Source organism: Ipomoea nil, unplaced genomic scaffold (assembly GCF_001879475.1).
Source record: "Ipomoea nil cultivar Tokyo-kokei standard unplaced genomic scaffold, Asagao_1.1 scaffold0848, whole genome shotgun sequence".
Lineage (NCBI taxonomy): Eukaryota > Viridiplantae > Streptophyta > Magnoliopsida > Solanales > Convolvulaceae > Ipomoea > Ipomoea nil.
In genome coordinates, this window is record NW_017617276.1 from 1,730,782 (window position 1) to 1,802,870 (window position 72,089).

A 72,089-nucleotide genomic window follows, 5' to 3' on the forward strand; every position below is an offset into this window, starting at 1 on the left:
AAGAGATGCGTACTGACATGCGTACGGGCGTACGGCAGGGCGTACGCCACCTGCTTCTTTTTTCAGATCTCGGATGGGATGAGGGATGGGCGTACGCAAGGGGGTACAAGGCTCCTGAAAATTCCTATATGCATTCCAAGCTCTTTGATTGATCTCTTTATCTAAAAATTGCTCGTATCTTCCCACAAATCATTGAATTTCTCACTTGTTGTGAATGATTGCACCTTGAAATAAAACCAACATAAATTAGGCACAATTCACACAAGTGTTTAGGCAATTCACAAATAAAATGGGTTCAAGAAGGGGCAAAAATATAGACAAAAATGCACTTATCAACTCCCCCACACTTAAACTTTTGCTTGTCCTCAAGCAAATACAAGAAATAAATTATCATCCTTGCAATGAAATTGATCATTCTCCCACTTTGCACAACCTATCAAGCCACAAACAAACTTGCTACAACACAACTTGTTTCAAGAATCATTTTAGCCTTTCACACAAGTTCAATTCTCAAGCCAATAACCAAGCACCAAAATTATTTAAGTGTGTGATTATCAAGTGTGCACAAATGCTAAGTTGAGATTATGCAAAACTTGGCTTTGAATGAGATTCCATAGGCTTGCCATTCATACTCCCACTAGATCAACTCTAAGAATGCATCCTAAGATCAAATAGGTCTTTATTAGGCTTGTAATGGGGCTATGGGTGAATGGCTAACAAAGAAGTGGTTTAAGAATAAAACAAAGGAGAGAACATCACATTTATTCACAATTGGATCTAGAAGAGATATAACTTTTATGGACTAAGGAGCAAACAAGACTTAAATGACAAAACAAACCTCTAAAATGGTGGGGGTTGAGTACAACCGTCAAGGCCTCAAAACAAACTTCAAACTTTTATTCTTCTTCTTTTCTTTTCATTTTTCTCATTTCATCTCTTTTTCATGATTTTTTTTCTCAATTTTCTCATCATTCTTTTTTTTTTTCTCATTTTTTTTTTCAAATCAACTTATTCAACGAATCAAGACCCCCACACTTAGACAAAATTATCAAGAGGATTGCTAACAAAACAAGCTCCAATAAAGATCTCTTCCAAGAAAAAGAATAAATGCTCTATTCTCTCAAGGGTGGAGGGAAACATTTTGGCTAGGGGTTAAGGGTTAAATGATGAGGGTTAACACAAGGAAAAACAATCACAAAGAGGGGACAAGTGCTTAGCACTTATTAAACAAACAAAAGGCTCAACGGGGACAACTAGGGGTAAACACATGTGTAAAGGGTTGGCTTGAAAGGCTCGGGCTAAACAAAAATGACCTAAATCATTTCTAAACATGCAAATCTTAGACTTCACACGAGGAGTAATGAGGCAAGTTCTAGCAAAACAACCATGACCGGAATCTCACATAAGCCTTCACTAGCAATGCATAACACACAAGATCAAGAATTGATTCAATTATTAAGTGGTTAACAAGGTTATTGGCAAGAGAATAGATCAATCATGTATTACCCCTTGGCTCATCAATCACAAGTTGAATTGCAACAAGTTCCACCAAAACAAACCACCAACCAACAAAGAGGGAGTAATCACAACTTCAAGCAAGGAAAGACAATTTACCAAACATTATGCACAATAAGTCATCCAAGCAAAGTTTCAAAATTTTCAATTTCTTTTTTTTAGAAAACACCCAAATTATTCTCTCCCCCACACTTAAAGGTTACATCGTCCTCGATGTGAAAGAAAATAAAGCACAAGGGGGAAAAATGTGGCACAAGGAGCACAATCTCTACTATCTACACAAAGTAAAGCACTATACACAATTTAAAGAAAGTAGAGAAGGTAGATGAGACTCCCCTAATGAATCTTCTTGTGCCAAAGAATCATCATGAAGCCTTCTTAGAATTGAACATACTCCTTAGTGTCATTCCTAGAATCAAGAGATCATACACATGAAAGCACAAGTGAAAGCATGATATATCAAAAATAAAAGTATAAAGAAAAAAAAAGTAAAGTGCAATAAAATAAAAGATAACATGGGGTGCCTCCCATGAAGCGCTAAGTTTAACGTCGCTAGCTCGACTCAACCTCTCAAGGAACAATCCTTGCATGCTTGGATGAAGATGAGTTCTTTTTCTCCATCCACTTTCTCTTCAATGAATGTCTTTAAATGTCGGGCATTAAGGAACTCCTTTAAGCTCAAAAGTAGCATATTCTCCTAAAAAAAATTGCAACGTTCCACTTCCAAAAATATGATATCTTCTTCAATCCTCATATCTATTTCTTCAACCTTTTCTTCCAAATAGCACTTCAAGTGGTGGCAATCAATATGTTCCCTTAAGCTCAACATCACCACCTCAAAGCTTAAGAAATAATGCTCATCCAAATCAAACTTCAAGCATGCCCCTTCCTCAAATCCATTTTTAATCCACAAATCAAATGATGTCTTCTTTCTAAACCTTGGATCATGATAATACTCAGGAGCTTGATCATTCTCTTTAGTTCCACACCTTTTCTCTTCTTGACATTTCCCATCTTGAATAAGCAAGGAGAACCTTGGGACTTTGTCATTCACCAATAAGAATTGGGAGTCCTTAGATATGAATATCAGCCAATGTGGGCCAATACTCTCAAAACCATTAACTCCTCCCGGTTCCCAAACTCTTCTAAAATTCTCAACATGCTCCATTAAAGGGAGTTTCTCATTTAAACCTTGCATTATCCCAACTACATTTTTCTTCAAATTTTCTTCAAATAGACAACTTTCAATGTGATCCTTGTCACCAACTTCCATATTCTCTTCCCCTTCTTCCTCAACACTCTCATCTTTTGTTTCTTCCTCAACACCATTATTTTCTCGCACTTCTTCAATTGGACCATCTTCTAGATGTTCATTATCACTATTCCCGTGCAACCCTATACTCTCTCCCCAACTTGGTGTCTCCATCTCAATGCATTTGTCATAGACCTCATCATCTTCATCTTCATCTTCATCTTCACCATCAATGTCCTCACCTCGCTTTTTATTTTCTTCAACCACATGACCTTCATTTGGCAAGAACAACTCTTGTAGAACATCTACATTGGAAGACAATTCTTGAACGGGTTCTTGAGTTGTCAAACCTTGTATTTGAGCCATCATGTTGTCTAGTAGAACTTGTTGCTCACTCATTTGCATAAACATGTTGGCCAACATCAACTTCATTTCGGGATCTTGATCAAATGGTTGGCATTCTTGTTGAGGTTCTTGATAGAGTGGCTCTTGAGGTTCCCATTGATTATTGGCATACTCTTCTTCACTCGGTCTTATGGGATAGCCCTCATCCTCAATGTCACCATCGGGAACAATAGTGACTCCCCAACGCTTAGCTAATGCTAATGTCTCCTCATCTAATCCATTCCTCCTTACACTTGGTGAGCATTGAGTGGGTGGGGAAAAGTGATTTAGAGATGAGCCATGATGGTATGGATTTTGGGGTGGTGGAAGTGAGTTTGGTTGGTAAGAAGAGTAGGTGCAGTATGGAGATGTTTGTTGGGTGTGAGGGTATTGATCACATGAAGCATAATGGGGATCTTGGAAATGGTAAGGTGAGTCTTGGTAGGATTGTGGTGGGTAAGAATTTTGGTAGTTTGGAGTGTATTGAGTGTATGAGTTTTGGGGGTGGAATTGTGGTGGGTAAGGATCTTGAAATTGAGCATCATGGTAGCTATTTGGAGGAGGGATTTGAGTTGTACAAGGATTAATGGATGTGACATTGTAGTATCCTTGTTGAGGCATGTAGTCTCCACAACCCCCATAAGATTGAGAGTTATAATATCCTCCTTGGTCCATCTTGCAAAATCTCTTTCAATCAAACCAAATGAAGTAAACTTAACAAGAAAAATAAGCAAATAAAAACAAAACTTAGTCTCCTAAGATTCCCTAAACTCTAATACTAGTCAAACAAGTAATCACATAAAACCACCAAATTGCCAATCCCCGGCAACGGCGCCAATTTTTGATGTAGCAAAAATAAGATGTGAGCTCGGGTGTGTTATGTCGTCCTCAGGGGATTGAGGGTTATGGCACGCAATATGCAATCACAATAAACTAGGCACTAGCATAAGGAAACCAACAAGAAGCTAAGCAAACCATAACAAGGTTGAGATTACGGTAACTAAACAAAGTAATACAAACACATATTAATAAGATATAAACACGAAACAAAGAAATAGGACTCAAGCTAGGGAGCATTATCATCTAGATGCTTTAACAACCTAAGGGACTAGGGAGAACAATTAACCAAGGAATCAAGCGGGAATGCACGTAGGTATCCTAGTCTACGAACCATTCTCGTGATTAATAAACAAGGATTAGAACAAGGAATTGCCCCACTCTCATGGTGAATCAATTCCAAGTCCATCAAGCACACAAAGCATCTAAAGCCCCCAATTTCCCCTATTTTCGTAGGAAGAAATCGGGTCTATGCAAGGGGTGGCTTGGATTAATCACCCAACTCACGTTGAGGCAAGGAATCCTCCAAAAATAAGCTAATGAATGTGTACATCAAACATTAACAAGATATAAATACAAAATCTTCACAAACACATGAACCCTAGGTGGAGTTCTTCCCCCCCCCCCCCCCTTTTTTTTTTTTTTGCAATAATCACAAATCAAGCATCAAGATAGATAATACAACCCTAACTCAAGTCTATAAACTAACTACTCATGATTAAATAGCATAATGAACACAAAAACATAAGTGTAAAGCATAAACATTGCAAGATAAAGAGATAAAAGGGATAAGAAGCTTCTCTATTGAAAATAGATGGTGGAATCTTGAAATGTTGGAATCCAAGCATCAAATCCAAGATTACAAGCTTCAAAAGTGTTAAGAAACATAAATCTAAGCCTATTCTAACCCAAAAATATGAAGGAGAATGAAAGAGGGTGTCTAGGGTTCTAACAAGAGTCAAAATCGAGTTGAAATGACACAAAAACGCGCCTAAATAGAGCAGAGCACAATGAGACGCCCTCAGGGATGGGCGTATGCCAGGGAGTGAAAACTGGATCAGGGAGAAGAGATGCGTACGGGCGTACGGCAGGGCGTACGCCACCTGCTTCTTTTTTCAGATCTCGGATGGGATGAGGCAGGGCGTATGCAAGGGGGTACGAGGCTCCTGAAAATTCCTAAATGCATTCCAAACTCTTTGATTGATATCTTTATCCAAAAATTGCTCGTATCTTCCCACAAATCATTGAATTTCTCACTTGTTGTGAATGATTGCACCTTGAATTAAAACCAACATAAATTAGTCACAATTCACACAAGTGTTTAGGCAATTCACAAATAAAATGGGTTCAAGAAGGGGCAAAAATATAGACAAAAATGCACTTATCAGCTAATAAGGTTCTTCTCTAAGATTTCCATCCGATTGATCTCCCTAGGCTTGGTGGTGGGGAATCTCTTGGGAATAATTTCGTGTAGTATAACTATGGGTGGTAAGGGTTCTAATTGCTTTCTAATCCCTATTTATAGAGTTAGGAATCCTAATCAGAATCTGAATAGTAAAGGCCTACTTTCTATTCCTAACAGGTATATAGGTCTAGGATTCCTAATTAGAATCTGACTAGTAAAAGGTTTTACTCTCTTTATTCCTAATAGGCTTAAGACTCTAGTTTAGGCAAGGGTTCACGATCCGTGGTGGACCACATTAATTAATTAAAGGGAATCCTAACCAAATTAAATCCTATTTAATTATTATTAACGGAATTAATTAAATAATTAATCCGGGATCAAAGGCTGTAACACGGGGTGTTACATCGAGCCCCTCAAAACGTAGCCCTACCTCAGGGCACGGGTTAGGCGGCTACTTGATGGAAAATATACCCTGGACAAACCACCGAATATGTGCTCGGTATGTACTTCTTTGGGCGCGAGGAACAATTTCCGACCAGATTCGGCCTTATTTATAAGAGTCCCGACCAGACCTAACGAGAGTATTATGAGGTCGCCATTGAATGTCAGCTTGGTCCCGACCTCAAGGCTCGGACTGGGCATTCCGACCGAGAACACTTCCTATTCTAGAAGATGGGCATGTCAGGAATCAAGACCCACGTTTATTAATTTATATAAGCGCGCCGACCTTCCTAGCACATGTAAAACACATGGCAGGCATGTCAGGCGCCCGACATGTGTTCCCCTTGATTTCCCTATAAATAGAGCATTTATTGCAAGATTGGGGGTGGGGGGGGGGGAGGGCGAGGAGACTTCTGGAAGTATTTGCTCCATAAAAAACCTAAGAGCTCAGAACCCTCGACCCTCTGTCTTAACTACCCGGGCTACTATATTATAATCATTACTTGTATTCGTATACCCAAGAGTATGTACCACATCTATAAAAAAAAAATTATTTTCATGAATTACTGGTGAATTAACTAACCAATAAAGTATGGACTCATGATTGACTAATTAATAAGTAGTAATTATATGGTTATCGATACATAAATTAAGGGATAAAGTACAAATAAGCCACTGAAATATTTGGAAAATAACAATTAAGTCACCGAACCCAAATAAGCCATTGAACCCAAAAAAAAAAAAAAAGCAATTAACATTTTTAACAGGTTAACTCCAGGTTTTTGCTGACTGGATTGTCAAAAGTTTATTTTATTTATGTTTTTTTTTAATATTATAATCCACCTACGTAGTAATATATTTTAAATTAGTTACTACACTCAAAATAATTTGTCTTGTCTAGATCTAATTTATTTATTTATTATTATTTTTTAAACAGAAGATCCAGTGAAAAAATAATAAATAAATAAACCAATCAATCAAATCTCGACAAGACAAAACTATTTTAATTATAATTACTTTAAAATATATTAGTATGTAGGTAGATTATAATAAAAGAAACGTAAATAAAATAAACATTTGGCAATCCAGTCAACAAAAACCTAGAGTTAACCTGTTAAAAATGTTAGTTGCTCTTTTTTTTCCGGGTTCAATGACTTATTTGCTCTCTTTTTTTTCCTGGTTCAATGACTTATTTGGAGTTATTTGAGTTCGATGGCTTAATTACTGTTTCCCAAATAATTCAGTGGCTTATTTGTACTTCATCTCCATAAATTAATGTATGTAAAGTAATAGAATTTGGGTTCAAATCTTTGAGAATCCTCCGACGGCATTTAATTCACCCCTTAGGGGATGTTTGGTTCATGAAAAATGTTTTCCAAAGGAAAATATTTTCCTTAAAGTGGAAAAAATGTTGTTTTCTGGTGTTTGATTCATGGAATTCATTTTCCGTTCCTCAAATTTGAGGAAAACAAAATCCTTGGTCCAACCAAAGATTTTGTTTTTCATGAAAGATGGGAAGAAAAAGTGATATGAATTGTCTATTTTACCCTTGTTTTCTTTTTTAATTATATTACTCTTATTAATTTGTAGGGGCATATAGGTCTTTATACTCGTTATTCCTTACAATTCCAAATCTAACCAAACAATAGAATTAGTATTCCCAGTAATTCTCTTTCCACCAACCAAACAATGAAACTCATCTTCATAGTAATTGTTTTTCCATGAAATTTCAATTTCACTTCCCTTAAAATATTTTCCGCGAACTAAACGAGCCTTAGAGGTTGTTATTTCCGGTGTTTTTTTTTTTTTTTTTAAAGGCTAATCTGTATATTTTGACAATAAAAGTTAAAAGCACCATCTTTATATATATATATATATATATATATATATATATATATACACACATGTTGGGAACTAAGAAACAAACTTCCCTCATTGCATTATATGAAGCCCGTGTTCTATCTACTTTTTAAAAAAAAAAATTAATAAAATAAAATCTAGCCTGATAATAATATGGTAGGAAAAAGAATTAAGCAGCTAGTTTTGGCTAACAGGGTTGGTAGAGAAGCTGCTAGTTTTACTAAGCTGAATTACAGTGTGCCCTTTAAAAACATCCTTAAACATCTCTGAAACATTACTATTTTTGGGTTCTAATTGACCCATACTCTCCCAATTCAATTGTTATACCATAGACTAGGATTCATACTACACTATGGATTCTAGTTCATATATTTGTGTTTTGTGTTATAATTTTTTGTATTTTGCATTGTAAAATTTTATACCTTATGAATATGGATTCTGTACCTGGAAGGATGGAACAAATTAGTAATTGTCTTATGTTATTAATTTTTGTATCTTGTGTTGTGAAATTTTTTTGTCTATGAACACAAATTATGTACATAAATCATATTTAAAAAATAAGTAAATATATAAAATTTTGTATTTTGTGTTATGATTGTTTGTATTTTGTGTTATGAAATTTTGTACCTTATGAGTGCTTGCAGTATATTTCTCAAATAAATGATTACCCGGAGTATCGGGTTATCGATCCACAGGGAAGCGGGGCATATCAAGCACTAGTTACTAATTTATTCTTTTTTTTTTTTAAAGCTAATTATCCTAACGAAAATCATAGATGGTTGATTATAAAACTGATTAAAAGAACAAGGTAGCGGGTTTGTGAAAACAATAAAGAGAGAGAGTGAGATTTCTGAGATTCAAGTGTTTAATCACATAGTGCCAATCTAAGGAGCAATATTTAATTCGGGTTAAAACAAGTGTGAGAATGCAAACAAGGGAAGGAATTACTCCCATAATTCCAACCTAAAGTAATGCGAGTAAATATTCATTCCCATGATATAAACACTCAACAATTTAAGGACAAGCATTCAAGGTACGTAAAGTATTCTTAACTAATATACATGCCATCTCCCAATGTGCAATAGACAAAAGTTAACTCCTTAACAAATATGCTATCTCCCAAGGTGCAATCGTGGGTGCTCTAAAATATGCCTTAAATCCTGTTAAGACATAAATGTAGCATTGAAACGAGTAATTTGGATCCTTAATTACTAGCATCAACAAGATAGAACACAATTTCAACACAAGTTATAAAACCCAAATATCAATATATTAAAGAATCTGAGAACTAGGCACATAGGTTCATAAACACTTTTTACCCAAAAATCCCTAAAAGGTTCTAGCCACACATGGCTAGAATAGAATTCATTACAATAATATAAAAGAGTTCACAAGCAACGGAGAAAGTAAAAGAATAGAGCAAGAGATTCTCCCAAATCTTCATAGTTTTTCTTCTTTCTTCCCAATGCGACTTGTAGCTCTTGATCTCTTTCTCTCTTGTCTCCAAAGCGCAGCTTCGAGGGTCCTTAGGGTTGAGGGAAGATGGGCTTTTTATAGTTGAAGCTCAATGGGAATAGATTAGGAAATTTCCGCACAACTTTCCAAAATCTCGCCCAGGATTTTCGACGCGTCGAGTTTTGTCTCCTTTCTTTGCGTAACTTTCTAGAAATTTTCGATGCGTCAAGTTTGGGATTTGACGTGTCGAGTTTTCTACTGCATCACAGGTTGTATCCCTTCGAGTCTTCTTTCCAATGGCGCAAGAATCACCTGAATCGAACATTCCTAGAATGAGATATGATCAAAATACTAAGGTGTCGCCAAATTTAGCGGGAATTACAACTATTTGGTCTTTTGCTCCACTTTTTCCTTGTTTTGTTCTTGTGATCAAATTCATTAAAAGTACCACTCTTTGGCTCTCTTTGAAGCATTTTAGCCACATCCTTAGCTTCACCTTGACTTTGTTTTGACTCCAAACTTGTCTTAGAACTTTCCTTGCTTTTGCAATTGATCTGCAATGGTTTCAAAACACTAACAAAACCATAAAAACTCTCAAATCAAGCATTAAACAATATCTTCTTTAGAAAGCAAGGAAATAGGTATTGAAAGTAACAATTTAACGAACTTAAGCCCACAAATAGATTCAAATAAGGAAGAAGAACATGCAGAAATAAGCTCACATCAATGGGTATGAGTGTATGACTTATGTACCTCATCTTTTCAATCCAACTGGTTCCATAATGCTAATGATATGTGTCTTGTGTTGTGATTTTTTGTGTTTTTTGTTATGAAATTCTGTACATTACAAGTATGAATTTTGTACCTCGTTGTTTCAATCTATGATCCATAATGTTATGTGGACCTTGGTCTATGATATAAATTGCCCTCCTAATTATGCATTATTTTTTCCAGGTTTGATAATTCTATTGATAAGTTTTTTTCTTTTTTCTTGTTTTTTTTTTTTTTTTTTTTTTTTGTTTTTTGTTTTTTTTACCTTTACCAAAAAGAAATTTAATCAAATCATTTTTTTTAGACCATACGGAATTATGGATAATAAGTTTGATTCTACAATAGAGTTGTCTAAGTATTGAGATTTTTAGTTTGAATCAGCCATTTAGGGATAAACTATACTTATGTTTTTGTTGTTCTTTAACAGCTAAGGTCACAATATCGATTTCACCTAAAATGCACATTCATGTGTGATTACGAGTTTCACATAAAGTGCACTCTCAAATAATGACAGCGAACTTTCTCCTAAATGAAAAGAATTACATATAATAAGCTTATATAATTCCAGTAGTACATTCGGTGTACTTAGGTACTGAAAGTCAATCAATTTGAATCTAGAAAAATGCTTATATGTATGTTATGGCATCTTGGACCAAGACTATGTGGTTTAATGATACCTGAGTTAGACTTCTATTTGAAAGGTTGTGAGTTCGAGCCTCAATAGAGGCGTTATTGGTTCTTTGTGGTTCTTCTACATGGGTATCATTTCAACGGAACCTAATTAACCGGTAATCGAAGTTACCGAATTAACCGAACTTTTTAAAGCTAAAATTTAAAATTCTAAAAATAACACCTAAAATAATAAATCCAATTAAAATAAAATACATGTCATAATAAATTCATAACAAAATGTAAAAAAACATGAATTATAAACTCCAAACATCCATAACTTAAAATTAGTATTTATATTTATATTATTATTTATATATATATATTAAAAACTTCGGTTAACCATTCGGTTAACCGACCTTTCGAACCGAATTAACCGTTAACCGAAGTTTTAAAATTCCTTTAACCATTAACTGAACCGAAAAAGTTCGGTTCGAAAACGGTTAACCGAACTTTGTCGGTTCCGTTGGTTAACTGAAAATTATCCGAAGTTTGCACACCCCTAGTAGGGGCTTAGATTCTTTGAGTTGAAAATGTTTGAGAAAGTATAGAATATATACTACCTTGTAAAATATCATGAGTATTCAGTAAAAAGAAAGGAAAAAAATTAGGCATAGATTAAAATTAAGTGAAGTAGTTTAGTTTAGTATCGTAAAAGGCATGAAAAGCAAGCCAATTAAAATGCAGGGTGCAGAGTGTTTGTTGAAAGCAACATCCATCCCCACCAGAAATTCCAATAACGCAGCCAGCCGCATTCTACAGCAAAACTTTGCATGTCCTCCAATATCAATATTTCAGATTCTACAAATACATCATACTATGAGCCCCCGGCCCCTTTCACATCAAAAAACCTCCAAATACAGAAAAAGATTACATTAGGCCTTAACTTCATTTGACAATAACTGCAGATGATAATTAGGTAATGACATAAACATAATGAATGGATTATTCAAACTCACTCATATATATAATATAATCCGACAAAATTTTATCCTCCTATGCTAATGCGAATGCTAATGCATTAAATTTGGTACGTACATAATTAATTTGTGTTGTACATGAGTATCAGATTAATGGGTTGCTGCTATAATGTAATAAAGGTCTCCAGAAATGATGCCACGTAGCGGAACGTATGAGGTGGATTGCCAGTTTGCACGTGGCGGAGGTACAAGGTGGCAGAGGCTGTTACGGTGACGGCAAAGACGGCGGCGGTGAGGGGAGAGAAACCCTGCTCTGCCCCAATTGCGAATAAGGTTGTGGGTGGGTGGGGGGACCACCGTGGTGGGGAAGCCCCTCAGCCTCTCAGGGATATTGAGTGTGGGGCCCTCCCCCACGCTAGGCCCCACAACCTTGATAGCGGACATCGCCTCGGCATTTAGTGCTCGCTTACAACTATAAAACAACCAAACCGCTCGATCTCTATTTTCATCACAGATACAAACTCTCTCTCTCTCTGTATCTATATCTATACATACAGAAAATCAGCTAATCCCCATTCCTCTTCCCACACCCATTCGGATTACAGAACACTCTGTTTTTCCCCTGTTTCTAATTGAAACCCCAAATATGACTCAACAAAATGTGGTCGTCCCCAAATCCAACCTGAACATCGCCATAACAGTGGCGGTCTCCAACTCCTCCGCCGCCATCTTCACCACCGCCGCCCACAAGCCCCCCGGCGGCGGCTTCATGAACTTCGCCATTTCATCCAAGAACCTCCTCCAGGTTGACGCCAATGGCGCCGCCAAAATCAACTCCTGGGTTGACTCAATGAGAGCTTCCTCCCCTACTCCTGCCCAGAACTGCGCTCTCTCCGACGACCATAGCTCCTGGAAGGTACGCCCAAGTAAAAGACTAGAATACCCCTCCTACCATGTTCTCACAAAATCACCACTGCCATTTTTATACATATTATATATATATATAGAATTAATAACTTGCCTATTCTATTCTGTATAAATTTGATGATACACTCTCTACTCTATAGTCTATACACGTATGTAGACACATGTCAGTATTTCATACCCGGAAGAAATCGTATACGCATCCGTATAAATATACCCTGAAAGGAATTGTATACGTACACAAAAGGTGGCGTATTTTACTACTGTGTACGTCCAATTTTGGTAGAAAAGAAAATTGTTGGAAAATGACGAAAGTCATGACGTCATATATTTTAATTTCATTTATCAGAAACTGAAATTAAATAAAAACAAAAAATTGATGGGGTTGGTTTGAACTTATAACAGCTGCAACATCCATCCGCTCTGGACATGTTCGAGCAGATAATAAAAGCTTCAAAAGGAAAGAAAATCGTGATGTTTCTGGACTACGACGGCACCCTCTCCCCCATCGTCGACGACCCTGATCGGGCTTTCATGTCTGACGCGGTTAGTATATATTTATTCCTATGAGAGCAACCTGCGAATTGACCGAAAACATGAGAGATAGATACTAACGTTAGTTTTCTGGTCGGTTGGTTGTTATCAGATGAGGGCAACCGTGAGAAAACTTGCTAGATATTTCCCGACTGCCATAGTCAGCGGAAGGTGCAGAGACAAGGTAACTATTCATTTTCTGGCCGTCACTTTTGTCCATTCTATATATTATTCTAGCTTGCTAGGACCACTAATTTATTATAGTGCTAATTTTGTACAATTAATGTATCGTAGGTCTACAGTTTTGTAAAATTGGCTGAGTTGTACTATGCTGGGAGCCATGGTATGGACATAAAAGGCCCTTCAAAAGGTTCCAAATACTTGAAAGTGAGTGAACTTTGTTGCTTTCTGCTTAATTAAACCAACATTATTATTTTCAATTTTTTTTTTTTTTGTAAAATACTTAATTTATTTTAATTTCAGGGAGCTCAGGCTGTTCTTTTCCAACCAGCTAGTGAATTCCTCCCCATGATCAACGAGGTTAGTGGTGGTAGCTAGCTTAGATCATGATCAGTTATTTTCTGTATTTTACTGTGGGTGGGCGGTTAAATTTTTATACGAAAATTTTTCAGGTGTACACAGCCCTGTTGGATAAAACAAGATCCATTCCTGGTGCTACAGTGGAGCACAACAAATTTTGTGTGTCCGTACACTTCCGCTGCGTGGAACAAAACGTAAGTAACACAACATTTTTATGTACACATTTGATGTTAAATATGTATAAAGTACGAAGAATATAATATAATGTTGTTTGTAGATCGATAGGGACTACTGTACTTGCCTGCATTATCCAAATTTGATTTTATATTTACAGAAATGGGGTGAGTTAGCACAAGAAGTAAGATCGGTTCTTAAACAATACCCAAAGCTTCGATTATCCCAAGGAAGAAAAGTGTTAGAGATTCGACCAACAATTAAGTGGGACAAAGGCAAAGCTCTTGAGTTCTTGCTCGAATCTCTTGGTACGCTTATCAAATAAAATCTCTATCTTTCCTTAATGTTTGGTTGGTTGATATGATGGATGTTAACTTTTGGTGTTTGTATATTAAAGTTGGTTAATTAACTAAATTAATTGAATATGTTATGATGTTCAACAGGATATGCTAACTGTACTGACGTCTTCCCTGTTTATATCGGAGATGATAGAACTGATGAAGATGCCTTCAAGGTATCCAATGCTCTCAGATTAGCATCATTTTTTTATTATTTTATTAGTGACTAATTATTTATTATCAACTCATTAATCATGATTAGGTGTTGAGAGAAAGAGGACAAGGTTTTGGCATTCTTGTCTCTAAAACTCCAAAAGACACCCATGCGTCTTATTCCTTGCAGGAGCCATCCGAGGTAAGATAGATCCATCAACGAACCTTAAAGTTTTCATATCATTAGTATATATTAAGAATTTTTTTTTATTTATTATTATTTTTTTTTTGGTATTTTGCAGGTTATGGTATTTTTGCGTCAATTAGTAGAGTGGAGAAAAATGACATTAAGGAGACAGTGTAGGTTGAGAAGAGAACTTGAAGAGGTGAAGGCATCTATCAGAAAGTGATATATCAAATCAGATCAATTAAGGGCTTATAATATTGGCAGTAGAAATATAATTTAAAATGCATATATGTATTTTCTAGATTAATTTATAATAACAAAATATGGAATAGAGAAGGGAAAAAGAAGGGGAAAAAATGGCTATTCTCCCCTTTTCTTTTTTTTTCTTTTTTTTTTTTTTTTGGTGGCTAGAATGGTGTTGTACATTTTGTGTAACCAGCTTTGTACAAGTGGGCAATTTGTAATTCAGCTATCTCTAAATGCAAAATAGAATTCAGTACATATTCTACCATTGTACAAGTAATTTGCATAATAACGGAAAATTCCACTTCAAAATTGTAATAAATAAATAAAATTTGTGAATCTAGGTAAGATGTACGTATTAGGACTCTATGTATATGAGTCTGTTTAGAACTTCTTATCCTTGTCACATTGTGACTCTCTACTTCTTATCATTGTCACACTGTGACTCTCTATTCTATATATTCACATCATCTGATCTCATTGTAATTAAGTTCAGAAAATATAATACAATCAGTTCTCATCTGGTATCAGTTAGCTAGGGTTTTGTGATTCATAAAATTAAGAAGATGCAGCGCTGCGATGGCAACCTTAATTACCGTGGAGGTCAGCAACGTGGCTTCGATGATCCGTGTCAAATCTGTAAAGGTTTCGGCCACACAGGAGTCAATTGTTTTTGGCGCTATGATGATCCGTGTCAAATTTGTAAACGTTTTGGTCACACGGGAGTCAATTGTTTTTGGCGCTATGATGATCCGTGTCAAATTTGTAAACGTTTTGGTCACACGGGAGCCAATTGTTTTTGGCGCTATAATGATCCGTGTCAAATTTGCAAAAGTTTCGGTCACACGGGAGTCAACTGTTTTCGGCGATATTCAGGGGCTCCGGGTTCTCAGGCTAATTTGGTGTTTCAGAATGGTTTAGTTGCTAAAACCTCGTCAAATTCTCATACTTGCGTTCCGGACACTGGAGCCACAAGTCATGCAACTCCGAACATCGCTGCCCTTTCTACATCGGAGAAGTACACTGGTAATGACACTTTACGTGTCGGTGACGGTATGGGTTTATCTATTAGTCATGTTGGCCATGCCTCTTTTAATACCCCTTCTAGATCATTTACATTGTCTGATATACTTCACGTTCCGCGTTTGTCTAATTCTTTATTATCTGTTCAAAAGTTTGCATCCGATAATAAAGTCTTTTTTTGAGTTTCACCCCTCCTTTTTTGTTGTAAAAGATATCAATACCAAGGAAATACTTCTTCGGGGCAATAGTTCGGGGGGACTATACACACTTTCATTACCTAGTTCGTCTCCGTCAACGTTTATTTCCGCTCGTGCCTCGGCTTCCACTTGGCACAATCGTCTAGGTCATCCTCATAACCGTGTTCTTACCCATATACTTCGTTCTTGTTTGGTTAGTGGGTCTCGTGATAATATTCGTTGTCATAATTCTTTATGCAATGCGTGTCAATTAGGCAAATCTAGTTCTCAAGTCCCGTTTTCCCCTCCCCCGTGTTGCTTCCTCTAGTTCTCAAGTCCTAGATCTTATTTACACAGACATTTGGGGTCCTACGCCCACTTTATCTACTTCTGGCTTCCGTTATTTTGTGATCTTTGTGGATGACTATTCTCGTTATACATGGTTCTTTCCTATGAAATTAAAGTCTGATCTTTATGTCATCTTTGATAAATTTCGTACTCTTGTTGAACGGTCCTTTAATTGCAAAATAAAGGCCATTCAGTCTGATTTAGGTGCTGAGTACAAAAAGTTGCATTCTTTTTTGTTCAATTAGGAATTCAACATAGACAATCATGTGCCTATACACATGAACAGAATGGTCGTGTTGAATGAAAACATCGTCACATTGTTGAAACTGGTCTGGCTCTTCTAGCTCATGCCTCTGTTCCTTTGAAATTTTGGGATTTTGCCTTTGAGACTGCTGTCTATTTAAATAACAGAATGCCATCTTTTGTATTAAATAACTCCAGTCCTCATCTCCTGTTACATAAATCCCCTCCTTCCTATCTTTTTCTTCGTGTCTTTGGGTGTTTATGCTACCCTCATCTTCGACCATATAATCGTCATAAGATGTCATACAGGTCTTCTCCATGTGTCTTCTTAGGTTATCCTGAGTCCTTTAGGGGGTACAGATGCATGGACTTACATACTAATAAGATTTACACATGCAGGCATGTCAGATTTGATGAAGAAGTTTTCCCCTTTGCTACTAAAACTTCTTTGCAGGATCTATCTACTCCGTTTTCTGGACCTTGGGCGGAATCTGTTCTCAGTCACAGCACACCTATTCCTGCCGTGTCTAATGATGAGCTGCCAGAACCGCCGCTACCTGCTTCATTCGAACCAGCCGTGGTTCCTGGACAGGCTACCTCGTCGGGTGATCCTGTGGAGCCTGTTGCTCGCCGGCGAGGCCGTCCACGTGGGCGGTCCATCAGGCCCAATGTCCGTACTCACTCTATGGCCACTCGCAGCAACGCAGATGCTCCTCTTTTTGCTCTAGCAGCTCAAGTGCATCCCACGGAACCCACATGTTACTCTCAAGTTGTTAAATATCCTGAGTGGCGTGAAGCCATGGACCAAGAATTCAATGCTCTCTTGCATAACCACACATGGTCTCTAGTTCCACCCACTGCAGGTATGAATATTATTGGCTGTAAATGGGTGTTTCGTACGAAGAGAAAGGCTGATGGTGCTATTGAAAGGCATAAAGCCAGGCTGGTTGCGAAAGGTTTTAATCAGGTTCCAGGTCAGGACTTCTTCGACACTTTTAGTCCAGTGGTAAAGCCTACGACTGTAAGACTCCTTCTATCTCTAGCTTTATCATCTGGGTGGTCTATCAAACAGCTAGATGTTCATAATGCTTTTCTGAATGGTAATCTGGCTGAAACAGTTTATATGAAGCAACCCCCTGGTTATATTGATGCTAACTTCCCGAATCATGTTTGTTTGTTAAAAAGATCTCTGTATGGGTTAAAACAAGCTCCCGGAGCTTGGTTTAATCGACTACATACGTTCTTACTATCGGTTGGCTTTCAAGCATCCAAGACAGATGTCTCTCTGTTCTATTACTCTAAAGACTCTGCTTTGGTTTATCTATTGGTGTACGTGGATGACATTCTTGTAATGGGAAGTGATCAAGGTATTATGTCTCAGCTCTTGTCCAAACTGTCTGCTACATTCAAAATCAGAGATCTTGGTGAACCAAATTTTTTTCTGGGTATTGAAACAGTTAAGAGTGACAATGAGATTATTTTATCTCAACAACGGTATATGAATGATATTTTAAAACGGGCTGGAATGTCTGAATGCAAACCCCTTTCTACACCTATCTCTGTCTCGAAAACTGTCCCCTTCAATTCAGATCTATATGATGATCCCACACAGTATAGAAGTCTAGCTGGAGCACTGCAATATCTCACTGTCACACGACCTGACCTATCCTTTGCAGTTAATCAGTTATGCCAGCATATGCATGCCCCCACCATATCACACTGGGAGCAGCTCAAACGGGTACTCAGGTATGTTAAGGGAACAGTTGATCATGGTTTACGCATACGACGGTGCTCATCTAGAGACATTCATGCTTTCTCTGATTCTGATTGGGCTGGTTGTCCTGACGATCGAAAATCCACGAGTGGTTTTGCTGTTTTCTTGGGGAGTAATCTTATATCATGGGTTTGCAAGAAACAGAGAACTGTTGCCAGGTCATCCACTGAGGCTGAATACAAAGCTCTTGCAGATGTTTGTGTTGAGGTTCTATGGATTATGTCATTATTGCGTGAGATACAGATTCCGGGTATTTCCATTCCAAAATTATGGTGTGATAATCTAGGAGCTACATATATGAGTGCCAATCCAATCTTTCATGCGCGCACCAAGCATGTGGAGATTGATTATCATTTTGTTCGTGATCGAGTAGCTTCGGGCGATATCCAAGTCAACTTCATCTCCACAAAGGATCAACTTGCTGATATCTTCACCAAAGCTCTGCCTGGACCTAGATTTTCTTCCTTAAGGGACAAGCTACAGGTTACTAGTATACACTGTGCTTGAGGGGGAGTATTAGGACTCTATGTATATGAGTCTGTTTAGAACTTCTTATCCTTGTCACACTGTGACTCTCTACTTCTTATCATTGTCACACTGTGAGTCTCTATTCTATATATTCACATCATCTGATCTCATTGTAATTAAGTTCAGAAAATATAATACAATCAGTTCTCATCGTACGAAGCCCAACCAGCCTTGTCTACTTTTTCTCATCTCAGGTTAAAATTCAATCCTTTCTTATTTGATGTGACACAATAGGTTAGAAGATATTATCTTATATATATATATATATATATATATATATATATACACACACACACACACTAATAGAAGTATAACTCAAAATTCATGTAGCCAGGGTTAAATAAGATATTGTGAAAGCAGTTATTCATACTTATAGTGCATGAAAACTTTAAAAGAGTAACATTTACTCGTTCTGAAAATATTTGTCTAGGAAACTAGTTTAAAAAACACATATATGTCATTTTCTAATTAATTTAAAGTTTCTAACAAAGTTTTGATTGATCTCTTATCAAACATTCATAAATGCATTTTTGCCCAAATTTAAAATTTAAAATTCATGACCCAATACTTCAATATTTAAAAAGTGAAATTAAACAAAAAATGACTAGTTCTTCACTTTTTTGTATTTTTCCTGATGTCTTTGAGATTTTTTTTCCTTATCTATTTCATATTCGTTTAATGATGAAATTTACTTTTTTGAATGTTACTGTAGACATAGAAATTAACTTTGACATAATTAAACGGGTGGATCGCATTTAAATTAAGTTATTTAAGTCTGTGCATCAATTAGTTAAAATAATTTGGGCTATGTTATTTGCCAAGTTAATTTAATTATTCGATAAAGATTTAGTCAAATTAAATATTATTATTTAAGATATTATAGTTTTATTATATTTGAATTTAATAATTATAATTAAATTTAAATGTAATGATATGGTCTTGAACCTAGACATGAATATGGCAAGATTCATTTTGGATAAACTCTTACGGAGCATTTGGTTCAGGTTATATAAGATAACCAATGTTATATTTGTTTGGTAATATAAGATTCTCATATTTGGTTCAGGTTATGTAACTTTCTCAGGGAATGTTAGATAACATCCGCATCAAGTTTTTAGTTATTAGAAGGGAATGTGAGATACCCTCCAATTTCTTAGGTAATCTCACATTTCCTTCTCTTATTACTAATGTTGGGCTTTGGACGTTTTAATCAATTTATCTTATTACCGTTGTCTTATTTACATATCTTAGTTTTAAACCAAACACAAGAATCTAACATGCATTCCTAATAATCTAAACATTCCCAGCAATCTAACATTCTCTAAGGTAATCTAACATTCCGTGAACCAAATGCCCCTTAGTATTTATCCTAAATAATTAATTATTTATTGGATAAATATTAAAGGAGTTTGTTATGGTGTGGAAGTTGCATTTTTTTCCACTATAAATAGAGTCATCCTTTCATTTCTTAAAACACACCTTGAAGACATTGAAGACACTTGAAGAGTGGAAGACACACCTTGCGTACATTGAAGCTCTGTAGAGTTTTCTTTTGACATTAATTTTGAAGTTGACATCACCAACTGAAAATCAAGCCGTTTGAAACCCGGAGGCCCTTATGCCACTTGAATTCCGGAGGCCCTTCAACAAAACCTCATTTTAAAGTATACACACTGTAACCCGATTTTGTTATATATATACAATTTTGATTTTTTTTTTTGTTTACTGATTTTGGCATGCCAATGGGACCACTTTGCCTCTCATCTCTTCATTATCGATCTACTTCAATAAGCAACTCTGCTAGCAATTCGAATGGCGTCAAGAAGCTCGATGTTTAAGAAGTCTTATGCCCAAGCTGCTAGTTCCAAGTCTTCATCAACAGATGGTTACGAAGCTAGCTGAAACTAGCAGGGCTCCTGAGAAACAACCCGAGGTTCAAGGAGAAGACACCTTGCATTCACCAACTTGCATTGGGTGAACTACAGTACACGAGGAATCAACTTCGCACATACCAGTTTCGGATAGGAGCATTCCAGTCACCATGGGCATGACACCGATAAATCGACTTAAGGAGTTCATCATGAGAGTTATCAAAGGAAAGCTCGAGGTAACCTTCATACACTGACACCCAAAGGATAGAGGATTTGAAGATACCTGTTGGTTATATCAACCTCCAAGATTTCAACAATTTGATGGGAAAGGCAATCGTAGACAACACATCGCCCACTTCGTGGAACATGCAACGAGTACTGGGACGTATGGAGATCTTCTTGTCAAGCAGTTCGTTCGCTCTTTGAAGGGTACTGCCCTTCAATTGGTACACTAACTTGGAGCCCGGCTACATTGATAGCTGGCATGACATGGAGCGCGAGTTCTTGACCCGCTTCTACATTAATGAGGCGCATTAAAATGAGAACGAGTGCCCAGGAAAGAACTAAGAACCAATCGCAGCCGTCCACGTGTCCAGATTTAACGAATCGGATGTAATTTTAAAAAATGACGTGATGGTATTTTCGTAAAATAACTCAAACTTTGGTGCAAGTAACATGTGTTAAAAGTGCAAGTAATTGGTGCAAGTTTACAAGTAAAAAGTGCAAAGTAAAATCACTTAAAAGTGCAACCATTTTCACTAAATAGTGCAAGTAATTTACTTTGTTAAAATTGGTGCACCTAATGATAACGTCTTTCACATTGAGTGCACCTATGTGACAGACTTTATCATTAGGTCCACGAATGTTAACAAGGTAAATTACTTGTACTTGTAAGTGAAAATAGCTACACTTGTAAGTGATTTTACTTGCATTTTTTACTTGCAAACTTGCACTTGTAACACATTTTACTTGCACCCAAGTTTGAGTTATTTACGAAAATACCACTACGTTGTTTTTTAAAATTACATATGATTTGTTGAATCTAGACACGTGAATGACTGCGATTGGTTCTTAGTTTTCTGACTTTTCTCCTATGCTCCGATTCTCACTTAGCTTGAGCGCGCCTATATATATATATATATATATATATATATATATATATATATATATATATATATATATATATATATAAACGGGCTTTGCTCCCCCAACTAATATGAAGAAAGAAATAAGGGTCGAAGTTTAGACCGCTCACATTAGTTCTACCTATAGAAAAGATCATGGGAGTCTAGGTTTTGCGAACTAGCCCGGACCGGAAAAGAAGCAAGCCTGTATAAAGGGTTATTGCTTTCCTCCCTCCAATTATATGCGCTTCCCGGGGGTTATCAAGCAGCCCCAGGTGGCGAAGAAGTGCAAGGTGCCAAACCTTCTCGTCGATGTGAGCTCTTGGGTCCCAAATCCTTTATTTGGTCGGGAAAGACGGTAACACCCCCCGATTTTCACGACATTTTAAAAACTTAAATACGTAAGGCAAAGTACTAACAGGTATCATAAAACGTAAACAACAGCGGAAGACTTTAAATATAAACGTGAAAACAGGAAGTGCTATGCCACATCCACCTCAATGTGGATGCACAGGCCAGTCTAAAACCAACATACTATCTTGTTCAACATATCCACGGCACACAGGCCCAAAACACTATCTACAAAGTCCAAGGGAGCTACACTACAACCAACAGCTAGCGCACTCGCCATAAGCTACTCAGGACCTGTAAAGCAACATAAAGAAAGGGGACGACGCCCGGTCAGCGAATATTGCTGGTAACCCATCAATACGCGTTAAGTAGCATATATAGATAGTATAAACAAAACCATTTTCGAAACGGGATACAGTATATATTAATTCAAAAGTCATAGAGAGAAGTCAACTGTAAAGACTCTATTTCACTCTCAAAGGAACAAGGGAAATCAACATCCCAAAACGACAACAAGACAAGAACAACAACAACAACAACAACCAAATACAACTCGAGACGTATTCTACTGATCACAAAGTAGAATACCACTCGACATGCTCATTAACAAAGAATAGACATTCAATCATTGGCAACTACATGCCACAGTGACACTTCATGTCACAAGAATACATTTTCAAGTTTCAAATTCCAAGTTCCAAGTTCCAACCTTTATGCCCTGTTCCAACCTTATGGCTACCCCCGACCTTATTACGGTTCCAACCTTTACCTCCGAGTGCCACCCTGTACTTCCAAGTCCAACCTTTTGCCTCCGGGAACCGTCGTTCCCCCTCCAACAATTGCCAATCAATACTGCCGAACGCTCAGTACACGAGGGTACCGTGCAATATCAAGTCACAAAACCGCCAAACTCATGAGCAAAGCTCAAATAACAAACCACCAAACTCAATTCATGGCCACCACGCGGACCACATCTGTACCTTGGTGACTAAGGTCCCATACCCTTAATCGTGCAATCAAGGTACAGCCATTATACACGTTTTCAACCATAGGAATCAATCAAGGATCACAACAAAGATATGAAACCATACTCAATCAAGGAAGGATTACAATCCGACACCAACGATGGTCAACACAAGTTGCCACTCCAATAGGAAAGAACAAACCACACACACACTAGCATTTCAAAAACAAACTAGCATGCTTATCAAACGGGTAAACCAAACATAGTTCCATAGAACATACAAGACTCATCATGGTTCAACGAATCACAAAGTTGAACACTTAGCACGATTCAAGACACCAAATCCTACATGGATTCCTAACATACCGTTCTAGACATACGAAACATCAAGAAGACACTCAAATAGCCCAATAAAACAACATCGGGAGGTCAAAACATCAATTACCAAGTCAAAAGAATCACGGGGAACAAATCCCCGAACAACCACCAACATGTACCCCGCGGGTGGGGCCACGGGTGGACCTCCACCCGTGGTTCCGCCCACGGGTACACCAACCCACAAGCTTGTTCCCCGCGGGTGGGGCGGCGAGTGGAGCTCTGCCCGCCGTTCCGCCCGCGGGTACCACTTTGTACACCAAAATATCCCTTCGGGGATTTTCAACAACAAGTCCAAATTCAAGTCCAAAACACCCAAAATCTCACAAAATATAACAATATGACTTGAACCCAAGAAATAGCCAAGCAATAGCATACAAGAATCCTAATAACAAGCTCTAGATATGCATTCTCACAAGACAATGCATCAAAACTCACATTTCATAGCAAAAATCACAAGTAGAAGTCAAGAAATCATCATATAGGTAAGAAAATAGATTTTGTAAAGAATGGTTTACCTCTTGTAGCCTAAACCTTCACTTTTCACACCCTTAAAGCTTCTCTTAAAGCTCTCCTTCAACTTCAACTTCATAAACACACCAAAAGACACAAAGATTCCATCTTTAGAAAAAGACACCTAAAACGATACTAAAAACACCAAGAGATCAAGGATCTTAACCTCCCCTATGCTCAAGGTTAAGAAAGTTTAGATCTTGGAGACCATCTTGAAGCATCTAGGATTGCCCAAAACTTGGCTTGAAGAAGAAGCTAACAATTTTCTAGAGAGAAGGTGGAGCTTTTGTGTCTTGGGTGTTAGGGAAATGAAATGAAGGATGATGCTAGCTAGGTTAGCTTGAGGCACAAACATAAGGTAAAAAGACCTCTTTGCCCTTACTTAAGTTGGAAGAATAAGGAGACAAGGGAACAACCCATAAGGCATAGAGTACAACACTTTGACTTGGATTGACTAGTCAATTTCTAGTCCTTCGACTATTGAATTTTCAAGATTTTAGGAATAAATTACCAATTAAGCTAGGATTAATTATCTAATTAATCCTTAAATAGATTTTGAATTTACGGGGTGCCACAAGACTGCTTTTGACCTAGGAAGCGAAGGGAATGAGCTCGGCTGCTTCTCCTCCACACTTCTTTTTCTCTGTGCTCGTTCCCCATATATATATATATATATATATATATATATATATATATATATATATATATATATATATATATATATATTGGGTCTGGTGCGGTTGACAACCCCAGGTGCAGTTGTGGGGTTAATTCTGAGCCATTGATCTTGCTTAAATCAAGGTCCAGGATTACCAAAAAATTTTTTAAAAAATGCGGTGGCAATTTGGTAATTTTTGCATCTAAGTCAAATTTAAGGTGCATGAGTTTTGTGCTTAAGGTGCGTGAGTTTTATTCCTTTACCTGGACACCAAAAAAGAGTCATTAGTGAAATTTTTTCAAAAGATTGGATATTTTGCTTAATGTGCGTGAGTTTTGTGCTTAATGTGAGTAGTTGTTAAAACTTAAAGTGCCTAGATTTTGTGCTTAAAGTGCGTGAGATTTGTGGTTAAGGTGCGTGGGTTTTGTGCCTAATGTTCGTGAGTTTGTGCTTAAGGTGCGTGAGTTTTGTGCTTAATGTGAGTAGTTGGTAAAACTTAAAGTGCGTGGGTTTTGTGCTTAAGGTACGTGAGATTTGTGCTTAATGTGCGTGAGTTTGTGCTTAATGTGAGCCATTTTAAAATCTTAAGTGCGTGGGTTTGTGCTTAATGTGCTTTGTTCTGTGCTTAAAGGTGCGTGGTTTATGTACTTAAGGTGAGTGATTTGTGTTCTTAAGGTGCTTTGTTTGTGTGCTTAAGGTGCGTGGTGATTTGTGTACTTAAAGTGCGTCATTTTAATGATTAAGGTGCGTCTACCCGCACAACCGCATGGGAAACCATTCTCGCACCTGAACCCTTCCCTATTAGGTTCAAATGCGGTAAAATATGAGCTATTGATCTTGCTTAAATCAACGTCCAGGATTACCAAAATTAATAATAATAAAAAAATTACGGTGGCAATTTGGTAATTTTTTGCATCTAGGTCAAATTTAAGGTGCGTAGTTTCCCTTCTTAAGGTGCGTGGTTTTGTGCTTAAGGTGCGTGAATTTGTGCTTAAGGTGCGTAGATTGTGTGTTTAATGTGAGTATTTGTTGAAACTTAAGGTGCGTGGTTTTTGTGTTTAAGGTGCGTGGATTTTGTGCTTAATGTGAATAGTTGTTGAAACTTAAGATGCGTGATTTTCCTTCTTAAGGTGCGTGATTTGTATGCTCAAGGTGCGTCAGTTATGTGAAACTTAAGGTGAGCCATTTTAGAGTCTTAGGTGCGTGGTTTGTGTTCTTAAGGTGCTTTATTTGTGTGCTTAAAGTGCGTGATTTGTGTACTTATATGGTGCGCCATGTTAATGCTTAAGGTGCGTCAACCGCACCTACGGAAAGCCTATACTCGCACTTGAACTCTTCCATATATATATAATCCTTTATTCTTTTAACTGTGGATAATATTACAAATTAACTGGAGTCCATGCTGCGGATCGAGTCAAAAGGACGTGGGACAAGCTGGGAGCAATTATATGTTGTTCACGTTTAGTAATAATGATTCTTCGTCTCTTTCATCAATAATATTTCACGATTTTTCTGAAATTGAAGGCAACATATATTGCCAATGTGTCTAAGTTTGCATGGCAATCAGTTTCAACTTTCAATTTTCTGCATGGTCGATTTTTAAATTTTTGTGGTCCTATTCTGGTAAATAAATGAGACTATACCAAAATTACAATCTTTAAAATTAATACTATAGTAATTTCTAATAATAATAATAATAATAATGTGGTAAAATGTTACTGTGCGCAAAGAAAAAGCCAAAAGATATATTATGGAATAAATTACAATTATAACAACAACAACAACAACAACAACAATAATAATAATAATAATAATAATAATAATAATAGTGTGCGCAAACTCGCAATTCAAAAGGATTAAAAAAAAATAAAGTGTCACGCAAATTTTGAACCTTTGACCTCCAAGTTAAAATAAAACACTACAAGAAAAATGCACATAGACAACGGTTATTAACCGTTGTCGTAGGGGTATACTTTCTGTTGTTGAAGCCGGTGTTGTTGTAGGTCATGCGCATAGACAACGGTTTTTTAAACGTTGTCTTTTCTACCAACGACAACGGTTTTTTAACCGTTGTCTATTAAGTGTTGTTGAAGCCGGTGTTGTTGTAGGTCCTGCACATAGACAACGGTTAATAACCGTTGTCTTTTCTACCAACGACAACGGTTTTTTAACCGTTGTCTATTTAGTGTTGTTGAAACCGGTGTTGTTAAAAGTCACGCAATAGACAACGGTTATTAACCGTTGTCTTTTCTACCAACGACAACGATTTTTTAACTGTGGTCTATTTAGTGTTGTTGAAACCGGTGTTGTTAAAAGTCACGCAATAGACAACGGTTATTAACCGTTGTCTTTTCTACCAATGACAACGATTTTTTAACTGTGGTCTATTTAGTGTTGTTGAAACCGGTGTTGTTAAAAGTCACGCAATAGACAACGGTTATTAACCGTTGTCTTTTCTACCAACGACAACGGTTTTTTAACCGTTGTCTATTAAGTGTTGTTGAAACCGGTGTTGTTAAAAGTCACGCAATAGACAACGGTTATTAACCGTTGTCTTTTCTACCAACGACAACGGTTTTTTAACCGTTGTCTATTAAGTGTTGTTGAAACCGGTGTTGTTAAAAGTCACACAATAGACAGCGGTTTTTAACCGTTGTCTTTTCTACCAACGACAACGGTTTTTTAACCGTTGTCTATTAAGCGTTGTTGAAACCAGTGTTGTTAAAAGTCACGTACATAGACAACGGTTTTTAACTGTTGTCTTTTCTTTAAAAGACAACAGTTATAAACCGTTGTCTATTGGGTGTTGTTGAAACACCCATAAACTGTTGTCTTTTGTAGAAAGGTCAACGGTTTCTAACTGTTGTCTATTGTAAAATAGACAACGGTTTTTAACCATTTTTCACCTGCTTAAATTATAATCGTATTAAAAAACAATTTATCCATTCACCATATGTTGCAAACTGTAGTTACGTAATTGTGCACAAGCTAATAAGGTTCAAAATAACAAGTCAAAAGACAACACATGACCAATTCTAATTATCATCCAAGTCATAATACTACTACAACAATTCCCCGAACCAATTCAAGTCCAGATGATCACAACGTTCGAATGACCAAATCATACCTACTCTATATGACTTGATAGAATATCGGCCCATTCAGATCGCACCAGATCAATAACCTCTTTGTCATAATCAATTTGTTGAAACTACATGTAAAAAGTAAGAAAATAAATTAGTATAGATATAAATAATTTGCAATGAAATGAAACTGCCCTCTTACTCTCACCACATTCATACTCAAGCTGTTCATAACAAGATAATGAGTTCCCTAAAGAGAATCATAACAAGTGTAGCCAATACTTTCTATCAGAGAAAACTAGTTTGTTTCCACTTATGATATTTAAATAACCAGAAGGCAATACTTTCTATCAGAGACAATTAGAAGATTAAATGGTTAACATTCTCTTATTTTGGTTGCATAAGAAACTGGGTCACAAACGTTACTATCTCAAAGATATTTCAGCTTAACCATGGATGTGTTAATTCTTTAACAGAAGAAGGGCAGCCACTTTATTAGAGAATAGTGCATTTGGAGATTCCTGAACAAGAGCAAAATACCTGCGAAGGACTTCAATGATGATTGCAACCAAGTACGAAGCATCTCCTGCCATCTCTTCCTCAACAGGGGCAAACACAAAACTATATAGATCATCTAATGAAATTGCGGCTGAAGTCAATCGAGATTCTTGTTGCTCAAGGACATTAGCATTTAATGGGGTGCTACATGTTCCAACAATTTGAGACTGTGCAGCTGATGAATGCACTTCAAGCCCCACCAAAGTTGAAGAATCAAAATCTTGAAATTCACTTCTTTGTGTTCCATAGCTAACATTATCCTCAGAGCCAGAAGGTGAAGCTTTCATCTTTTGCTGCATGGAACTTGTGCTTTCATCTTTTGCTGTTTTCATTTTATCCTCAACAGGTGTCTTTGTGTTAGAACCACCAGAAGTTGAAGCTTTCTATGCTTTAGTTCCCTTGTGATAATTACCAGTTTTTAGTGACGACATGTAAGAGGTAACTAAAACATCTATTGCTTTAGCAACCACTGGCACAGGTCGTCGTTCAAGAATAATGGTGCGTGCAATTGATAGACACAGCTGTTTAGCCTGAAATTACACATGGCAAATGAAAGACAATAATATTAGGGGAATAAAAAGTTTTATATAGCTATAGGAAATTAGGAATAATTCTTGCCCATACAAGAGGATTAAAGACATGCATATGCACAAGTCACTCCCATAAAAGTGAGATTTCATATGCCACATTTATACTTGAAAAAGTGTAAAACCTAGTTAGGCTAGCCACAGGACAACTGGTTGATGGGGATAACAGATCACTAGAAAATGCTTGGTGATCAATCAGAGTATCAGACCAGAATAACTTGGCTGGTTTAAAAGAGTGAATGTAAAGATTCTATCAGTCTACCTTATTGGCAGGTTTAAAAGAGTGAATGTAAACATTCTATCAGTCATCCTTATTTGCTTCCAATTTCCTTCTCTGTAAAAATTCAAGGACTAGTTGCACTTCAGAGCTGCTGGCAGGAATGGCCTGGCAATATCAACATTGTAAGATAGCAATAGTAGGTCACAACACAATGTGTAAGGCAATGAAAACTTACCTCTAGATCTAAGTAGACTTTCCATGACAACCCATTACCAGTATCACATATAAAATCAAGAACAAGAAAAGTCCAGTCATCTCCATACATGATTGTTTCAGCATTGCTCAACTCTTTTTCCTCTGACTCTTCACTCTTTTGGCACATGGACTGAGAGGTTGCATCATTACTTTTTGACAAACCTCTCATCAATAGAGGAAGAGGTGAAGAAACTGGTGCATGAGAATCCACAAATAAATCATATATGATGACTACTTTTGCATCCATTTGATGAACAAGCAAAACATTGTCAACCACATTCACAGCGATTCTGTTGGAATAAATGGGGAAAGAACCCTGATAGTACAAAGTATAATTACCAAAGAGTATTTAAGATTTGAGAGTATTGTCAAGTTATGACTAAAAATCAAGATAAGCCAACAACTTCTTAAAGCATTTTACTACTACATCTAGAGAACTTTTAGTACTATAATTTCTGTAGCTTAACACAAATCTACCTGAATAAAATAAGAAAAGCAAAATGACAGTGATGAACTGCGAGGATTCTTTTGAAGAAATTGCCTACGCTTTTGCTGGAATGGCTCAACAATAGAAATAAAGGACTGGGTGACGTGCCAATCACTAATTCTAGGAGTTTGCAAAGAGTATGGACAAATGATAGGAAGCACAATCATCCATGGGAATCTGCTTTACTACAATTTTGTTTCTTCCCAAAGTATATTGCAAAAGTGTTTTAAGAAAAGTAGATTTGTGCCTTCATTTAGATGGAGAGGTGTTCTTCACTTCTCAAGGAATTAAGTAAGCTATGGCCCTTCATTAATACTGCAGCACGTTTTTGGCTATGGTTCTATTTATTCTTCCTGTACAACTGGACTTTGCCCAATCTTTAAAAACATTGTAACAAAAGTCAAGCTGGTACTCTTTTATTAATTTACTGGGAGGAAAATAGACACAATTACCATTATAAGGGAATAACAAGCAAAGTCAAAAATTTCATAACTGGAACCAATGCTACTTTGAAGCTTTGGCAAGAACTCACCTGTGGTATCACAGCATCCCGATAAAACCTGTATGAGTGGAGCAGCATTGCTACTCTATCCACTTGCAGGCAGTAAATCCTACCATAACTGTGAGTGCAAAGGAAATCATAATTTCCTTAATTAGTTTATTAAAAAAAAAAAAAAAAAAAAAAAAAAAAAAAAAAACTCAAAAGCCATTAAAAAATTCACAACTTACACAGTGATAACACGCACATCTTCAGCAGCAAGGATGGGCACATTATTTGCCTCAGATTTTGCCATCGCCATCTCAAATCTTGGCAAGCGGATTATTCCCATGGAAGAAAACTGTAAGAAATAGAATCCAAACTAAATATACAGAAGAGAAGGTACCATGTGATCAAGCCATCAAAGGCAATTACCTATCACTGAGAGTGAAAAACACATTAATATTAGTAACACAATATGTAATTAAATGAATGAAAAATTCTGTGAGCACTGAACATTTCTGAAAATGTTCTTATCTAAATAAATTGGTTCAGCTTTGAAGGAGTATTTATAGTTATGGAAGCTCAAAGATACATCTCTCATGTTGAAAAAATATATGGTGCGTTCTAACTTCACGTTTTACTCACCCATTAAAGCCCCAAAGTTGGAATTGCATGATGCTAAATCTCAAAAAGACTTTATAATGTAGAATATCAAGATGAAAATCACAAGGTCCAATGAAACTTGACTTTAGACCATCCTAAAGAAAGGCTGAAAATGCTAAAACAGAAACGTGCACAATCACTATCCTGATTAATTTCCATTTGCTAGCATCATTCACTACATTTTCACAAAAATTCTTATATTGATTTTACAGGAGATATAGTATCTCATCCATGGTATCCAACAGAGAGAGGGAGAGAACAAAACAAAAGTTGAAAATGCTAATAGAGAAGACTAGAAACAACACCTGATATCCCTTAAAAGTCTTGCATTGCATTCCTGAAGCAAGAAGCACTAATCTACTCTCATGTGTGTAGACATACCAACTCACGGTCTGTTTCTTTGTCTCCACCAAAGTAAGTGACTTTGATTCAAAATTATACGAGAATAATTCCAGTCCACTGCAGTCAAATTTTATTTCAGACACTAAATACAGCCACAATATTGAAACGCACACAAACACATAAACAAGCTCATGCGCAATGAAGGGATAGACAATGCCATACTGTTAATGCCAGCTACATCAATGCATTTTCTTCATAGTCTCATGAGATTTTGTTTCCAAAGGAATATAACTGAAGAACCTAAATTAGCATTTAGTAATCAGGCTCCTTTGAACTAATAAAGAGGCAGACTTATAAAAGACAATGTTCTTCTTAGTTCTTATAACAGTTCATGTTCACATTTCATGGATAAAGATTCATTCCATGCAGAGAGTAAATTTTAAAGATTCATAACCTGTATCATCCTATGGCAAAGCATTCAACAAATTAATTGCAGAGAATGGACTGTTGTGGTTAGACTTTAGAGTACACCATAACAATGTTTTACATTCCCATCACTTGCTGCCACAAGTTAATATGTGCAATAGCTCAATCAGTGAAGTTATTTTGAAAAGGTTCAATAATTAGCTACTGCTGGAGTTTTCTCGTCCATGAGAGTTGGGAAGTCCATAATTAACCTTTGATATACATGAAATTAGAATCTGAGAAAGAAGGGTAATTTAGAGGATAAGAACAGAAACTTTTGTCCCATGTTTTCCTAATAACCTATAAATCATTTATCTTACTAAGCATTGGCAAGTCCACAATCATCTTCTTCCTGAAGTATACCAACTTGACTTCAATGATTAAATATCTTTGTTAGTGTGGGTCACAATATTTACTGTTGAATGAAAAGTGTGAATTATGCAATTTGTTAATAATTAGCAGGCTCCTGATCATCTTGTATCTCAAGACAAATTGAAAATGTACCCAACTCACAAAAGATATTTGGCAAGGAGCACATACCAGTTCCTTCTCAAGAGTCCAAATTTTTTCTTCTTGTTTTCTTTGCCTATCCTTCAACGTTTCAACAACTTGCCTCAACTATCAAGAAAATATCATAAATAAATTAGGAGGAGAAGAAGAAATCAAGAGGAATTCAAAGCAATACAACGAAGTGCTGGAAATCAGGTAAGTTACTTCACTTGCAAATTTTCTTTCTAAATTTTAGTTTGATGATTTCCTATTTGAATTCTTCTCGAAATTAAATCCTTGAAGCTCTCCAGCTTCTATGGGGTTTAATTGATTTCCGTGTTTCCATGATTGTATAACTATATGCTTCTCCAGAGTTGAGATTATGTTCCCACATTGCATCTTGCTAGACAACTATGGCAGGATTTTACAACATAGCATCTGATTAATAGCATTATAGGTCTAAGAAAAGTTTCAGGGCAATAAATTAGAAACTTAAAAGCATTCTACATAAAGTTGTGTGCATCTGCCTTCCTAAATCTTCCTACCCAAGTGTGCACTCGGTTGGAGGAACAATTAATCTAGGGTTCATTCACAGCCTAACAATCCAACAATTAATTTAGGGAATAAGAAAATTAACAACCTAATAATCCAACAATTAATCTAGGGTTTAGGACTAACCCGTAGGATTGTGATGGGGAATCCAACGGTGGAAGAGTAGGGAGGAGGAGATGGCGGTAGAGGAGGGAAGAGGTGCAGGTTGAGAGAGACGCTAAGGGGAGACGGCGGCGCAGTTGACCGCGGAGGGCTTCTGTGTTGTCGACTTCCGCCCAGGCTCAGCGACGGTGACTGCGGAGAGCTTGTCTGTTGTCGACTTCCACCCAGGCTCAGCGACGGCGACTGCGGATAGCTTCTCTGTTGTCGACTTCCACCCAGGCTCAGCGACGGCGACTGCGGAGAGTGGCGGTCGGCGGGAAATTTTGTCTGGTCTGATGGAGTTCTGTCTGATGGAGGGAAATTTTGTATGTTGTCTGTGCGCAATTTTATCTTAGAGGGAAGACAAAAATTTCAATTCATTCCTAATTTTGTCTTAGAGGGAAATTTTATCTTAGCTTAGAGGGAAATTTCGTAACAAAATATTAGTTTAATTATCTGGGTCGCTACATCCGGTCAATTAAAATAGTATCGGGTATATAGGTAGAGAACACGAGATTCATAGATTTCTATAATGTAGCTAGATTCATAATTTCTATATAGTATATTTCTAATTTAAATACAATTGTATAGATTAATAATTTCTATACAGTAAATTCATAATTTCTATACTGCAGATTTATAATTTCTGTATTGTTGATTCATAATTTCTAAACTGTATAGTTATCAACACTTGGTAATATGAACATCGCAAAATATAAACATAAAGTTCTATAATTGTGAATATAGATCAGAGTTATTCAATCATTATGAATATGCATTTCAATTCAAAAATTATGAATATATAGTTTGGTAATTATGAACATAGAGCTAATTAAGATCACGGCAAAAGAAATGGGATATAGCTAACTGTACGGCATGCCTGAAGGGTCGATTACCAACATATAGCTAACCTTGTTAGTCATGCGCTAGCCGGAAGGGTCGATTACCAACATAGCTAACCTTGTTAGTCATGCGCTAGTCGGAAGGGTCGATTACCAACATATAGCTAACCTTGTCAGTCATGCTCTAGCCGGAAAGGTCGATTACCAACATATAGCTAACCTTGTTAGTCATGCGCTAGCCGGAACAATCGATTACCAACCTCGGCCCCTATCATACTGCCCTTAACCCCTACACATCATACAGCACCATTATGAACACCACCCCATATTGTTTTTTATACTTGATAATTATTATTATTTTTTTTGAATTCATAGATTGGTCTTAATTGTAATATAATTGGAAATAAAATTTTAATGAATTTACTTTGAAATTTTGGTGAATAATTTTATATTTAAATATGAACGAAAATTGAACTATTTTGGTAATATACTAGATGTTGCCCTTAAGTACACAAGTGTTGTTGTAGCTTGGTGGGTTTAGCTTTGTTTATTTTGGTAGAGGTCTTAGGTTCTATTCTTCTTGGGGGGAATTCTTCAACTATTTTCTAAAATTGTTGTCTTGGTTTTCACAAACAACACAGAAGCAACCCAGTTATATACCAGATGTTGCACCTTTAAACATAAGAGTTTGTGTTGCTTAGTTGGTTAAATTGTTTACTTGTTAAGTTTGAGGTCATAGGTTTGATTCTTGTTGTTAACATCTTTGTTTTTATTTTATATGCCTGTTAAATAATGATGCGCAACGACAACGGTTTTAAAACCGTTGTCTTTGTAGTGTTGTGTATTCAAATACACTAAAAGACAACATACCAAAGACAACGGTTAAATAAAACCGTTGTCTTAAACAAATAAAGAACATGCAAAGACAACGGTTATATAAAACCGTTGTCGTTTTAGTGTTGTGTATTCAAGTGCGCTTAACGACAACACACCAACGACAACGGTTAAATAAAACCGTTGTCTTCTTTTTAAAAAAAGAGCGCACAAAGACAACGGTTTTAAACAACCGTTGTCTTTCTAGTGTTGTGTATTCCATTGCGCTTAAAGACAACACACCAACGACAACAGTTAAAAAAACTGTTGTCTTATTAAAAAAAAAAAAACGCACATAGACAACGGTTTTTAAAAACCGTTGTCGTTGTGGTGTTGTCTTTTCACAAAATGCACAAAGACAACACACTTATAACAACGGTTAAGTAAAAACCGTTGTCTTTGACAAAAGTGTTGCATCAAAGACAACGGTTTTGGACGAAACTGTTGTCTTTTATACAAAAGACAACACTTTTCTTAAAAACTGTTGTCTTTCTAGTATTGTCTATGTGCATTTTTCTTGTAGTGAAATAAACACACATTTCTACCATTTCTTCATGCAACCTTTTAAATTTAATTATAAATTTTTAATTTTTATTTCTAAACTAATTAAGTAAAAAATAAATATTGGGCCATTAAAATTTAAGATTCTGTGCTGTAGTCCAACTTACATAGTCGAAAATCCATTCCTGATTCTCTGCCAACAACGTTGGTATAGGCAAATTATTGTGTGGACCTAGTATAACGACAATTTGGGTCCCACACCTTCCGTTAATACTGTTATAGTGCGATTATTGGCCTAGACGTTTCCTTTGTTTAGACCAATAATTGGTGCAATACAATAGCTACCTAGATGTAGGTCGAGTCATGTTATTCCCCCACTTAATTATTTTTTATTCTTTACTAATGTATGTATTATTCTTGGGATTTTTTGAATTAATTTTTTATTCCATTATAACAAGTTAGGTATCAAAACAAATTAATCGATACTACATTCTCTTAAAAAATCATTTTTAAATATTTATAACATGACATTTTCAAATAGTATTTAGAAACAATTTCATATGATTATCCCAAACATATATAATGATTTTTTAGAAGCCATAGTGAAGAAATGAAGTTTAAAATTTTGGGGCAGCCCAAGCCAAGTTTGTTAGATTGTTAACTTTATAATCACAAATTACAAGTTTGATTCCTAGCGGGAAGGACCTGTTGACTTTAGTGCACACTCTTAGATAATGACTATGAATTTCTCTCTCCATTCAAAATCATTTTAAATATTTACTACATGACATTTTCATATAGTATTTAGAAAACAATTTCAGTCATTATGCTGTGCACACGGATGCAAAAACGACGTCGTTTTGACGTCGACTTAAAAAAAAAAAAAAATCAGAATTGCATAACTACACATCCATAATTTCATAAATATACATCCAGAATTGCATGACTACACATCCATAACTTCATTACTATACATCCAAAATTGCATAACTATACATCTATAACTTCATAAGTATAAATTCATAATTGCATAACTTCATAACTATACATTCATAATCGCATAACTACACATCCATAATTTCACAACTATAAATCCAGAATTGCATAACTATACCTCCATAATTTCATAACTATACATTCAGAAATTATGTACAACATATGTTGTTAATGGGAATCGAAATTGAATTTTTTTTTTAAGTTGGACGAGCATTTTTAGTCAAAACGACGTCGTTTTTGCATTCGTGTGCACCATGCAGCACAGCATAATTTGCCACAATTTCATATGATTAACCCAGTTTAAAATCCATTTTAACAATTTTTTCTTTGAGTTGGTATTGTGATCAAATGTTGGTTGGAATTCAATATGCATTCAGCTTGTCCCAATGTGATTTTATATAATCTAAACTTTATAAATATCAATGAGGGTAACTTATACATTGTTTTTGACTTTATTGTGCAGTTACAAATTCTTTTTTATGTTACTTTATTTTTTCCTTTAAGTTGTTAATTAATATCGTTAAATATGATAACTTGTTTATTATGCTTATTATCTTATTATAAATTTGCAAATGCTTTATAATTTTACATTTCTTTGATTTACGGAAAAGTCATCAGTCACTACTTTTGGATGAAGTCGGCCTTAAAACTCTAACCGCCGAAGGATTACAAGTGTTAGACTATGTTTATTAATTATATTTATTCTATTGTATTTTGTAGCATAGATTAATTGTTCTAGTCTTAAGCCTATTATTTAGGTCTCTCTCTAAGAGAGTATATTTGTATTCAGATTCAGTTATTGAATGAATCTATCGCTTCCACTCTCATCTGGTATCAGTTAGCCAGTCAATATCCCCCTCTCACCTTTCTCTCTCCTAGCGTCAATCATGTCGAACGACAGTTCTGAGCGGACCCTCACGGCCACCACTGTTTCTTCCGGCAACTCTGGTCCCAACACCCTCACGAGCGCACACCATTTCGTATCGCTCAAATTGATGCACCATGACTATTTGTATTGGAGGACACAGGTGATTCCGTTCCTCCGCGGCCAAGGCCTCCTTGGCTTTGTTGACGGTACACGGCCGTGCCCCTCATCACATCTGGAGATTCCGGCCGGCAGCGGTCCTGATGATGTCGCCTCTTCCACGGAGAACCCGGCGTATGGCATATGGGTGCAGCAAGACGCCTCGATCTTGTCTCTACTGATTTCCTCTCTCTCGGAGGAAGTCATGTACCTTGCACTTGGCCGGACAACCTCGCGCTGCGTGTGGTTGGCGACGGAAACGGCTCTCAGGTCGTCGACGGAAGTCCGAAGCTTGAATCTGCTCGGGCAAATTCAGACATTACGGCAGGGTGACAGCTCCACGGAGGAATATTTGGGGCGTGCGCAACATCTGGTCCAGGATCTTGCGCTCGCCGGCCGAACCCAAGAAGATAAATAAGGTTAGGTGGTTCATAATTGATTTTACATTTCTTCTTTGTTTATGATGCATTAACTTACATTATTTATCTCTTTATTACTTCTTTGTTTATAATGTACTAGCTATACTTAAAAGTAATTAAGTATTATTTTCTATATTTATTGCTGCCTCCATTCTTGCATCTATAAAGTAAAAACACACTTTTCTCGGACATCAAGAAAGCAGCCCAGATGTGGATGTCAAAACCCTTTGTTTTCTTTACCTTTTTATGTATATTTATACAAGTTTTTGAAGTAAAAGCAAGCATTATATTGGATCATTGACTAGGAACATCAATATAAAATTCTTCTTTAGTTGAAATAGTAGGTAGCCACCAAGTTATACCAGATCTTTATTTTAATATCCCCTATAAAATATATAATAGGACAAAAATATAGATAGTTATAATCAAGTCCATGCTTAAGTATTAATATCATATGGTTGTGTAGTGTGCACGAAATATAAGTTTGTACCCAATAAAATACTTTGAGAGTCAATGCCATATGGAATCTTTCGAGTATAATGGTTTTCTTACGTGTAGTCCTAAATTTTTAGTCTGACTATCCATGATCTTTCGACTTTCAAATTGTTATTATCCGTGGTCCATGTTAACCACCCATAGTCCCATAGTCCATCAACTTTCAAAATTTAACCAGTTGCGGCCATCTTGGAAGGACCATGAGTGGTTAAAATTTGATAATTGAAGGACCATGAGTGCTTAACTTGGATCACAGATGGTAACAATTTGAAAGTCAAAGGACTACATGTACGTGGTCAATTCGAAACTTTAGGACTAAATATGGTAAAACTAGTATACTCGAAGGACCCAAATAGTACTAACTCAATACTTTGATGTAGATATCTTCTAATCTTTTAATTTAAAAGATATCAAATCTTCTCAATTTGGCAAAACATTCAGCAGAAATATTATATAGGCAAAAATATTAATTTGACTCCTAAATTTTTGTTGTTCAATCAATTTTTTCTATCGTAAATTGTCAATTTTGATAGATGTACAACATTCCCAATTAATTGCTAAAAAACATCTCCAATTTTTGAATTATTCAATCAAGAACTTTAAGCGAGTCGAAACTCCAACACTACAAGAAAATATCAAAATAGCAACAGATTTAGCTACGGGTTAAATAGCTACAATCTAAAAGGGGTGTACTCAATCCTAACTTTTATAGATTTTTAAATACTTTTATCAACTTTAAAAGTTTGGAGGTATTCAATTCAAATTTTTAAGGAGTCTTTAAAAATCATGAGGTATTCAATCATAATTTTTAAAGAGTCTTTAAAAGTCCGGTGGTATTTGATTAAGACTTTTAAAGAGTCTTTAAAAGTCATGTGATATTCAAAAAGTTATGAACTTATTTTTAATTTTAAGACTTTTGTAGATTATTCCTTCTCAAATATAAATAGTTAGAAATCCAACAATCAACCTCAAGATTTCAAAATTTTCTTTCTACCAACTCTTAATGTTTTCTCCCTCTATTTTTTTTTCTTCCTATTTAAACTTTATAATCCTGATACCAAAATTCAATAAATTATTTTTTCTTCATTATCCTATATTTTCTTCATATTATACTCTACCAATTTTTTCTCTCTCCTAACCTTGACCATCTTCCTCAAAAATTCTAAATAATATTATATATATTATTAATATTATATATATATATATATATATATATATATATATTATTAACATTATATTTTTTATTTTATTTTATTTTATGCAACTAGTAAATGTATTTTTAAATATTTTATTTGAACAATTATGTTACTATAAATTTTAGTATTCAATATTCTTATGGATTTCTTATAGTAGTTTTTTTTATGCTTATTAATACTGTATAAGTAATTAGCACATAACTCTCACCATACTATGAATAAAAATAACAATGTTGAGAATGTTGATGTGGGTGAACAACTATATAATAAGAAGAATTTTATGATAAATTATAACATGTTTTGTAAGAAAATTATAAATGATAAGAATCCAAATCATTGAAAGTTTGTAAGGATGTTCAATTTAGAATTTTAATGACTTTTGTAGACTTTTTAAAATAAAAACGTTGATAAAAGTTTATATGAATGTTTATTATATAGACTTTTATAATGTCTTACAAAGTTTTAAAAAGTTTTGAAAGACTGTATGAAAGTCAATAAAATTTTATTAAAATCTATTATTTTAAAAATCTTTAAAAATCTATAAAGTCACGATTGAATACACTCCCTAAATATCTACAAATTTCAATGTTTTATCAAAGGAAACCTATTGATAAATTAAATAGCCTATAGATTTCAGTAATTTACTTAATGATTTTTTTATTAATAAATTTAATTTTTCTTAGCTTGTAGTGCAAATAGAGAGTTGATTGTTTTATTCTTCTCCCAAAAGGTTGAATTTCCAACCCCAAGGGCCCTCCACGCCCGGTCCGATTGAGCATTTGAGAGGATGTAAATCAGGTGATTCAATAATGGCTCAGCAGACAGGGTCAAACCGTTGGTGCGTACAAGGGATCTGTCCACTTTGGACATAATTCCTATACTACCGCCGCCGAGGTTCGAACCTTGGTTTCTTCTTCTACTGAACCATAGAGAAATGATTGTTTTTATAGGAGATCTGCGTGTTTTTCTTTGGAGATAGATGGATAATTCGTCCACCATGTTTTTATCAAATTTTTAATTTTATGCCAATTTTGGTTCAATTTGTTTGATGGATAAAAGCTTTAACCTAGCATGTTGGTAAAACAAGAAACATAATTGAAAGTTGAAACGGGCATTATGCATCTATGGTTTCCACTACCCATTGGAGTGGATAATTGTAGCTAGGAAACAACCCCACCTCCCAATATCATATCAATGGAAGCATCGCCATTGCTCAGAGCCTCAGAAACACCACCCAAGAAGAAAGCTGGCCAATGGGCTACCTACAACAACATTAAAATCTCAATAAATCAAAAATGTATGTTTTTGTCCACTTTGTTGTTTTTACTGAGGAAAGGAAAGAATTGAACAAAGTAACAAACGACTTAGCTTTTGTTTCTCGATCATCTTTATTACTTTAATTAATTTTTGGCTTATGAAAGGGAAACCCACCAGAAGGATGTAGGGAATGTATGGTTGAATGAGGAGTTGGAATCCACTTAGAAAGCAGCAGTTTTAGTAGTAGTGTTTCATCTTTGATGTGAATTGAGGAAGGAAAAAAAAAAAACACATGGATTTTCGAATGAGACACTTGCATGCCTCCAAGCTAAGGTTGACAACCACGCTTCTTTCCGACCTGGAAAGATGGTGTCCACTTGATACTTACTTCCATTCCCTTTATAAAAAGGTTCAACTCTACCTGTACGAGCTTAGCTCAATGCTTCAGTAAATAGTATTTAGGAGAAAAGATCAAGGTTCGAATCTTGGCGACGATAGTATGTGGATTATGTCCAAAGTGAGCAGATCCAATCCTTTAGCTTGTGCGCACTGGCATTTGGCCTTGTTTGCTAATCACAGTGATTTACATCCTCCTAAATGCTTTGTCAGGCCAGAGTGTAGGGGCCATTGAGTTGAGAATTCAAACTTTTGGGAGAAGAAAAAGTTCAACTCCAATCAGAGGATTTTGCGAGTGAGGTAAATAGCAAAATGTGTCTTAGTAAATCAAGAGCTTATTACAATGGTGGTATCCACAAGAAATTTACCTTAATTACTCTGCCTTTTGCACATACTATTGATGATGAGTTATGTCCCGAAGGCACTTTCATATATTTATATTTTTATTGGTACATCATAAGATTAATTTTTTGTTAACCTTTTAACATTAGTTATATGGTATTCCATATAAGCAAGGAGGCTGTATGTACTAACCCCAAGCAACAACGTGTACCGCAATCTGTCAATCTTTAAGGTGAAATTAAAGAGAGTTTCTATAATATTATATAGCACGATCTCAAATAGTTCTTATGAAATGTAATGCATGAATGTATGAGTGATAATTCATTGTAAGAAGTTTCGTTTAATTTTTGGCACATAATATAATACAAATACGATATTGTATTACTAGATCTTGGTTGTTTCTTTCTTCTATAATGTATTCTTACAACTCTAATGATTGATGAGAAAGAATCAACTTAATTAAGAACATAATTAATAAATTAATTTAAGCGAAATCAAGAAGATATTATTGTTATAATATATGTAGGGTAACTATATATAGTGAGTGTGCAAGGGTGTAAATAAATAATATGGTTGATTGGACTCCAACAAAAGCAATAATCTTATCTCGTTACCTTATTAGTAAGGTACACAAACTTCATTGGATAGATGTAGTGAAAAAGAAAGGCATCATATTTTTAGATGTCTAACAATGTACATGATCACCAAGGATAATTGCAAAATATGGAAAAAGTTCCCTAATACTGAACAATAATTTTCTTTTATTATTAAATATATGACTAAAGAGAAAACCCACAACAAGAAATTACATAAAACGTGAAAAGTCACTCTAAAACTTGTTCAAAAAATAATGACATGATTCCTTGGAGGCAATTCCATCTGAGTTAGTTGGGTAGGTTGCTTAATAACCACAAAATTTCAAGTTCAATTCCTCATATGGGAGTTGTTTATTGCCTTATTGGTTTGAGCTAGTCAATTATAGACAAACTAAAATGATTTACCTTATTGTGGTTTTTTGTCGTTTAGAGTCATAATACGAGCCTTACTCATAGCACACTTTCAAGTAACAATTGTGATTCGCTTCGGAGAGAAAACGTAAAATTGGAACCTCAAATGTTGTTCCTCTATCTATTTGCGAGGTCATCCACTCAATACATCTACATTTCTTGGAACATTAATTTATATATATATATATATATATATATATATATATAGAGGATTATATTCAAATACAAACAGTCTTTATATACAGGGCTGGCCCTGGACAAGGGCAGACTGGGCCCTTGCCCAGGGCCCATGCTTGGAGGGGGCAATAGTTATGCTGTGCAACCCAATGCATCATGCGCATGGTGCATACGATGCAAAACGACGTCATTTTGACTAAAAACGCGTGTCTTACTTAAAAAAAAAAATCAGGTTCGATTCTCGGCAATAGCATTATTGTAGATATATAGTTATGAATTTGTGGATATTTAGTTCATTCATTGTGGATATTTAGTTCATTCATTGTGAATATTTACTTCATTCATTCACTATGGATATAAAGTTATGAATTTATGGATATATAATTATGAATTTATGGATATTTAGTTCATTCATTGTGGATATTTAGTTCAATCATTGTGGATATTTAGTTTATTCATTGTGAATTTTTAGTTCATTCATTCACTGTGGATATATAGTACAGTTATGAATTTGTGGATATATAGTTATGAATTTATGGATATATAAAAATGCTATTGCCGGGAATCAAACCTGATTTCTTTTCTTTTTTTTTTTTAAGTGGGACGCGCATTTTTTAACCAAAACAACGTCGTTTTGCATCGTATGCACTATGCACATGCTGCATTCGGTTGCACAGCATAATTTGCGTGAAGGGGGCCTACCCTACTACACCCTATATATATATAATATATACATATGTGTATAAGTAAATCAAATGCACATACTTTAACCAAGGATGAAGTGGTTTAATTGGTAAGATACATGTGCCTGATATAAGCTTATAGCAAAGTTTACCGGGTTGAGACCCATTTGTTGCAGTTTTGATATATTTTTCACCAACACTCTATTAAACAAAAATTCAATTTGTGAGATTTATTTTTAATTTTGAAATCTATTTATAATTAAACAATTTAACACTTGTATTTATAAAAATTTATATTTTTTTTAACTTTTATAATGCCTCAACACTCTATTAAATAAAAAATTGATTTGTGAGATTTATTTATAATTGAGTAATTTAATACTTGTATTTATAGCTAGTGTTATTTTGTGAACTTTTATAATGAGATGAGTTCTAAAAATTATTTAACTTGATTAATTAATTTATATGAAATATATTTTGTGATTTAGTTATTAATAAAAATTTAAATGATAGTTTGTTTTTTTATGAATTATTAAGTCAATGCATTTTGAAGTTTCTATATGTTTCATTGTATTCAAATTATTCTAGAAAAATTTGAAATTGATCTAGCTAGCTAAAAGAAAATAGTATTTATAAATATCATATCAATATAGAAGATGTGTGGTTTATGATGCGTTTTCTATTCAAGCCATTTTGTCAAATTAACTTAATTATGTTTCATATTTTCTTATTAGTATTTTACTGCGTTTTGAAGTATTTTGATTTCGCGCTTCCAATTACGATGATTTTTAGCTTCGTCCCCTTTTGTAAGTTTTGTTTTATAAAATTTTATTACTAATTAATTTATTATTTATTATTATAACAATGTTATTATTTTTAAAGCTTATTTGATTTTAAAGCACATAGGAGTTTTCTTTCATGATTATTTTTATACATAGTTAGGGTCCCTTTTTTTCACTTGCCCTGGGCCTCTAAAACGATAGGACCGGCCCTCTCTCTCTCTCTCTCTCTCTCTCTCTCTCTCTCTCTCTCTATATATATATATATATATATATATATATATATATATATATAATTCAGCAATAATCTCATTATTAAGGTACAAAAACTTCATTGGTTACATGTGAAAAGGAAGGACCCTAGACACCTGTTTTTAGATGTCCAATAATGTAGATGATCCCATAGGATAATTGCAAAATTAGGAAACAATTCCCGAATATTGAACATTAAGTTTTTAAAGATAATTTTCAGCAATAACCTCAATTCTAAGTACATGTACAAACAATTTATTTTGATACATGTGAAAAGGACCCGATGGCATTCTGTTTTTGGTTTTAGATGTCCAATAATTGTTCCCAAACAATTTTAGATGTCCAATAATTAATGTACGGAATGGATGATAAACCAAGTTTAGTTGCAAAATTAGGAAATCAATCCCTAATATTGAATATTAATTAATATCGTGAATATATATAAATTTCTGTCAAAATTATCTATAATATTTGTTTTAAAAGAAAACTAGTATTTTCACCCGTGCGATGCACGGAATGGAATTTTTGTACTATATTAAGAATATTTAAATCGACATATAATTATTTAAAAGTTAATTTCACAAGAGGTCGCTTATCTTTCCTGACAATTTCAAATTTAATCCTAGACTATAGTTATTAATTATTACGATTTATTCTATGTTATAATTCTTACGTTAATATTCTTACTATTATTACTAGTATTTTCACCCGTGCGTTGCACGGAATGAATTTGTTATAATATATTAAGAATATTTGGTTCGTTATACAATTATTTAAATTATAACATCAAATATTATATAGTGCAATTGAAGATATGGTTTGGATCGTTTATGTTTGTTGATGCTATCATTACTTGATAATTGCTCAAATTAATAGCTAATGTGTAGATGTACGCATGCAGTGCTGTAACTTTAGAGATTTTATATATCATTGTTTAAGATTTTTATAAATTAGGCAAATGTGATCTGCCAATCTTGTGATGATGAGCCGCGTCCCATTACAAATACCAAGAGAGTGTACTATGTTCCGCAATAACATAACAGGTGCACCGACCTTTAATGTCAATGAATGATGAATGATTAAGAAGACCCGACAATCTCAAACTATTTAAGAATTCAGGAGTGTGTACTTCTGATAGATTTTCATTGTCTGATTTTGTCTTACACAAAGAGTTACAAATTAAATATGTTTGTCCTTCTGCAGTATTCATGTCGCATATGTACTGATTAGTTTGATCAACGACATCTAAAGTCGGCGAGAGGATCGCTCGGCCTTCTAGCTGTGACTCATCAAGCATGTCATATCTCGAGCTTGGGAAGATGCTTTCCACTATAGTTGCTATGGGATCGTGTCCACACTTCAACAAAAAATGTGCCAGAATATCGATCTCAAATGAACTGCCGTTTACAACCCCTGCAATCCCATATCCGATGTCTGCAATCCATTTTGAAAACCAATCAACCGTCTGTCTATCTTCCTCTAAAACTAAGGTCCGTAGTTTCAAGTTATTTGTGAACCTTAATAATACCATGCAATTTGTCCACAAGTATGAAGAATTAATAGTTACTCCGACAGGTAGGATATGTCTAAAATTGCCGCCCAAAACTATTGTTTTTCAACCAAAAGTCTTTTCAGCACTACCCGGTATGACGAACCTCAATAGATCCCTCATGATTTTATCCAAAGCCTCAAAACAGTGTTTGTGTGTTATCAATGCTACATCACATATTATCAATTTACTCATTATTATAAGCTCAGAAAGGTCAATGCATTGCAATATATTGCACGTGAAATCTTCGTTCAAAGGGAGTGGTATAGAAAATCTGGAATGCGCTGTCCTGCCTCCTAGCAAGAGCAAAGATGCTATTTCACTGGAAGCAACATTCAGAACAATATCGTCGCGGCTCCTTTTATATATATATATATATATATATATATATATATATATATATATATATATATATATATATATATATATATAAGGAAGGGTTCCCGTGCGGTTGTGCGGTTGAAACTCACTTTAAACATTATATGAGAACATGTGCTTAGGTGAGAACGTGAGAACACATCATGTGCATCCATCTAATTTTTTTAATGGTCTAGATTATATTAAGGGTGTGGGAACGCGCATTAAATGTGTGCAAACGCGATTTAGTGTGTTTGCATACATTTAATACGCGTTCGCACACACTTAATCTAATCTAGACCATTAAAAAATATTAAATGGATGCACATGATGTGTTCTCACGCTCTCACCAAAGCACATGTTCTCACTGGAACCCTACGATAGTGTTTTGTATTCCGTGAGTCATAATAATAATATAAGAATAATTAAATATTCTTCTATTCTATATTCTTCTAGAATTTCTATTACCATCATTAATTATTCCCTAATTTACCATAATTAAATAATTTGACCAATTAGAAAGAGAGATTATTAAATAATGCATGGGACAATTTTTTAATTAAAAAATTTAAAAATTCATTAATAAAACATAAGGTTCTCGTAGTTTTTTCTTAGAAACTAATTAATGAAACATTTTTATGGAGAAATTGGTGGGCCAAACCACCTACGGCAGTTTGCGGTGGATATAACTCGAAAAAATACGCGATTTCAAAAAATAATTTGTCCAAAACGGACAATTGAGTCAAAAGTTATGCCTTGCCGAACTTTTGACACTTTACAACTTAAAAAAAATAATAAATAATCGCCGGTTAAGCCGGCTAGGCGGTCGCGGAGAAGGCCGATTCCGACCTTCCTAGCCGCGGCCAGCGGCGCGATTTTTGCAACACTGATATATATAGTATAGATATAGATTAGAATAGGAATATTATTACACAATTTTATAATATTAGAATAGAATTTTAACCAAGAATTATAGTACGAATGAGAAAAGTAGAAAACAATATATTTTATAAGGAAGACAGATTTTTTAGGAATTGGGCGGGAAGTTAAAGTTCAGGATTTTATTTTTATATATAGTATAGATTATACTAGGAATTGTATTACACAATTTTACAATATTAGAATAGAATTTTAACCCAGAATTGGAAAGTAGAAAATAATATATTTTATTAGGAAGAGAGATTTTTTAGGAATTGGGAGGGAAGTTAAAGTTCAGGATTTTGATTTTATATATAGTATAGATTATAATAAGAATTGTATTACACAATTTTATAATATTAAAATAGAATTTTAACCCAGAATTATAGTACGAATGAGAAAGTAGAAAACAATATATTTTATTAGGAAGAGAGATTTTTTAAGAATTGAGTGGGAAGTTAAAGTTCAGGATTTTGTTTTTATATATAGTATAGATTATAATACGAATTGTATTACACAATTTTATAATATTAGAATAGAATTTTAACCCATAAGTATAGTACGAATGAGAAAGTAGAAAACACTATATTTTAATAGGAAGAGAGATTTTTTTAGGAATTGGGTGGTAAGTTAAAGTTCAGGATTTTGTTTTTATATATAATATAGATTAACACTTAATTACTTTTAGATATTATTTTTACCACTTATAGGGTGTTTGGTTGGAAGGGCGGAATTACGTGGTAAAGGAATTGCAATTCCATGGGAGATGAATTACTGGGAATAAAGTGGGAATTTAAATTCTAGTGTTTGGTTTATAGGAATACAACTACTGGAATTTCAATTCCAATGTTTGGTATATATGGAAATTGAAAGGGAATAAGTAGTACAAAGTCCAAAATGTCAATTATTGTTGTGGTATTAATTTTAGGTTTAAAAAAGGGAGGGATAATTTTGTCTCATCACTAGCTTTTTTTCTTCCTAAAATCCCAGGAATTAAAATACCGGGGGGGGGGGGGGGGCATTGGATTTTAATTCCATGAAAATGGGGGAATTGCAATTCCATGGAATTGCAATTCCTTACAACCAAACAAAGGAATTTTATGGCCTTTCGAATTAAGTGGAAATTAAGTGGGAAGGGAATTTAAACTCCCTCCAACCAAACGCCCTGTTATATTATTATTATTATTATTATTATTATTATTATTATTATTATTATTATTATTATATTATTATTATTATTATTATTATTATTATTATTATTATTATTATTATTATTATTATTAGTTTCTTTTCAAGTTCTGTTAGTATATAATGGTCGTGAGGCACAATAATAATATAACCATAATTAAATATTCTTGTATTGTATTCCGTGAGTCACAATAATAATATAACAATAATTAAATATTCTTCAATTCTATATTCTTCTAGGATTTCTATTACCATCATTAATTATTCCTTAATTTACCATAATTAAATAATTTGACCAATTATAAAGATAGATTATTAAATAATACACGGGATACATAGGAATTGTATTACACTGTTTTATAATATTAGAATAGAATTTTTACCCAGAATTATTGTACGAATGGGAAAGTAGAAATCAATATATTTTATTAGGAAGAGAGATTTTTTAGGAATTGGGCGGGAAGTTAAAATTTTAGAATTTTGTTTTTATATATAGTAAGTATAGATCACAATAGGAATTGTATTACACTATTTTATAATATTCGAATAGAATTTTAATCCAGGATTTGGCATATTGCTTTCGACAGTGGATTCAAATGTAATAGTGCAGTCTGGAAATGTAACTGAAACCATAAAAAACCGACGATGGACCATGAAATTACATATATATATATATATATATATATATATATATATATATATATATATATATATCCTCAGAGATCACGGTCAACAAACGGTCAAATAGACGAAGGATCAAATCGTGTTAAAATTGCAAAGTTAAGGACTTAATTGGTTGAAATTGAAAGTCGAGGACCAATTTGTGAATTTAGCTATAGTCGAGAGACCATTTTGGGTATTTACTCTATTCTAAGGGTACATTATTTATGTACGTAAGGTACATTTTTTGAAAGTACATTTTTAATATACTAAGGGTACATTATTTTATATAATGTATCTTCATTACAAAAATAATGTACTTTTAATATATTTAAAATGTACATAATATTCATGGTCCACACAATAATTTGTCGTTGTTAGCTGATTGGGTCAATTAGATGCTATAACTAGTTGATAACATTAGCTGATTGTAGAAATGTGTTTGGTAAATTAGCTGTTGCTAATAGCTGTTTGGTATAATTACTTTTCTCACAAAGCTAGAGAACTTTTGAAAAAGTTGCTTTGAGTAACTTTTTGTATTTTAGCATTTTGAAGTTACAAAAAGCTAATTAACCAAACACTTATATTGATTTTTTAACCAAGTCAAACAATTAATAGTGGTCAAATAAATCAAAATTGCCATAAACTAACTATTTTAACAAACAGAGTCAATAATTTGTTTAATTAGATAATTCAAAGGAGTTTGAACATATCCAAACTCTTTTTTTGGAAGAAAAACTCTTCTTATCTTACAACTATAAATAGGAGCTCTCATGAAGATCTTTGGATCATCCTGAAAATAAAATACTTGTAAAATAAATCTCTTCCATTATGACGTGACAAACATATTAATTCAACTCTCCATTGAAAATAAGCTATTTGAATGCGAAAGACTATTCTGAAATCTTGTACCCACACTTTATCGATACTCGTTGAAACTAAAAAAAAAAAAAGGAGTTTTAATATGTAATGAGATAGAGGTTGGAATCGGAGTCATAGACTTAAGTTATCAAAAAATAAAAATAGTTTTTCCTTTTCTAGAACATAGTTATATATAGTTATTTTCTGTTAGATTCTAAATCGACATATGACATATCCAACTAATATATGTTATTATTATGCAGTAAGCAAATGTCTAGTCTCTGTGATTTATATATCTTCACTTGAGTTATCATTATTTATATTCTTTCAAATGTTCTATTAGGTCGGGGTATGGAGCCCTTTAGAGTTGGAGTTCACCTTTTGTAAAGAATATTTGTTATTATCATTTGCTAAACAAAATAACAATAATAACAATAATAACAACAATAACAACAATAACAACAATAACAACAATAACAACAATAACAACAATAACAACAATAACAACAATAACAACAATAACAACAATAACAACAATAACAACAATAACAACAATAACAACAATAACAACAATAACAACAATAACAACAATAACAACAATAACAACAATAACAACAATAACAACAATAACAACAATAACAACAATAACAACAATAACAACAATAACAACAATAACAACAATAACAACAATAACAACAATAACAACAATAACAACAATAACAACAATAACAACAATAACAACAATAACAACAATAACAACAATAACAACAATAACAACAATAACAACAATAACAACAATAACAACAATAACAACAATAACAACAATAACAACAATAACAACAATAACAACAATAACAACAATAACAACAATAACAACAATAACAACAATAACAACAATAACAACAATAACAACAATAACAACAATAACAACAATAACAACAATAACAACAATAACAACAATAACAACAATAATAACAATAATAACAATAATAATAATAATAATAATAATAATAATAATAATAATAATAATAATAATAATAATAATAATAATAATAATAATAATAATAATAATAATAATAATAATAATAATAATAATAATAATAATAATAATAATAATAATAATAATAATAATAATAATAATAATAATAATAATAATAATAATAATAATAATAATAATAATAATAATAATAATAATAATAATAATAATAATAATAATAATAATAATAATAATAATAATAATAATAATAATAATAATAATAATAATAATAATAATAATAATAATAATAATAATAATAATAATAATAATAATAATAATAATAATAATAATAATAATAATAATAATAATAATAGGGTGATATAAAAAGGGTTGTCCTCATGTTCCTCTTTTTCCCACCAGCCCATGCCTTCCTTAATAACGAGGCAATTCAAGAAATGTGTATCGTCGTGACAACTCATAGCCATTAGCCATCAGCTCGGCGGTCATCGCTCACCTCTCTGCCAATCACAAATATTATATATATATATATATATATATATATATATATATATATATATATATATATATATATATATTCGGCCATGGCTATATGTCGGACATCATGGTCCTGTCTAACATACTTGTCAACGAACGACACAATACTTTCAATAGATTACAACTACTACGTATGTCTTCATGCTGGGGAATCGGTCCCCGCCTTGAGGGTCGAGCCCTTTCAATTGATTCTAATCTCAATCAATTATATTGCTGCACCCTGCATGCTGCTTTGCCTTTCGACTTTGAAATTATTATCTCAATGCCATAAATGTGGGTATTTTCTTCTGTTTTTTTTTTCTTTGTTGGCATTACATTAATTATATGCCCAGACAGATAGACAGTATCTAGACTTTATTAGTTTTAAATGGATTCTTTGTAGAAATATGGGAAAAAGTTAGTTCACAACCACATGGAATTGGGGAGCATGTGATGAAGATGGCATTAAATTATTGTGGGCAGTTGATGAATACGAGTTCTTTGAATGCATCATTGGTATCTCTTCAGACCATATGACTTCTTTGAATATTATATTCATGCGGATGAATCAATATGACCAACACTCTACTTTTTAATTGATTTAATCAATCGTGAACATATAGATTATAGTTAATACTAACTCAAAACACCACGTGATATAACAAAAAGGTTCCCAAAACAAACAAAAAAAAAAAATCATGAATGAATAATAACACTATCTTATATACCTCTATATATATGTGTGTGTGTGAGACCATTAAATAAGTTTCTATTAAGTACAGTTTTAGTTACGTGCTAACTTTGGCCTAACTTATATTTTGGAACGGATAGATTACACATACATATATAGCCATATAATTTAAGCATTTTTACAATATTGTTCATAAAAATTTTATTTAGTGAAAGTAGAAAGTGCTAGAAATAATTTCATTAAGTTTTATGAAAAGTACGTAATAGATAGCAGATGAAAATGACGTAATTTTTTTTATTTTTAATCAGCACTGTTTTCATACGTGATATTTCTTAATAATTTATATATAATAGAGAAACATTATACCATATATATATATATATATATATATATATATATATATATATATATATATATATATAATCTCATTAAATATATCTCAATAAGATATTTTAAATGACGCATATATTGATTTTTTTAATATAACTATTGCAAAACCAATGATCTACTCACTGGTCATGGATCAAACTTTAATTAGGCCCAATCCAATTATTATTCTTCGAAGCTGAAGCTTATTAATCTTCACATTAAACAAAGCCCACTACATAAATGGGCCAAATTATTGGTCCACACAGCTATGTGAACTACGGTCTAAAACAACGTCGTTTTAATGATAAAAAAAAAAAAAAATTACTCTGCGCACGTGGTAGAATAATGAACATTTTGAGGTAAGATAATGTATGAGTTAGAATAATGTTCTTTACATGTGTTAGAATAATGAAATTTTTGAGGTAAGATAATGTATTTTATGTGTTAGAATAATGTACTTTATGTGTTAGAATAATGTATTTTATGTTTTAGAATAATGTATAATATATTTTATGTTTTAGAATAATGAAATTTTCGGGGTAAGTTACTGTATTTTATGAGTTAGAATAATATACTTTGTGTTAGAACTTAGAATAATGTATTTTATTAGTTAGAATAATGTACCGTTTTTGAACTGTCACTACAAGAAAAATGCACATAGATAACACTAGAAAGACAACAGTTTTTAACAAAAGTGTTGTCTTTTGTATAAACGACAACAGTTTGATCCAAAACCGTTGTCTTTGATGCAACACTTTTGTCAAAGACAACAGTTTTTACTTAACCGTTGTTAAAAGTGTGTTGTCTTTGTTCAATTTGACAAAAGACAACACTTCAACGACAACGGTTTGATGACCAATCGTTATAAGTGTGTTGTCTTTGTGGTCTACACAGTTGTGTGAACTACGTTCCACGCAATAATGATTGATGACCAATCGTTATACCGTGCACTAGGGCGCGCACAGCAATGTGCGCCCTGCACCTCACAAAACGACGTCGTTTTTGTTAAGTTGTTTAAAAAAATGAGTAAATATCCAAAATAGTCCCTCGACTATAGCTAAATTCACAAATTGGTCCTCGACTTTCAATTTCAACCAATTAAGTCCTTAACTTTGTAATTTTAACACAATTTGGTCCTCTGTCTATTTGACAGTTTGTTGACTGTAATTTTTGAAGATATATATGTAATTTCATGGTCCATCGTCGGTTTTTTAAGGTTTTGGTTGCATTTCCAGACCGCACTGTTACATTTGAATCCACTACCGAAAGCAATCTACCAAATCCGGTTGCATTTCTTTATCCTCCCTTTGGATTCAATGTAGTTGAGTTCGTACCAGAGCGAAGAAGACGACGTGTTTCCGAACCAGTGCAACGTCATCCTGGAGGTCTCCACGTGCTCCGGCGAGAGCTGAAGGTTCTTCTAGAGATCGTCGATCACGGTCAACAAACGGTCAAATAGATGGAGGACCAAATCGTGTCAAAATTACAAAGTTAAGGACTTAATTAGTTGAAATTGAAAGTCGAGGATCAATTTGTGAATTTAGCTATAGTCGAGGGACCATTTTGGGAATTGGTTGAAATTGAAAGTCGAGGATCAATTTGTGAATTTAGCTATACTCGAGGGACCATTTTGGGTATTTACTAAAAAAAAGCCTCTGTTTCGAATGCTACTGACTCTATTACAATGTAGTATCTGTTAAACACAAAGAGACAATAACGCCTCCACTGAGGCTTAAACTCACAACCTCCCATATGGGAGTCCAACCCGGGTGCCATTTGTGCACAAGGTGCTTGGCAGAAATGCAGAATACACATAATCTAACATAATACATAATACACATAAACTCTTAACATAATACACATAAACTATAACATAATACACATAAATTTCATAACATACTACACATAAACTCACATAAATTCATAACAAAATACACATAAATTTTTAACTGAATACACATAATGGAGTTTGGTTAACATAATACACATAAACTCTTAACTGAATACACATAAACTCATAACACAATACGCATAAAATCTTAACTGAATACACATAAACTCATAACACAATACACATAAAATTTCAACTGAATACACACAATGAGGTTTGGTCTGTTCAGATGGACGGAGTGAGGTTAGCATGATGTCAGCATGAAACGCGCGCGTTTTGTACCTGGGCGCACATTGCTATGTGCGGCGTGGTGCACGATATAAATTGCCGATGACCGGGGGATAATTGTTCATTTCATTTCGGTTTGGGCTTTTAGATGACCCAATGTTATTTTTACAAGTGTAATTAAGGCAATTTATATCCTGCACCACGGCGCGCGTTGCATTGTGCGCCCAGATGCAAAACGACGTTGTTTCAGATTATTTTTTTTTTGAAATTTCGCTACCCAGTGTTTGGCGGTTAATTTTCCTTAAAAACAAAATCTCATGTTCAAAAATGTACATAATGTTATACATGAATGTACATAATTGTATAACAAAATATACATACTATTTTTTATTTTTTATATATTTTTTTTAATTTATTAGGGAGTTTGAGAAAGATTAACCCAAAATGTATATGAGTTGTTTTAGTTTTTAGCAGTTTGGAGCAAATTGCTAAGTAATTAAATAATATTTTTATTGTTGTGATTAAATATAAAATGTTAAATAGACGAATTTCTTAAAATTTTGGCGAATTTGTCAAATAATCAAATTACAATAACAACAATAATATAACAACACAACAACAACAACAACAACAACAACAACAACAACAACAACAATAATAATAATAATAATAATAATAATAATAATAATAATAATAATAATAATCCAAACAAAACTATATACCTACAAATAAAATTAAAATTAAAAAAAAAAAAGACAAAGGGGAGTCACGGGCTCCTTTTGTAAATGAAGTGAGATCATTTCGATCCCACATTGAAAATGTTTGAAAAGAGAGAGCTCCTCTATATAAGAGGAGCAATGATCCTCTCACACACATAATTGCTTGCCCACATTGTGAGCGAGTATTGAGAAGTCAAAATCTTCTTATTTAAGAAGCCTTAACTTTGTCTTCTTATTTTAATTTTTATTTATATATTTATATATATTTATTTATTATTTATTTATTTATTATTAGTGGGGGTTGTGAAAGATTAACCCAAAATGTATGTGTTGTATTAATTTTTTGCAGTTTTAGAGTAAATTATTCAGTTATTATATAATTTTTTTGGTGTTTTGATTAAAGTTAAATTGATGAAATTGTTAAAATTTTGACGAATTTATCAATAATCAAATTACAACAACAACAACAACAACAATAATAATAATAATAATAATAATAATAATAATAATATAATAATAATAATAATAATAATAATAATAATAAAACGATATACAAAATAAAAATTAAAATTAAAAAAATAAGAAGAAGACAAAAGGGAGCTACGGGCTCCCTTTGTAATTGATGTTGGATCATTTTGATGCTACATTGAAAATGTTTGGAAAAGGAGCTCTTGAGCTCCTCTATATAAGAGGAGCATTAAAATTTAAACAAACATAATTTTTTGATCCGACCATCAATGTGGTCATGTATTGAGAAGTCTAAAAGTTTTTTTTTTTTTTTTTTTTTTTTTTTTTTTTTTTGAGTACTATTGACCCGTCAAATTATGAATATATAGTTCAAAAATTATGAATATATAGTTCTATAATTATGAACATAATGTTGTAAACATAATTATGAACATATAGTTATGTAATTATGAATATAGAGATTCAATAATTGTGAATATGAAGTTTAAAAATTATGAATATATAGCTTTATAATTATGAACATATAGTTCAGTAATTATGAACATAGAGTTCTGAATTGTGAATATAGAGTTCAATAATTATGAATATGAAGTTCAAAGATTATGAATATATAGCTTTATAATAATGAACATATAGTTCAGTAATTATGAACATAGAATTGTGTCCACCTTGCAAGGTAGACACGGTTCCACAACATAACTATTCGATTCACCATGTTACATGTAGTATCTATTTATATAAACTTCTCAACCTATTGAAGCCCAACGTATCAAAAGGCTCTTATTTAAGAAACCTTATCTTAGTGGCTTATTATTATTATTATTGTTGTTGTTGTTGTTATTGTTGTTGTTGTTGCTGTTGTTGCTGTTGTTGCTGTTGTTGTTGTTATTGCTGTTGTTGCTGTACGTTGTTGCTATTGTTGTTGTTGTTGTTGTTGTTGCTGCTGTTGTTGTTGTTGTTGTTGTTGTTGCTGTTGTTGTTGTTGTTGCTATTGTTGTTGTTATTATTATTATTATTATTATTATTATTATTATTATTATTATTATTATTATTATTATTATTATTATTATTATTATTATTATTATTATTATTATTATTTCTAATGTATTAGGGGGTTCAAGAAAGATTAACCCAAAATGTATATGTGTTGTTTTAGTTTTTAGAAGTTTGGAGCAAATTGCTAAGTTATTAAATAATATTTTTGGTGTTTTGATTAAATATAAAATGTTAAACAAGCGAAATTTTTTAAATTTTGGCGAATTTATCAAATAATCAAATTACTACAACAACAACAATAACAATAATAATAAATCCAAACAAAACTATATATAAAATAAATTTAAAATTAAAAAAAAAAATACTAAGGGGTGTCACGGGCTCCCTTTGTAAATGATGTGGGATCATTTAGATCGCATATTGAAAATGTTTGAAAAGAAAGAGTTCTTCTATATAAGAGGAGCAATACTCCTCTTACAAACATAATTGCTGGCCCATCAATGTCGGCAAGTATTGAGAAGTTAAAATGTTCTTATTTGAGAAGGCTTAGCTTTGTCTTATTATTTTAGTTTCATTTATTTATTTATTTATTATTAGCGGTGGTTGTGAAAGATTAACCCATAATTTATGTGTTGTATTAGTTTTTAGCATTTTGGAGCAAATTATTTAGTTATTATATAATATTTTTGGTGTTTTGATTAAAGTTAAAATGATGAATTGGTTAAAATTTTGACGAATTTATCAATAATAATAATAGTAATAATAATAATAATAATAATAATAATAATAATAATAATAATAATAATAATAATAATAATAATAACAATAATAATAATCCAAACAAAACGATATACAAAATAAAATTAAAATTAAAAATAATAAAAAGAAGACAAAAGGGAGCCACTGGCTCCCTTTGTAAATGATGTTAGATCATTTTGATCCCCCATTGAAAATGTTTGAAAAGATGAGCTCTTGAGCTCCTTTTACAAACATATAATTGCTTGCCCATCAATGTGGGCAAGTATTGAGAAATTCAAAGGCTCTTATTTATTTATTTTTTTGAGTACTATTGACCCAGCAAATTATGTTGTGGAACCGTGTCCACCTTGCAAGGTAGACACGGTTCCAAAATTGTTCATAATTATGAATATATAGTTCAAAAATTATGAACATATAGTTCTATAATTATGAACATAGTGTTGTGAACATATAGTTATGTAATTATGAATATAGAGATTCAATAATTTTGAATATGAAGTTCAAAAATTATGAATATATAGCTTTATAATTATGAACATATAGTTCAGTAATTATGAACATAGAGTTTTGCAATTGTGAATATAGAGTTCAATAATTATGAATATGAAGTTCAACGATTATGAATATATAGCTTTATAATTATGAACATATAGTTCACTAATTATGAAAATAGAATTGTGTCCACTTTGCAAGGTGGACACGGTTCCACATCATAACTATTCGATTGACCCTGTTACATGTAATCAGGGACGGAGCCAGGAATTCTGTTAGGGGGGAGGGGGGGGGGGGGGGCGAAATAGGGACGAATTCAGAAATTTTTTTTCAGTAAAGGCGAAACATTAAAATAAATGAGATATTTTAAAAAAAAAATTATCTGAGAAATATAGGTATAAATATTATTGGATATGGGCGAAAAATAAAACATATCGAAATTTTATAAAAATGTTCATAACAAAATATGAAACATAATTAACTTGGTAAAATAATTTGAATATATATGTATGTATGTATGTGTATTAAATATTAAAAAAGCTATTAAAACGTGATTGTGTTAAAACTAACCATAGGGAAGGAGCCAAAAAAAATTTGTAAAATTATATTGACAATCAAAGGATTCGAACCCTTGACCTTCTTTATAACAAAAAACATGCTTTAGCAACTAATCTAACACATTTCTTAATAACAATTAAGAGTTTTTATATACTAATACTCAAACATGTACTATATATACATATATACATACAAAGATTATATATGGGGTGGGGGTGGGTGAGGGGGGGGGGGGGAGGGGGGCAGCTGACCCCCCTACCCCCTTTGGTTCCGTCCATGCATGTAATATTTGTTCATATAAACTTTCTCAACCTATTGAAGCCCAGACTCTTATTTAAGAAACCTTATCTTAGCTTTGTCTTCTTATTTTAGTTTATTTATTTATTATTTATTTATTAGTGGGGGTTGAGAAAGATTAACCCAAAATGTATGTGTTGTTTTAGTTTTTAGCAGTTTGGAGCAAATTACTGAGTTATTAAATTATATTTTTGATATTTTGATTAAAGATAAATTGTTAAAATGACGAAGTTGTTAAAATTTTGGCGAATTTGTCAATAATAATAATAATAATAATAATAATAATAATAATAATAATAATAATAATAATAATAATAATAATAATAATAATAATAATAGTAATAAGTAATAATAATAATAATAATCCAAACAAAACAATATACAAAATAAAGTTCAAATAAATAAAAAAAAAAAGACAAAAGGTAAATTAAAAAATGGAACGAAAATATTTTAAATATTTCAATAATAATATTTTACATCATCAAATAGTAAAGGCATATTTTCAAAAATAGTAAAGGTAAATTAAAAATGGAACGAAAATATTTCATTAATAATATTCTTCATCATCAAATTAAAATGGAACGGAAATTAGGTAAAAATATCACTACATCTATATTCTAATTGACTGAAAATAAAAAAAGAATAATTGACTGAAAATGAATCTAATATTACTAATTGACTGAAAATATAAATGGAAATGAATATTAATAATTGACTGCAAATAAAAATTATCTATAATTAACTAAAATAAAAAAAAAGAAATGGTCAGATCATTGCATTTTAATTAACAATGGAATGAAAATTAAAAATTTGAGAAAAATATTTCAATAATAATATTCTAAATTATCAATAATAATTGCACATTTTAAACAATAGTAAAGGTAAATTAAAAATGGAACAGAAATATTCCAATAATAATATCTACATCATCAATTAAAAAATGGAACAAAAATTAGATAAAAATATCATTGTATTTGATATTCTAATTGACTAATTGACTGAAATTAAAAAAAGAATAATTGGCTGAAAATGAATTGATATTACTAATTGACTGAAAATATAAAAAGGATAACTAATTGAATGGTATTCTACCATTATATATTTTCACCCAAGTAACCCGTCCTGATGGATTAAATGTGTTAGTTCTACACGAAGATGAACAAGATTGTGTTGACACTACCATTGTCGTCTACAAAGAGGTTTTAATAATGTGAAAATATAATCGGTGATATTAATTTTTTTTTTTTTTAAATGAAAAAATTGCTATACATCTAGACAAAAAATATATCTTGCATACAAATGGATAAGGATAGCAATTCATTTCTATAACTGAGTTGTTAGAGAACATTAGCTAACAATGATAAATAAAATCTTCAAAGTTATAGCACCGCATGCGTACAACTAGAAATTAGCTACTCCGTATTAATGTGAACAATTATTTGCACAAATTCAAGCAATGATAACATCAAAATATATAAACTATCCAAACCATATCTTTAATTGCACTATATAATATTTGAGAGTTAATTCCAGCAATGGTCCCCCGAGTATGATGATTTTCCAGATTTGGGCCCCATATTTTAATTTGGACAATTTAACCACCCGTCTATTAAATTCTTTCCAATTGAGGTCCTTCTGTCAATTGGGGGTTAAGTCAGCGTCAATGTCAGGGGCATTTTGGTACATTTACTTACTATGCATATTTGTACTCTTTAATACGTGAAGTAAAATAAAAAAAATACACATCTTATACGCAGTCGCTGAGATGCTCTGAAATACCCAATTTATTCTCTAAAATCGTTTTGATTTGCCCAACCCTAATCGCAGTCGCTGAGAAGGAAGGAAGTAAGCTAGGTAATGAAAATCTCCAAATTTCCCCATCTTAAACCATAATCGCAGTCGCTGAGAAGCTTGGGAGAGAACGAACGAAGAACATTGATGGAATCGAGAGGGAAGCAAGCTAGCGTTGGTTGCAACTCTGCTCCAGCAGGTGAAAGCAAAAGGTGAAATTAAACATGAAGCAAAAGATTACTTCAATAAGATTTAGAGCTATGTCTTGGAAATAAAAAGAACTAATCCAAACTGTACTTGTGAAGTGAAGGTGAGTGACCTTAAAGATAATGGAAAAGAGAGATTTTTAAGGATGTATATCTGTTGGGAAGCTACAAGGGAAGGATTTAAACACTGCAGGAAAATCATTGGCTTAGATGGGTGTCACTTGAAGTGTAAAACTGGAGGACAATTGTTGACAGCAGTTGGAATAGATGCAAATGAAAGTTTATTCCCAATTGCCTATGCAGTTGTAGAAGGTGAGAACAAAGACTCTTGGACTTGGTTTCTACAGTTTCTAAAGAAAGACTTGACGCTTGGTCCCTTAGTACAGAGTGAGTACACACTAATGTCAGACAAGCAAAAGGGTCTCATACAAGCTTGCGAAAGTACCTTACAAGGAGTTATGCATAGATTTTGTGTCAGACACTTGCACAATAACATGAGGGTGGCTGGTTTCATTGCCAATGCTATAAAGGATGCCTTATGGAAACCAGCAAGAGCCACTACTGTGAATAACTTTTCAACAGCATTACTTGAGTTAAGAAAATTGGATGAAAATGCTTATGTTTGGCTTGGTGATAAGCACCCATCTGAGTGGTCTAGATCCCACTTCACTACAACTGCCAATTGTGAAATCCTAGTGAATAACATCTCAGAATCATTCAATGCAATGATCTTGACAGCAAGGGAAAGTCCTGTTATTAATTGCTTGGAGATAATTAGGAAAAAGATCATGCTAAGGCTATTTGAGTCAAGGACTAAAGCTGCTGAATGGACTGGATTACTCTGTCCAACTATTGTGAAAAAAATTGATGACATTGAGTTAGCTGCAGGTGGAATGATTGGCTATCAGTGTGCTCCCATGTTGTTTGAGGTAATTGGGACACATACTGGGCAGTATACTGTTGATCTAGGTAGAAGATCTTGTTCCTGTAGGAGATGGGACCTAACAGGAATCCCTTGCCCCATGCTGTGTGTGCAATATGGATGAAAAATGAGAAAGGACCTATTTGGCATTATGTGGATCCTTGCTACTCAATATCCATTTACTGCCAAACATATGATAGATGTATAAAACCAATGTCTGGTCATGAAGAGTGGCCTGCAACAAGTAGACCACCTCCTTTGCCACCACTGTATACTGCAAGGCCTATAAAGTTGAGGATGAAGTCTGCAGGAGAAATAAGTAAATGTTGGCAGTATTTGTCAAGGAGCCTTGTTACTTTACATTGCACCAAATGCAAAGAATTGGGTCATAACCAAAGAAAGTGTCCAAAATACCCAGTTGCCAGGCCTGCCAATCAGGTTAGATACTTTCACATTTGACTTTAAATTTGTCTAAACTTGCTGTGTTAAATAGCATAATCAATTTGCAGGTCAAAAGAAGAAAATCAAGTTGTAGGTCAACAAAAGGAGTACATGTTGCTGTTACAAATGAAGTTGCTGCTCAGCCTGAAGTCCATGATGCTGCTCATTCCCAAGTCCATGAACCTGCTCAGCCTGAAGTCCATGATGCTGCTCATTCCCAAGTCCATGGACCTGCTCAGCCTGAAGTCCATGATGCTGCTCATTCCCAAGTCCATGAAGCTGCTCACCCCCAAGTCCATGATGCTGCTCAGCCATATGTAATTATTGAACCTGATGTAATTACTCAACCTGAAATTCAAGAGACTCAATGGGAGATTCCAGATGAGATATTGGATGAGCAATGGCACCAAATCAAAATTTAGGCAGAGGACATTGTTAGAGGTATGTTATACTGCTTATCCATGTGCCATCTAAATGCAAATATTTGACTCTTATGTATTGTATGGCCTTACTAAGTTCCAGTCTGTCCATTCCAGTCACTGTTGTGGGAGAATCAATGCAAGCAAATGTGCCTTGTAAGTTATACAACCAGTCCATTCATGTGCACTTATAATGTCAAAACAAAACTTATAATTTCATCTAATCTATTATTATGTTCAGATTAACAACACAATAAAACTGATGGAAACCACCAAGTAACAGGAAAAAGAAAAGGTCAAAGTGATGAACCAAGTCTACTAGGAAGAAATTACCAATCAAGAAGCATCGTACAAGATCATCAACCACATTCAAGTCTAAATTCTATGGGAATGACAAAGATACAATCACTTTGGATTAATGGAACTACTAGTTACTGCTTTTTTGGATTAGTGACTTTTATGAATTGTTAGGTCACTATTTGGCATGTGTTAATGTTGGCTTAGACAATTGCCTTTTGATCTGTAATGGGATTTATATGCCAATTATGATGTGTTTTGGGGTCTACAGACCTTTAAATATGTAATGGGATCTATCTACTATGTTTTGAAATACATTTGTAATGATCTTATTTATATGATATTTTTGTTATAAATGGTATTTGGCCTTCAGATTGCAGTATGCAGTGTGCAAATATGGTATGCATTTTCACATTGCATTATGCATTGTCAGAAGCAGTTTAATACAAAAAACCATAACTCAATTTTGATTGCATTCTGCTTAGACTTACAATTGTCAAATTATAAATACAATTCTTCAATAAGCAGAACTACTACCTAACATAAGGTTATTCTTTCCTCTAGCTACGTTCACAGCTATAACTACAAATAACACAATGCATACTGCTATAACTAAACATATCTTACTACCCTTGCCATATCCACAGTTGCTTCTTTTGACAACAACATTAGTTTGTAGCCTCATTTTTAGCAGTGCAATCTCTTCTTCATCTCAATTGATCCTTCTCAATAAACCAGGAATAATTCTTCTTGACCTTGCACACATTTGAGGATCATGCCATCTAACAAAACCACACCTTTGACCTCCCTGCACCAAAAGTCGATAATTACATATCATTTTGAATTCATTTGCCTTACTTAACAGACATTGTTCCTTCAAATATTACTTAACAGAATGTATTGCTCGAAGAAAAAATAATACATTCACACTCAAATTTTTGAAAAAAAAATAAATTTATTTCAACTGCAATAAGAACCCTTAACTATAATGAAAACACTCACATTTTCAATAGAACATTGCCAATATCTTCTACCGGGATTATCATTCGTCCATGATGTTTGAAGCTTCAGACGTTGCCCACACTCACAATTTGGAATGGAAACCAACTCACCATAGATGTATTCCTGCATTCTTGAAGATGAAGAGCTCTCGCTGCTATATCTTCTAGCCATCTCGCTGCTAATTCGTTAGAAGGAAGAGGAAGTTGAATTCGAATGTGGGCTTCGATGAGGAAGATGAATTCGGAGGAGGAAAATGAATTCGGATGAGGGCTTCGATGAGAAAGATGAATTCGGACTTCTAGGGCTTCGATGAGGAAGATGAATTCGGACTTCAAGGGCTTCGATGAGGAAGATGAATTCGGACTTCTAGGGCTTCGATGAGGAAGATGTATTCGGACTTCTAAGGGAGTCAATGAGGAAGATGAATGACTTCTAAGGGCTTCGATGAGTATTTATTCCCGTATATTTCACGTATTAAAGAGTACAAATACGCATAGTAAGTAAATGTACCAAAATGCCCCTGAAATTGACGCTGACTTAACCCCCAATTGACGGAAGGACCTCAATTGGAAAGAATTTAATAGACGGGTGGTTAAATTGTCCAAATTAAAAGACGGGGACCAAATCTGGAAAATCATCATACTCGGGGGACCATTGCTGGAATTAACTCTAATATTTGATGCTCTAATTTAAATAATTATATATCGATTCATATATTCTTAATATATTACAACAAAGCCATTCCGTGCATCACACGGGTGCAAATACTAGTGATCATTACAAAAGAATTCATGCATCAAATATACAATCATAATCTTCAATTCTTCTTCATGATAAAATTGAATAAGTTAAAAAGTTAATCAAAAGGGTTTACAATTGTAAAATTATAAATTTATACAAAGGGAATTGTAAATTTATACAAAGGGTGCCCCCCACCCCCACCCCCACCCCTATTAAGTTAGAATTGGGGTCAAATTGCTCAATGAGTTTTGACATCAAGACTACACTATATAAGCAACACACCAACATCCAATTATAAATTTTTAGACACCATGATGGAAGCATCTTCATTGTAAACTTAAATTCTTAAGTTAGTAAATACTTAAGAATTTAAGAAACACACAACTACATAAACAAACTTAAAGATACAGAGAGATACGGTAAGTGGTATACCTGTTACCATTCAAAGATAAAAGGGGCCAAACTGATTACTGTTATTGAATAGTAATACTGGAGGCAGTACTGAGTTCTTAGCTCAATGGTAGCAATTAACATTATAAATGTTTCGAAGCCATTGAGCCACACTTTCCAGCCAGGAAATTAGGAATTGAGGGTCTGAGCATATGAGGGACCGTCATACACTCATCAAATATCAAAATCAATTAATCAAATACTTAAAATAACTGAAATCCTGAATAATTAAACGAAAGAAATACATATACAAGTATTAGAGGCAAGGAAGAACCAACTTCACTAGTACCAACTCCCGTGCACAACTTAACAAAAAAAAAAAGCATTTGAAAATTATATATTTAAATTAAGGTAATACAATTAATTTTCAAATCTTTCAATTTCATCTATGTTTTCTTCAATTGAGGTTGGTTGATTGACCAACCTCATCCAATCTTGTGCAGACACAAGTGCCTCAATAATTTTTGGAGTTAGAGAACTCCTAAAGGCATCTAGTACCCTCTCACTAAGTCATTGGTGCCAAATGTTGATTTTGATAGAACTGTAGAGATGAGAACAACAAGTATATTCCTTGCCACTTTAGACAATACATGGAACCTTCCAGCATTAAGCTTCTACGTACAACCTCAAAAGGTCAAAATCACACTCCTCCTCTAGTCCTCTACAATAGCCTCAAACAAATAATTTTCCACTTTAGTTTTTTTTCTACCCAAATCCCCATTTTCAATCTTTGCTTCTTTAACTGAGATTTTAATAAAGATTGAGGTCTCCCAAATAAAACTAAATGAGACAGTGAAATATATTGAGGGAACATGTTGTCCATGCTGTTTAACTGGATTAGACTAAACAAGAAAACTGACCACATAATCAGCATGCAACTCCTTAAGGTCAGTCATAACTTTCTTAAAAAATGATTTACCATTTACATCACCATATAATTTATTAAACTGATATGACATGTATTTGATTTTAATTTGTCCCTAGGGTCCAAGATGTTTGCATAGAAGATCAAAAAATTCATCTTATCTAGATCACCCCAATACTTATCAAACTTTACCATCATATTCATTCCCATAATTTGAAAACTACTAAATTAAGCTCCCATCATTTCATTTAATATGCGTGACAGATTAGAAATCTCAGAGAAAAATGTATTAGAAGTCACGTCACATACACTTCAAACACTTTTTGATAGAGCAATGCAATATGAAGCATCATGTATGTGGAGTTCCACCTGTAAGAATATCAAGACTCAAAGAATTTTTAGCTTTCACCCATATTAAATCAGCTTGGTCCCTAAACTTTTGTAGCCTAGCAAGAGAGTTTCTCACATACCTAACACAATTGTAACACCCCGTGTTACGACCCCTAAAACCAATTAATCATTTAACCAATTATCCAAAGAAAGAATTAAATTACAATAATTAATTAGGAAAAGGCCCACCATAGTCCGTGGGCCTCACCTCTAAAAACTCAACCCCTAGTCCTAAAAGGAATAGAGTTAGCAAGCCTATAGTATTTGGGCCCTAATTAGGACTCTTAGATATATAAATAGGGGACATAGGAGGCACCTAGAACCCACACCACAATAATCTCTCACCACACAAGGAGCTCCAAGAATTCCCCTAGGAGAAATCAAGAAAGAAGGAAGACTTAGAGAAAGACCCTTCATAGCCAAGGAAATTAATTAAGGCTACGAGGTAACCCATGTCTCAACAAAACCTATTTTCTTAGCTATGATCTCCCTCTAGGCATCCCTCTACATTCTTGTGTATTGATGATTCGGTTATGATATTAATGGTGTGATCTTGATAATTGATGTTATGATTTCTTGGGTAATCTTGATAATCTTGATGATGGAAAGAGATTCTTGATGATTGTGTGATATTCTTGATAAACCTAGATTCCTAATGATTGTGTGATATTCTTTGATAAATCACATTGTTGCTTAAAAGATGAATTGCGTTCTTGATGATTTAAATATAATTAGAGCCCTAGGATGTATCGTGAAACTCGTGTGGTATTATTCTTGATATATTAGGTGGGAATTTGCATGTTTGGGTGTCAATTATGTTTAGAAAGCATGATAGGATATGTGCCGTATGTTTCTTGCTTTTGATCCGTTAATTGTCTACGTGTTGTCATCGATTGCGTTTAAAGGTGTCTAAGCATAGTTTCGGGTTCCACAAAGGTTCCCGGGGCGTTATTTGTGAAAAAGAGTCAGTGGGGGGTAGGGGACCCGCCACCTACCCGCGGCCAGGTTTGGCGTCGCCGGCAGCGGGCAGCCGGCGAGCAGGCGACTGCTCGCCGGGCACCCGCAGCCCGGAAATTCGTCACCGGCGGGCAGCCGGCGGGTGACCCTTCATCCACCGGCTACCTGCTGGGAATTCCCCCACCTCGGGATTCTGGCTTCTCCGTTTGATGTTCCCCCGACCCCCGTGGTGTCCCAACGGACCCCGTCCATCGTGCCTATGTCTAGTTTGATGTTCGGGTACCATTCGTAGATTGAATAAGTCTTATGTATTGCATGCTCGTTGGATTGGTATCCCGTTGGCCTAGGTGTAAGAAGTATGAACCCCTTAGGAGTATTCTTAGTATGTGGATGATCACGCATAGGTTTCGTTATACGGTTTCTCCCCCCTTCCCAATGTGTCAATGTGGGTTGCATGTGTTTGCTATGTGTTATGTGTGCATGAAACCCCAATTTGGTTGTGATCAAATTGGTTATTCTTGAGCTGCGGTTCAGAAGCTGGCTGCGGTCAGATTTACACTCTAGGGCTGCGGTCCACCGTTTGGTTGCGATCAAACGTTTTACATGAGTTGCGGTTCATATGCCTGGCTGCGGTCAGATGACTACTCTTGGGCTGCGGTCCACTGTTTGGTTGCGATCAAACATTATGATGAGCTGTGGTTCATCGGTCGGTTGCGATCGACCCCTCCGTGTTGCGATACGGGGCAGGGTGCTGCGGGGCCGTGTCAGAGCTATATGCGCTGACCCTCATGTATGGGCATGCGATTAGTCCTGTGGCGCCATCAAAGTGTGCTATGTGATGAGATATGGATGGTTTGGCATTACGAATGTTATGAAAACGTGACCATAGGATACATGCTAGTAAACCGTATATGCTTGGTTATGACTATTGGCTGTGCTTATCTCTATTTGTCGAGTCTGTCTCTCTATGCTTGTGAATTGTATAACTGTTGACTGTGCTTATCCCTATCTGGCGAGTCTATTCCCCGTTTTAAAAGCTAGAGTCTCTTAGGATATATCTTCATGCTTCGAAATGGTTTTTCTTATATCTATATATATGCCTATTTGTATTGTATTTCAACGCGTTAGAGTGGGTTATCAGCATCTCTCGCTGAACAGATATATTTGGCTTTCAGGCACAGAGGAGTAGACAGTGGAGCGCGCTAGAGTCTTGGAGCGTAGAAGTAGATAGTTTCCTCTTCGGCCTGTGTGCCACCCTTATGCATTTACATTATTAAGGATATTAGTTATTTAGCCTGTGCACCTGAGTGCTCTAGCTCAGGTGTGGCATAGCACCCCGTACTCTTTATATCATGTTTTGGGATTTAATGAGATTTTACCTTTATTATATAAGTTTTAAAAGTCTTGAAAAATTTCGGGGTGTTACAGTTGGTATCAGAGCTTAAGTTTGACCCTAGGATAAAACTCTTAAGACTAGAATTTAAGACAATAGGCTTGAACTTTAGGTATTTAGGAACGTAGGACTCAGGAACCTTAGGACGCGCGGTGAGACTGTGAAACCTACACATAACTCTCCCTTACTTTACCCTTCACTTATCTAAAGGGAACTTTCCCTCCGCTTATCACGCCAAAGTAAGGATACAAAACTCTCACCTAACATACCTATAAACATTGACCTAGAAAGACGACAACATGGCACCCAACACAAGGCAATCAAGGACACCAGAACCCAACGTACACGATCCTCTAACCCAACTGACACAAGTCGCCCAAGCACTAAGTGACGTAGCTCTTCGCAATAACAGGCCCCCACCACCTCCATCAAACACGAACTCGGACGTCGCCCGACAAGTTTTGAATCATCGACCCCCCACGTTTTCAGGAGAGGAAGACCCCGTGATCCTTGAGGAATGGATCCGGACCCTCGACAAGATCCTAGGGCTAGTGGAATGCCCAGGAAAACGTCGCGTGGAAATAGCCTCATTCTACTTCGGACACGAGGCAGACCTTTGGTGGATTCACGAGGGACCCGCTTACCGACAAGAACCAGGGTTCAACTGGGAAAACCTCAAAACACGCCTACGAGAGCGATTCTATCCAACACACGTAAAAGCATCTATGCACGAAGAGTTCCTCCATCTAAAACAAGGGGTGACCACCGTCATGGAATACCATAAACGATTCCTGGAACTAGCACGCTTCGCACCAGAACTAGTCCCCACTGAGGTGACCAAAATAGAGAGGTTCGTATCGGGCATCAACTTCGAAGCCCGAAAGGCACTAGTGGTAAGCAGACCCCGGACCCTCAACGAGGCTTACTCCAGTGCCGCAAATCTCTATCGAATCCAACTGCTACAACGCGGGGTTCAAGAACAGATACGAAAAAGAAGCACCGGGGGTGGAACACCACCCGTAAAAAGGACAAGAAACGACACCAACACAAGACCGAGCAACCTGGCCGGCCAAAGGCCACCCCTAGGGAACAATGGAGCTAACACAGGAAGCTTCCCTTGCCCGAAATGCAACAAAAGCCATAGAGGCAAGGACTGCATGGTCAATCCCTGGCGATGCTTCAACTGCGGAGAGGAAGGACACATGGCCTTCCAGTGCACTCAACCCCAAAGGCCACGCCCCACCACCACGGGTCAACACGGGGGCACCACTCACCAAGGAAACTACGGCGCTCCCGGAAAGATATTCGTCATGAGCCGCACCCAGGCCGAACTCGGGAACGAGAACAACCTCGAGGAGGGGAACCTAACCCCAAAAGACGAGGACCACGCAAACCCCGCGGAAGAAAACCAAGAAGACGAGTTCTGTCTAGGATAAACTGGCAAATTCCTTGTAACCACCTTCGTAGTGGAACTACTTACTTAGCTTAATTACTTCGGAATTATTATAAACAAAAGACTAGATCGAAATTCGACTCTACTTACGGGGGTGGAACTAAAATTATACTTAAGGAAAACAAGCCAAGCCCCCCACCACTAGAAGACCAAAGAAGGAAAAAGACAAGGACCACACCATCAAAAAACCTAATGATACCAATGGGAATTGAACCCTTAACCTCCCACATACAAGACTAAAATCATGACCACTAAGCTAAGGATGCTTCTTAAAACCTCAAGGGAACATTCCCTTCTTAAATCCCCCACAAGTCCTTAAAACCCACAAAATCCCCAAATCAAAAACCCTTCTTCTCCTCCTTCCTCACACCCTCCCACTCTCACCCTCACTCTCACCCTCTTCGCACCCCACCCCAAGACCGACAGACACCCCCCACAAAAACCCACCGGCCACACGCCGCCGCCACCAGCCGAACGCCGCCACCAGCCAAACGTCGCCCGTCGACCTCGCACCGCCGAGCTGCCGCCCAGCCGACCGCCCCGCCTTCGCCCGGAGGTCGCCCACGTCGCGCCCAGCCGCGACCCGCTGCCCAGCACCGCCGATCGCGCGCCCAGCCGCCACCACCGTGCGCCGCCCCCCTCTCCTCGCCTTTCGAACCCAACGGAAACACCAACCACCGCCCGAGCCTCGCCGGAGTCCCGCCGGAAAGTTCGCCGGAAAACTTCGTCACCGAGAAAAGCTTCACAATGCCAAAGAAACCCCTCGGAACCCGTACCCCGGAATGGAGTAACGCCAGCTACACCGTAATCGGAGGTAAAGCCCTCGAACCCGACCAATTTTCTCCGGAATTGGTCGATATGCTTAATCACCAAGGGCTTTTGGATACGTACCTCGCCATCAAGGGGGATACGTACCCCGAATTGGTGAAAGAATTCTATCAACATCTAGTAGCCACCAAACGGGGTGATAAACTAGAAATCACCACCAAGGTCCGCGGCAAGGAAATCATACTCTCCGAAGGCCGCTTGGCCAAGCTCTTGAAATTGACCACCACGGGTGTGTCAAATTACGACCGAAAGGGGTGGATTGATACCCAAAATATGGGGTACAAGGACTACCTCGGGTACCTACTCGGGAAAGAGGAAGGGTTCACCTCGGCCACGCGACCAAATAGGAAGTGGCTAACTGCGGAGCAAAAGATATTGGTTATGATTGTGACTGACTGCCTTTTGCCCACGAATAATAAGAGCAAGGACGTGGGGAGTTTAGAGTGCACTTTCGCCTACCTCTTGAAACACAAAATCAAGTTCAACCTACCGGCCCTCATGCTAAAACACATGGAGTTTTGCAAGACGAGCAACCGACTTAGCCTGCCCTATGGGATGATCCTAAGTTGTATCATGGAGAAAAAGGGGGTGGACCTAAGCCACACTGAGGTCAAGACTGCAAACGACATGATCTTTAACGCCCAGAACCTCCGCCGTAATGATATCTACTACACTGAAGGGGGACAATACCTCACCCTCGAAGAAATTTGCCTAAAACCCGAGGAGGAGCGAAGGGAATTGGTCGACCGATTGGACATCTCCAACAAAAAACTCAAACGAGCAATGCAAGATTGTGGGGGTTTAGAGGGAGATGAGGGTCAGGAGGAGGATGATGAGCCTAACCCATCGGCACACCCACGATCAGGAGGGAACCCAAGGGATCAAAACGAGGGCTCGGTCAATGGGCGCATCCTAGCGCAACTCAACCGGCAAAACCAAATCATGGAGGAAGGGTTCTCGTCCTTAATCCGCACGACACACGCATTAGATCAGAGGGTGGCAGCAATCGAGGCCACCTTGGGCACTTGCAGGGCATCCAGCTCCGGAGCAAGAGACCCAGGTAGACCCAAACTTCCCTATCACCACAACACCAGAAGTCCAGTCTACCCCAGCTAAGACAAAACCTGGGGCCACGTTCCTAACCAGGAGGCCAAAATGCGGGATGTCCAGGGGTGAAAGAATGGATTAACACACCGGGCTTCGGGGACGAAGCCCCTTGAAAGGGGGGGGGGGAGAGTGTAACACCCCGTGTTACGACCCCTAAAACCAATTAATCATTTAACCAATTATCCAAAGAAAGAATTAAATTAC

At 34.9% G+C, this 72,089-nt stretch overlaps 4 protein-coding genes across 5 annotated transcripts; 2 read left to right on the forward strand and 2 right to left on the reverse strand.

The window, feature by feature from the left end:
- The first annotated feature begins 12,036 nt into the window (after nucleotides 1–12,036).
- LOC109178436 (probable trehalose-phosphate phosphatase H) lies at nucleotides 12,037–14,860 on the forward strand. Its single transcript, XM_019328067.1, has 10 exons — nucleotides 12,037–12,425; nucleotides 12,839–12,979; nucleotides 13,080–13,151; nucleotides 13,262–13,354; nucleotides 13,451–13,507; nucleotides 13,600–13,701; nucleotides 13,842–13,989; nucleotides 14,125–14,195; nucleotides 14,282–14,374; nucleotides 14,475–14,860. Exons 1-10 carry the CDS (start codon nucleotides 12,156–12,158, stop codon nucleotides 14,580–14,582), a joined length of 1,155 nt encoding a protein of 384 aa, XP_019183612.1. The 5' UTR covers nucleotides 12,037–12,155; the 3' UTR covers nucleotides 14,583–14,860.
- Nucleotides 14,861–28,075: 13,215 nt separating this feature from the next.
- Nucleotides 28,076–28,569, reverse strand: LOC109178439. The gene has a single exon (XM_019328072.1). It carries the CDS (start codon nucleotides 28,521–28,523, stop codon nucleotides 28,095–28,097), a length of 429 nt encoding a protein of 142 aa, XP_019183617.1. The 5' UTR covers nucleotides 28,524–28,569; the 3' UTR covers nucleotides 28,076–28,094.
- Nucleotides 28,555–33,033, reverse strand: LOC109178438 (uncharacterized protein C18orf8-like). Of its 2 annotated transcripts, none has more exons than XM_019328070.1 (8): nucleotides 32,859–33,033; nucleotides 32,232–32,309; nucleotides 31,190–31,343; nucleotides 30,470–30,579; nucleotides 30,273–30,360; nucleotides 29,234–29,569; nucleotides 29,089–29,163; nucleotides 28,555–28,721 (listed from the first exon to the last, which is right to left on the reverse strand). In XM_019328070.1, exons 3-8 carry the CDS (start codon nucleotides 31,217–31,219, stop codon nucleotides 28,575–28,577), a joined length of 786 nt encoding a protein of 261 aa, XP_019183615.1. In that variant the 5' UTR covers nucleotides 31,220–31,343; nucleotides 32,232–32,309; nucleotides 32,859–33,033; the 3' UTR covers nucleotides 28,555–28,574. The 2 variants fall into 2 exon arrangements, with proteins under 2 accessions (XP_019183615.1, XP_019183616.1); XM_019328071.1 differs by having other exon boundaries at nucleotides 28,632–28,721; nucleotides 29,041–29,163; nucleotides 32,859–33,026.
- Nucleotides 33,034–36,972: 3,939 nt separating this feature from the next.
- On the forward strand, nucleotides 36,973–37,527 carry LOC109178470. The gene has a single exon (XM_019328103.1). It carries the CDS (start codon nucleotides 36,973–36,975, stop codon nucleotides 37,525–37,527), a length of 555 nt encoding a protein of 184 aa, XP_019183648.1.
- The last annotated feature ends 34,562 nt before the right edge of the window (nucleotides 37,528–72,089 follow it).

What these genes read in the sequence shown, in the direction of transcription:
- LOC109178439 (XM_019328072.1), bottom strand. Translation starts at nt 28,523, where the DNA reads ATGAAAACAGCAAAAGATGAAAGCACAAGTTCCATGCAGCAAAAGATG.
- LOC109178436 (XM_019328067.1), top strand. Translation starts at nt 12,156, where the DNA reads ATGACTCAACAAAATGTGGTCGTCCCCAAATCCAACCTGAACATCGCC. An exon ending in ACGACCATAGCTCCTGGAAG is followed by an intron (nt 12,426 to 12,838) that starts GTACGCCCAAGT and finishes AACTTATAACAG; the next exon opens with CTGCAACATCCATCCGCTCT. An exon ending in AAGGTTCCAAATACTTGAAA is followed by an intron (nt 13,355 to 13,450) that starts GTGAGTGAACTT and finishes TTTTAATTTCAG; the next exon opens with GGAGCTCAGGCTGTTCTTTT.
- LOC109178470 (XM_019328103.1), top strand. Translation starts at nt 36,973, where the DNA reads ATGTCGAACGACAGTTCTGAGCGGACCCTCACGGCCACCACTGTTTCT.
- LOC109178438 (XM_019328070.1), bottom strand. Translation starts at nt 31,219, where the DNA reads ATGCAATGCAAGACTTTTAAGGGATATCAG. An exon ending in AGACTTTTAAGGGATATCAG is followed by an intron (nt 30,580 to 31,189) that starts GTGTTGTTTCTA and finishes TATTTCTTACAG; the next exon opens with TTTTCTTCCATGGGAATAAT. An exon ending in GGGATGCTGTGATACCACAG is followed by an intron (nt 29,570 to 30,272) that starts GTGAGTTCTTGC and finishes TTGTACTATCAG; the next exon opens with GGTTCTTTCCCCATTTATTC.